General features: G+C 45.0%; 6 protein-coding genes and 1 long non-coding RNA gene across 10 annotated transcripts; 5 read left to right on the top strand and 2 right to left on the bottom strand.

Annotated features, from left to right (window-relative positions):
* Positions 1–12,948: 12,948 nt before the first annotated feature.
* On the top strand, positions 12,949–22,637 carry LOC136497209 (RPM1-interacting protein 4-like). 3 transcript variants are annotated; one of them, XM_066492997.1, is made up of 5 exons: positions 12,949–13,257; positions 13,386–13,911; positions 14,707–15,207; positions 15,317–15,487; positions 22,330–22,637. In XM_066492997.1, the coding sequence occupies exons 2-5, from the start codon at positions 13,906–13,908 to the stop codon at positions 22,351–22,353; spliced, it is 702 nt and encodes a 233-aa protein (XP_066349094.1). In that variant the 5' UTR covers positions 12,949–13,257; positions 13,386–13,905; the 3' UTR covers positions 22,354–22,637. The 3 variants fall into 3 exon arrangements, with proteins under 3 accessions (XP_066349094.1, XP_066349093.1, XP_066349095.1); XM_066492998.1 differs by having other exon boundaries at positions 12,966–13,088; XM_066492996.1 differs by having other exon boundaries at positions 12,949–13,911.
* A 1,721-nt stretch (positions 22,638–24,358) lies between these two features.
* On the bottom strand, positions 24,359–29,761 carry LOC136496717 (violaxanthin de-epoxidase, chloroplastic-like). 2 transcript variants are annotated; one of them, XM_066492467.1, is made up of 6 exons: positions 29,618–29,761; positions 28,970–29,162; positions 28,717–28,883; positions 25,651–25,747; positions 25,180–25,571; positions 24,359–25,096 (listed from the first exon to the last, which is right to left on the bottom strand). In XM_066492467.1, the coding sequence occupies exons 2-6, from the start codon at positions 29,150–29,152 to the stop codon at positions 24,595–24,597; spliced, it is 1,341 nt and encodes a 446-aa protein (XP_066348564.1). In that variant the 5' UTR covers positions 29,153–29,162; positions 29,618–29,761; the 3' UTR covers positions 24,359–24,594. The 2 variants fall into 2 exon arrangements, with proteins under 2 accessions (XP_066348564.1, XP_066348565.1); XM_066492468.1 differs by having other exon boundaries at positions 28,717–28,880; positions 29,618–29,760.
* An 89-nt stretch (positions 29,762–29,850) lies between these two features.
* LOC136496720 (uncharacterized) lies at positions 29,851–31,073 on the top strand. The gene is made up of 5 exons (XM_066492471.1): positions 29,851–30,031; positions 30,145–30,241; positions 30,355–30,418; positions 30,770–30,871; positions 30,955–31,073. Exons 1-5 carry the CDS (start codon positions 29,958–29,960, stop codon positions 31,029–31,031), a joined length of 414 nt encoding a protein of 137 aa, XP_066348568.1. The 5' UTR covers positions 29,851–29,957; the 3' UTR covers positions 31,032–31,073.
* An 801-nt stretch (positions 31,074–31,874) lies between these two features.
* LOC136495656 (uncharacterized) lies at positions 31,875–32,353 on the top strand. The gene is made up of 2 exons (XM_066491531.1): positions 31,875–32,093; positions 32,135–32,353. Exons 1-2 carry the CDS (start codon positions 31,875–31,877, stop codon positions 32,351–32,353), a joined length of 438 nt encoding a protein of 145 aa, XP_066347628.1.
* A 4,258-nt stretch (positions 32,354–36,611) lies between these two features.
* Positions 36,612–41,000, top strand: LOC136496719 (uncharacterized). Its single transcript, XM_066492470.1, has 10 exons — positions 36,612–36,638; positions 36,717–36,813; positions 36,927–36,990; positions 37,342–37,443; positions 37,527–37,591; positions 38,413–38,502; positions 38,583–38,647; positions 39,519–39,741; positions 39,878–39,933; positions 40,141–41,000. Exons 3-10 carry the CDS (start codon positions 36,942–36,944, stop codon positions 40,250–40,252), a joined length of 762 nt encoding a protein of 253 aa, XP_066348567.1. The 5' UTR covers positions 36,612–36,638; positions 36,717–36,813; positions 36,927–36,941; the 3' UTR covers positions 40,253–41,000.
* Positions 41,001–41,077: 77 nt separating this feature from the next.
* Positions 41,078–43,828, top strand: LOC136496721 (uncharacterized). The gene is made up of 2 exons (XR_010769109.1): positions 41,078–41,501; positions 43,536–43,828. It is a non-coding gene; the product is annotated as an uncharacterized lncRNA (long non-coding RNA).
* Positions 43,829–44,915: 1,087 nt separating this feature from the next.
* On the bottom strand, positions 44,916–48,275 carry LOC136496718 (stearoyl-[acyl-carrier-protein] 9-desaturase 5, chloroplastic-like). Its single transcript, XM_066492469.1, has 3 exons — positions 48,021–48,275; positions 46,058–46,559; positions 44,916–45,846 (listed from the first exon to the last, which is right to left on the bottom strand). The coding sequence occupies exons 1-3, from the start codon at positions 48,134–48,136 to the stop codon at positions 45,286–45,288; spliced, it is 1,179 nt and encodes a 392-aa protein (XP_066348566.1). The 5' UTR covers positions 48,137–48,275; the 3' UTR covers positions 44,916–45,285.
* Between the last annotated feature and the right edge of the window lie 21,677 nt (positions 48,276–69,952).

Below are 69,952 nucleotides of genomic sequence, written 5' to 3'. Positions count from 1 at the left end.
TTTTCATTTCACCATTTAAGCATATAACTAGCATACACCACACAAGCATAGATATTGAAATTTAGAACTTGTGCCATGCAAGCAAATATATGAAATGCACATTTAAATGCAACATACAAGTTTATGAGCTTGCTCCCCCTACTTGTGTGTTTTTTTTTGTTTACTAGCTTTGTGAATTTCTCCCCCTTTGTCAACAATTAGCACAAAAGGTGAGCTCAAATTATAGAAGGTTGGGGTGAAATCATGTGAAAAGAGGACCATTTTCCCAATTTGGTTCAATCTAGATTACTTGCAAAAGATATTTAACTCGGTTTGATCCAAGGATAAGCTTCTTCACACCTCCAAATAAGGGTTATTTTGTACCATGTTGAGTTAAACACTTGTAGCTTACTTTCTAGATCAAACACTAGGTATACAAGCTCACAAATATGTCATATGCTATCACTAGATTATTTCAAACATACAAGCAATAGTGGTACCATACAAGCATCAAATTCATTTGATTTTAATGAATAAGCCTAGGACATGATAGGAATGACTAGATGCACTAAACAAGTCCTTAGCAATAGATGGATGACATGTCAATCAACTTTACCTTACTTTGCTCGAAGGAGGGGCATGTCATATAATGGGGGTGCATCAACATATATTGGAGAAGTCAAGTATGTTCAATTCATTCCTTAGCTTGCAAAACCTCTTCTTATCAAGTGGCTTGGTGAAGATATCGACAAGTTGATCTTCGGTGCCCACACTCTCAATGCAAATGTTCTCTTTTTGTTGGTGATCACTTATGAAATGATGGCGGACATCAATATGCTTTGTTCTTGAATGTTGAACTGGGTTGTTAGTGAGCTTTACGACACTCTTATTGTCACATAGCAATGGCACTTGCTTGAATTTAATTCCAAAGTCACTCAAAGTAGCCTTCATCCAAAGTAATTGAGCACAACAACTACCAGCCAAAATGTACTCCACTTCGGCGGTTGAAAGTGCTACACTATTTTGCTTCTTTGATGACCAAGACACAAGTGATCTTCCAAATAGTTGACATATGCCCAATGTGCTCTTTCTCTCAATGTTGCATCCCACATAATCGGAGTCCGAATATCCAATCAACTCAAATCTTGCTTCTTTGGGATACCACAATCCAACATTTTGTGTATGCTTCAAGTACCTTAATATTTTCTTTGTTGCTTTCGAATGACTTTCTCTTGGTGAGGCTTGGAATCTAGCAAACATGCATACACTAAACATCACATCCGGCCTTGATGCGGTCACATAAAGTAGGCTTCTAATCATAGACCGATATATCTTTTGATCCACCATGTTGCCACTAGCATCATTATCCAAGCTTCCACTTGTCTCCATTGGTGTACTAATAGTTTTACTATCATCCATTCCAAAATTCTTGAGCATGTCCTTGATATACTTGCCTTGACTCACAAATGTGCCATTCTTCATTTGCTTGATTTGAAGACCAAGGAAGTAACTAAGCTCTCTAATCATAGATATCTCAAACTCACTTGCCATCATCTTGCCAAACTCCTCACAAAAATCTTGATTTGTTGACCCAAAAATTATATCATCAACATAGATTTGCATTACAAACAAGTCATTTCTAAGCTTCTTGGTGAAGAGAGTGGTGTCAACCTTTCCCATCTTGATCTCTTAGAGAGTAGGAAATCTCTCAATCTCTCATACCATGCTCTAGGTGCTTGTTTTAATCTATAAAAAACCTTCTTTAACTTGTAAACATGGTTGAGTTTCTTCTCATCTTCAAAACCGGGAGGTTGCGCAACATACACAAGCTCATTGATATACCCATTGAGAAATGCACTCTTCATATCCATTTGGTATAACTTGATGTTGTGGGCACAAGCATAGGCTAACAAGATCTTAATTGCTTCCAATCTTGCAACTGGGGCATATGTTTCTCCAAAGTCAAGACCTTCAACTTGAGTGTAACCTTGAGCCACTAATCTTGCTCTGTTCCTTATTACTGACCCATCTTGATCTTGCTTGTTCCGAAAGACCCACTTGGTTCCTATCACATTATGATCCTTAGGCCTCTCAACTAACTCCCATACTTGGTTTCTTATGAAGTTGTTTAGCTCTTCATGCATAGCATTGACCTAATCAACATCCTTCAAAGCTTCATCTATCTTCTTAGGTTCAATGGATGACACAAATGAGAAATGCTCACAAAATGAAGCCAATCTTGATCTAGTTTGCACACCTCTTGAAATATCACCAATGATAGTGTTCAAGGGATGATCTCTTGTAACATTGGTTGGTTGAAGAACTTGCACTTAATTGCTTGCATTTGATAGATCACTTGGTTGAGATGATGAACTAGCCACTTGTTGTTGATCTTGCACTTTGTCATCACTAGTTCTTGCTTGAACTTGATCATGAGAACGCCTAGCTTGCACATTTGAGTTAGAGAGCACTTGATTCTTGTCATCTTCAACATCAATCACCTCTCTAGGCCTTATATCCCCAATGTCCATGTTCTTCATTGCATTGACCAATTGAGCGCCTCTTACATTATCTAGATTCTTATCTTCCTCTTGGGAACTATTTGTTTCATCAAACTCCACATCATGAACCTCCTCAAGAGTACCACTAGCTAAATTCTAAACTCTATAAGCTTTGCTAGCAGTAGAGTATCCAAGCAAGAAACCTTCATCACATTTCTTTTCAAACTTGCTCAATCTAGTTTCTTTCTTCAATATGTAGCATTTACAACCAAAAACCCAAAAGTATGCTATGTTGGCCTTTCTTCCATTCAAAAGCTCATAAGGTGTCTTCTCCATCATAGGGTGACAATAGAGTCGGTTGCTATAATAGCAAGCCGTGTGATTGCTTTAGCCCAAAATGAATGACTCACATTGTACTCACTCAACATTAATCTTGCCATGTCAATTAAAGTTCTATTCTTCCTTTTAACTAAGCCATTTGATTGAGGAGTGTACTTGGCCGAGAATTGATGTCTAATTCCAAATTCATCACACAACTCATCAATTCTAGTGTTGAATTCACTACCATTGTCACTTCTAACTTTCTTGATGGTTGTTTCAAACTCATTGTAAATGCCCTTGACAAATGATTTGAATGTTGTAAACACATCACTTTTATCAACAAGAAAGAATATCCATGTGTATCTAGTGAAATCATCCATAATCACAAATCTATATTTGTTTCCACCAATGCTTGTTTATGTGGTTGGTCCAAACAAGTCCATGTGCATCAACTCAAATGCCTTAGATGCGCTCATCATGCTCTTCTTAGGATATGTGTTACCAACTTATTTTCTGGCTTGATATGCACTACATAGCTTATCCTTCTCAAATGTGATATCTTTCAAGCCTCCAACTAAGTCATGCTTAATCAACTTGTTCAATTGTTTCATTCCAACATGACCAAGCCTTCTATGCCATAACCAACCCATGCTAGACTTAGTGATCAAACATGTTGTCAATTGAGCTTCTCTAGCATTGAAATCAACCAAGTATAGATTTTCATATCTAAATCCTTTGAATATCAAGTTAGAGCCATCTACACTTATAATCTCTACATCATCCACATCAAATATACACTTGAAACCAAGATCACACAATTGAGCTACCGACAAAAGGTTGAAGTTCAAGCTCTCTACTAGTAGCACATTAGAAATACTCAAGTTATTAGATATTGCAATCTTACCAAGCCCTTGGACCTTGCCTTTGCCATTGTCACCAAATGTGATACTATCAATCCCATTGCTCTTATTTTCATTGATTGAATTGAACATTCTTAAATCACCGATCATGTGTTATATACACCCACTATCAAGCACCCAATGCCTTCCTCCGGCTTTATAATTGACCTACAAAAGAAGATCAATTCTTTTTAGGTACCCAAACTTGCTTGGGTCCTTGAAAGTTAGTTACCAAGGTCTTTGGTACCCAAATGACCTTCTTCTTTGGGCCCATAATTGGTGTACCAATAAACTTAGCCTTCACACCATTGGCACCCTTAACAAGCATGTAACAAGAATCAAATTTAATTGAGGATACAATAGGTAGCTTATTCTTGTTAATCTTGCAATATTGCTCTACATGCCCAACTTGCTTGCATCTATTGCAAAACCGACCACTGCTCTTCACAAAGTTAACTTTGGGAGTGACAGAGGCCGCCTTGCCTTTCTTAGGGGTATAGCCTAATCCCTCTTTGTTGAAAAGAAACCTTTGGCTACCCAAGCACTTTAGCAAGCGGGCATCTCTACCATAGGCATTGCCTAAGGCACGAGTGAGCTCATTCACCTCTTTCTTGAGGGTCCCATTTTCCACCATTAATGAGGCATCACAAGTGAGACCATCACTCAAAGGTGAAGTAGAAGAAGTAGTGCTATAAGAAGTGTTAGTGGGAGCAACTATAATGGGCTTATAAAAATATTCATCAATAGGATCACATGTTAGTCCCACATCACATGATATAATCACTTGCTCCTTCTTGGCTTCCTCTTTAACTTGCTCGATGAGAGAGGAGTGAGCTTTCTCAAGCTTAGAGTGAGCTTTGCCAAGCTTCTCATGGGCTTCCATTAGCCTCTCATGAGTGGCATTGAGCTTATCAAGGGATTGCTCAAGAAATTTGACTTTCTTATTCAATTCCTTGCACTCCTTTCTCTTCATCTCAAAGCAAGTATGCACTTGCTCACACATGTCCATGAGCTCCTCCTTGGAGTACTCCTTATCATCATCATCACTCCTACAAGCATCGCTTTCACATTCATCATCATCACTCACATCATATTTTACCTTGGTAGGTTTTGCCATGAGGCATGTCGAAGGAGTGTCGAAGATGGAGGGCTTGTTGTTAATGGCGATGCTTGCTAGTTCTTTCTTGATAGATTTTTTGCCATTATCACTAGTGTCAACACTATCCGAAGAGCCATCACTATCACAAGTGACCACATAGCCTCCACCCTTCTTCTTCTTTTGGAAGGTCATTCTCTTCTCCTTCTTCTCCTTCTTTTCTTTCTTATCCTTCTTGTGCTTCTTCTTCTCATCCTCATCATTGTCACTATTGTAGGGACAATTTGCTACAACATGATCGGGACTCTTGCAATTGTAGCATTTTCTCACATATTCTTTGCTTTTTGTGTGATCTCTTCTCTTTCTTGCACCATAGCCCTTCTTCTTCATGAATTTTCCCATCTTGCATACAAAGAGGGCCATAGCTTCATCATCAATATCACTAAGATCATCATCATCACTTGATTCTTTCTTGGACTTGCCCTTGTTCTTGGACGATGATGAGCTAGCCTTGAATGCTATACTCTTCTTCTTCTTTTCTTCTTCTTCCTTCTTGTCATCCTTGTCATTCCCCTCCTTTTCCACATGATATGTCTCTTGGGTCATAACATCACCTATTACTTGGTTAGGAGTAATCTCCTTCGATCCTCCTCTTATGATAAGCAATCTCAACATCTCAAATCTTGGAGGTAAGCACATCAAGAACCGATGAGAGACATCATCATCCTTGATCTTCTCTCCCAAGGCCTTCAAGTCATTTACAATCACTTGCAACCGATAGAACATTTTTGGAATGCTCTCATCTTCCTTCATCTTGAAGCTTGCCAACTTATCCTTGAGAATGTACAACTTAGCACTCTTCACCGCCGGTGTGCCCTCATATATTTCCTCCAATCTCCTCCACACCTCATTTGCTCTTTCACAATCCTTGATTTGCTCAAACACCTTGGAATCAATAGCACTGTATATGGTATTGAGAGCCATTGTATTGCATTGCTTGTTGGTCTTGACTTGATTGGTGGGGTCATCGGGATCAATGATAGCATAGTCATTCTCGGTCACCTCCCATACTTGATCATTGATTGAACCAAGATACATTCTCATCTTTCTCTTCCAATAATCATAGCATGTGCCATCAAAGAACGATGGTTTGCCCCCCACATAGTTGAACATAAATTGAGCCATAATTTGACACCAAGGTTGTTAAGCCTTCAATCAAACGGTGACCACGGCTCTGATACCACTTAAAAGGTCCTAATATGGCTAGAGGGGGTGAATAGCCTATTTTAAAATCTACAAATCAACTAGAGCAATTTGATTAGTATGATAAATAGCGAAATGCAAACTTGCTCTAGCTCTACAAGGGTTGCAAGCCACCAATCCAACAATTCTAGTTGCAATGATTACTAGACACACAACTTACAATGTTACTACTCACTAAGAGCTCTCAATCTTGCTACTCTAAAGAGCTCCACTAGATGAACTTAAAATAACAAAGCAAGCTCTCAATTCTAATTACACTAAAGAGCTTGCCACAACTAGTTTGCAAGAATATAAATGAGTAGGGTGATTATACCGTCGTGTAGAGGAGTGAACCAATCACAAGATGAATACTAAATCAATCACCGGGAGAATACTAAAGGGCAAGAGACAACCAATATTTCTCCCAAGGTTCAAGTGCTTGCCAGCACGCTAGTTCCCGTTGTGTCGACCAACACTTGATGGTTCGGCGGCTAAGAGGTATTGCATGAACCTCGGCCACACAATCGGACACCGCAAGAACCAACCCACAAGTGAGGTAACTCAATGACACGAGCAATCCACTAGAGTTACCTTTCAGCTCTCCGCCGGGGAAGGCATAAGACCCCTCACAATCACCATGATTGGAGCCGGAGACAATCCCCAACCTCCGCTCAACGATCCTCGCTGCTCCAAGCCGTCTAGGTGGCGGCAACCACCAAGAGTAACAAGTGAATGCCACAGCGAAACACGAATGCCAAGTGCCACTAGATGCAATCACTCAAGCAATGCACTTGGATTCTCTCCCAATATCACAATGATGATGAAACAATGATGGAGATGAGTGGGAGGGCTTTGGCTAAGCTCACAAGGTTGCTATATCAATGCAAATGGCCAAGAGAGTGAGCTTGAGCCGATCATAGGGCTTAAATAGAAGCCTCCACAAAATAGAGCCGTTGTACCCCTTCACTGGACACAACACGAGGTGACCGGACGCTCCGGTCATATCGACTGGACGTTGGACCTCAGCGTCTGGTCACGCGATGCGTGCCACGTGTCATTGGCTTCAAACGCCGATCGCCCGATCTCGACGGTCAAGTGATGACCGGACGCGTCAGTTAGAAAGTGACCGGACGCAGGACCCCAGCATCTGGTCATTTCCAGTAAGGTTCCAAATGCGTAATTTCACGACCGAACGCGTCCGGTCATGCTCGACCGGACTCACCCGGTGTCCAGTCACTCAACGTTTCTTCTGTGCGCCTCACGTCAGCGTACGTCAGCACTGACCAGACGCACCCTGCCAGTGTCCGATCACTCTTTGCGCTAGCGTCCGATCACAAGACCGAGACGCGTGCTCACTACTGCTACTGACCGGACTTAGGACCCCAGCGTCCGGACACTACGCCACCAGCGTCCGGTCACTCTGTGAACCCCTGTCTTTTCTGTATAGGGCGCTGGTGGCACCGTCGGACTGTCCACACTCTACGGGCAGACACTCCGCCAGTGAAGTTTCTAACCCTTGCTCAAATGTGTCAACCACCAAGTGTATCACCTTGTGCATATGTGTTAGCATACTTTCACAAATACTTTCAAGGGTGTTAGCACTCCACTAGATCCTAAATGCATATGCAATGAGTTAGAGCATCTAGTGGCCCTTTGATAACCGCATTTCAATATGAGTTTCACCCCTCTTAATAGTACAACTATCTAACATAAATGTGATTACATTCCCTAAGTGTCTTGATCACCAAAACAAAATGGCTCCTACTATTTATACATTTGCCTTGAGCCTTTTGTTTTTCTCTTTCTTCTTTTCAAGTTCAAGCATTTGATCATCACCATGCCATCACCATTGTCATGATCTTCGCCATTGCTTCATCACTTGGAGTAGTGCTATCTATCTCATAATCACTTTGATAAACTAGGTTAGCACTTAGGATTTCATCAATTAACCGAAACCAAACTAGAGCTTTCACAGGGGCAGAGGCCCATGCCCGCTCGCCCATCCCAAGCAGAGCAGCCACGCCGGGGCTGGGCGGGGCCGATGAGCAGCCACACCAGCGCAAGGACGGGCGGGAGGCGCCAGGACGACGGGGACTTGTTTGGATACTTCACCAATTATAATAATCAGATTATATAGTCAAATTTTGATTCAAACAAAATTAATTATATAATGGATTTGTATAATCAAAATTCTTGATTACCATAATCCCATAAGACAGGTGAGACCAGGTTATAGGAGATTATGGGTTTTGAAAGTCCAACTTGTCCCAACTGATTGTCCAACTTGCCAAACTATAAATAATAAGAATGAATTTCTCACTTTAATCGACCATAATACATCGATCCATATACTCTGATTATTATAATTCATAATCCTGATCTAAACAATCCCTAACATAATCCAAATTATAATAATTGAGCTGTCATCAAACATGCCTTTATAATTCAGGATGGAGTGGAGGGCTATTGGCACAAAAAGTGGTCGGAAAGAGTAGCGGACATGGGCACATGTTGCCCTACATGAGTAACTTATCGGCCTAACTTTTTTTTGCGAGTAAAGAGAGCTTTATTAACTAGGCATGAAGTTTATACAACCAACATTGATCAGGGCTTCATCACCCGACGGTGTTTTATCCCACCAAGCCTCTGACATTTTACTACGCGGTGTTTTATCCCACCAAGCCTCTGACATTTTACTACGCCTAGCTAAACTAGCAATAGCATTTGCAACGTTGTTTCCTTCTCTCTTTACATGGATAATGCGTCGCCCATTCAACAAACGAGTGAGCCCCTTTGCCTCCTCTATAACGAAGCTGATCCCCGACCTGTCCTTCTGCGTGCTTCTCATGGCCTCAACTATTTGTGCATAGTCCGTTGTCGATGATGATCCGAGGCAGTTGCCGCTGGACAGCCCACCGTAATCCTTCGGTGCAGGCCAAGGCTGCTTCTTCGGGTGCACTACCACACGTTCCATAGTACTTACAAGCGGAGAAGGCTATTTCGTGCAACAACTCCTATTCCCCGCCTCACCCAACTGGTCTACAAAAGCTCCGTCAATGTTGATCTTGATCTAGCTGGGGTTTGGAGGAGACTAGCAAATGTGGTGTTGGTTTATTTGGTGGCTGCGGTTTCTGGGAATTCTTGCCAGATGAACCGGCTGTTTGCCCTTGTTGTCCTGACCTGCTAGGGGTTCTTTGCAAAGAATCGGACTTTCCCAATAGCAAAGGAGGAAACCAACAAGACCGCCATCGAAGGCGGCCCTCCACTATAAATAATAAGATATGAATTTATCACTTTAATTAACCATAATCAATTACCGTAATCCATTGATCCAAATACTCTGATTATTGTAATTCATAGTCTTGATTATAATAATACATATGCATAATCTAAATTATAATAATCGAGCTGTCATCTAAACATGCCTTCATAATTTAGGATGGAGTAGAGGAGCTATTGGCACGAGAAGTGGTTGTAATTCATAGTCTTGATTATAATAATACCTATGCATAATCTAAATTATAATAATCGAGCTGTCATCTAAACATGCCTTCATAATTTAGGATGGAGTAGAGGAGATATTGGCACCAGAAGTGGTCTGAAAAGTTGCTCTAGATGAGTAACTTATCGGCCCAACTAATCACGAGTGTTTACAAAGGAAACATGGAACAGAAAAAAATTGAAACCGAAAAAGTGAAAAAAGGATCGAAAAAGAGCAAAATTCACCGTCGGTCCCTGAACTTGGCCGGTGGTGTCATTCAGGCCCCTGAACTTCTAAAGTGACATTTGTGGGTCCCTAAACTTGACAGACGATGTCATCCAGGTCCCTAAATTTTCAAGGTGATTACTGCATATCTCTAAACTTGGCTGGCGGTGTCAACCCAGTCTCTGAACTTTCAAAGTGATCACCGCAGGTCCCTAAACTTAGCAAACTGATGTCATCCCGTGTCAAATGTAATAATATTAAAAATTACCTATAGTATTAAAAGTTTTCTCTATTAAAAGTTACTTCTAATTTTAGTATTATTTTAAAAATTTCAACAGTAGTATTATGAAGTAACTTTTCTATGTTATTAATGCTATATCATTGTTATTAAGACTTCATAATATTATACTAGTACTATTATATTAAAAAGTTACTAGTACTATTATACTAAAATTAAAAGTTCTAATACTATAATGCTACTATTAAAAGTAATTGCATTATAGTATTAATAATAGAGAAAAGTTACTTCATAATATTATTGTTAAAACTTTTTAAAATAATACTAAAATTAAAAGTAACTTTTAATAGAGAAACTTTTAATACCGTATGAATTTGAATATTATTCTAATACAATTAATGATACATAAATACTAAATTAATTTTAGTCTTTTTCTATTTTAGTTTGAACCTAATATATTTGTTGATGTAAATTATTTTGAGGATTAAGTCCACTTTTAGCCCCTCAACTATTGTGTCGGTCTAATTTTAACCGTCAACTATAAAACCGTCTACTACCGGTACCCCAACTATCAAAATCGTTCGCTTTTAGCACCTAGGCGGGGGCAAGGTTGTTTTGACCGACGTTGAGTGGTTTTGACACGCAACCTCCATCTCAGTGACATTTGGGGTCCACGTGTACATCGACTTAATCCCTCCCTCTCCATCCTCACGATCATGGCTCGTCGGCAACCGACCATGCCTGTGCGAAGCCAAAGACGCCGTTTGTAGCATGGCCGACATGTTCGGCGACAAAGGCCAGCGTACCTAGAGAAGACGACCGCCGAGGCCTTCCGCCACCGCGGCGACTACTTCAGTGTCCACGGCGTCCGCTGAGCTGGGCACCACCGCCACGCGCCTCGAGGTCGAGGTGTGCCACATCACAGCGATGAGGTAGTGCAGCTCCTTCTCGGTCCGCCTGTGCGTCCGCAATGACGCAACGACCACCGTGCCGTCCCCGCATTGGGCACCGACCTGCATGTCCGTCACGCTCTGCTTCAGCCGCGAGCAGCGCCGCCTCGAACGTGCGGTACGCATCCGCGAGCACGAGGAGGCCAGTCGAGGACCTAATCATCATCGGCGTCGGCAGTCGTGGAGGGCTGCCGCGGCCCTACGGCGTGTCCTAGCATGTCACCGAGCGCGGCCAAGGACGGCGTCCAGGAGCGCAAGGCCGTGGCCGGAGGAGGAGGAGGCTCCACCGGCGCCACACCACGCCCTGAGCGCGCGTGCGCCGGATGGTATGGCTTGCTCGCGGACCGCGTGTGTGCTGTCGCGGTCGGCGCCACGGATGCCTTCCTCATCGGCGTCCAGGAGCACGAGGCCGTGGTCGAATGAGGAGGAGGCTCCGCCGGTGCCGCACCACACCCTGAGTGCGTGGACGGTGCCGTGGAGGCGGGTGAGCGCCGGGTGGCACAGGCTTGCTCACGTGACCGCACGTGTGCTGCCTCGGTCGGCGCCGCGGCCGCCTTCCTCGACGACGTTCACGAGTCGAGGCCTGTGGCCGGAGGAGGAGGAGGCTCCACCTGTGCCGCACCACGCCTTGAGCGCGCTGACGGTGGCGTGGAGGCATGCAAGCGCCGGGTGGCACGGACTCGCTCGCGGACCGCGTGTGTGATGCCGCGGTCGGCGCCGTTGCCGCCTTCCTCGTCGGCGTCTAGGAGCGTGAGGCCGTGGCCGAAGGAGGAGGAGGCTCCGCCGACGCCGCACCACGCCCTAAGCGCGCGGACGGTGCCAGTGGAGGCACGCGAGCGCCGGGTGGCACGGCTCGCTCGCGAACCGCGCATGTGCTGCCGCGGTCAGCACCACAATCGCCTTCCTCGTCGGCGTCCAGGAGCGCGAGGTTGTGTCCGGAGGAGGAGGAGGCTCCATCGGCACCGCACCACGCCCTGAGCACGCAGACGGTGACGTGGAGGCGCGCGAGCGCTGGGTGCCATGGCTCGCTCGCGGACCGCGCGTGTGCTGCCGTGGTCGGCGCTGCGACCGCCTTCCTCGTCGGCATCCAGGAGTGCGAGCCCGTGGCCGTGAGGATGGAGAGGGAGGGATTGAGTCAATGACGTGTGGGCCCCACATGTCACTGAGATGGAGGTTGTGTGTCAAAACCGCTCAACGTTGGTTAAAATAGCCTTGCCCCCGCCTAGGTGCTAAAATGAACGGTTTTGACAGTTAGGGGTACAAGTACTGAGACGATTTTGTAGTCGAGGGTTAAAATTAGACCGACACAATAGTTGAGGGACCAAGAGTGGATTAAATCCTTATTTTAATACTTTAATTTATTTTTTTGTTGATGTCTATTATTTTGATATAATTTATATTTTCATGATAAATATTATATAAATAATTTTCATGATAAATATTATATAAATAATGATTGATTAATTGACACATGTTGGATCCATGTCTAAGGTACAGGTCACGTGTGCTATGTCAGCTTATAGAGTAGGTTACATCATGGCCCCGTCGCTGGTCTGAAACTTGGCTGAAACTGGACTGGTTTTGTGAGAGAGAAACACTAGTAGCGGCTGGTTGATGAACAGTGTTCGCTGAGGAGGATCAGCCGGCTGGTCTGTTTACCAGACCAGCGAACGCGCCCCATATTTGGATAGGGGTGATCACCTTGAAAGTTTATGGACTGGGATGATATTGTCGGTCAAGTTTAGAGACCTACGATGATCACTCTAAAAATTCAGGAACCTAAATAACACTTTCTGCTAAGTTTAAAGACTCATAGATATCACTTTAAAAGTTCATGGACGTGCATAACATCGCCGGCTAAGTTCTGGAACCGACGGTGAATTTTGCTAAAAAAAAAAGAAAGGGGCAAAAACAGGGACGAAGAAACTCTCCGTACCTTAAAGTGTCCGTACCGAATTTTATCCGAAAACGAAAAAAAGGAGCTTTGAAGGCTTTCACTGACAAGCAAAACGGCTCTCACTCCCTCGTCAACGTCTTTGTCTTCTTCCTCGCTTCCTTCTCTTTTTCTTCCTCTCCTCACCCTCTGAATTCCTTGTTCGGTTGTTCCTTCCCACTTCCTCTCTCTCGTGCGCGTGTACTACTTCTGAAGCCGCAAGGTCAGAAGAGAGGATCCACCTTTGAGTTCGATTTTCGGTGACTCGGTCCTTCCGCCGCGGGGGATTTGAGCGTTTTCCTTGAGAAAATTGAGTTTCTTCCAGAGTGTTTTTTTGTGTTTTCTCTTGAGAGATTCGTGCGAAGGATGTCGCCTTCGATCCATTTTCTTGGGTAGTCTAATTGCAGTCCTATATAGCGTCAAAGAATCCAACTTTGACTTCTCCTTGGTGACTCCTTCTGCTTTGTGTTGTCGAGGAGACAATTTGATCTTTATTTAATTGGGTTGGATGCTTGTTCAGGTTGAGTAGTTGGAAAGGGTAGCCCGTAGCCAGCAGAAGACACCATCAATCCTGGTGATTTTGGAGCTTCTCTGAATAATTGAGGGTCAAATTAGTCATCTGCAGCTCTTACTTCTCGTTTTCCTGAGAGGATTTGGTGGATTTCGGTGGCAGGGCAGAGCTTCCTTCAATCCTCCCTCCTCGTTTTTATGGATTTGGGTGGTTGGGGGTACCTTAACTTTATCCTTGCTGCAAAAAGGCTATAAACTTGGGAGTTCCTGTGATATTCCTTTCTTGGGAGGATTTGATCTTGATTCTGTTGGTTCCTGGTGAGTTGGTTGAGATGAAAGGAGTACTATGCTAACTCTTCGAGGAAAGAATAGTACAGTCAGTACTACTCTGAGGAAAAACTGACACTTCTGTGCTTTCCTTTGGAGGACTGTGCTCTGTTCCTCCAAGAATTTGTGTAAAAAGGGTGGTAGTTCAGAATTTTCTTTGCACTGGAGAAGCTCAATTCCGCCTTGCAGATCTGAATTGGCTGATGGCGGTGAGTAAATCGTTTCTGATTTTGCGTACTTATCATGTCTTTGACCTCTTGATGTCTTGGTACCGTGTATTACATTTTGATTCAACTGTAGGAAATCTGGAATTGGTCTGTCATGTGATGGCTAATTGACTGGTTAGAGAAGAACTAGTGTAGAATGATATTTTGGTTCTGCCTTGTCTTGCTTAGGCTGGAGAAATTTTTGACATTTTATACATCTGGACGTGTTTTTGCTGTAGTTAATTTTAGACGTCCTGTCTGGAAGACACAGGGAGACATAATGGGACCTATAACTACTGATGAATGAGCAGTGTGCTTAGCTGGTTTGGTAATTATAAACCCACCTTAGTTTATTCTTGTGGTGATTGGTGTGCTGTGTATGGTAGCCCTATTTATGCTGTGAGCGATTTTTTTTTTCTAAGGTTGATATATGGCTGATGCTTTCCCAGATAAATCCTTGTTGAAACCAGTGAACTGCAAATGTCACAATTCTAGATCTGAGTGCACCTGACCCAGATTGATATATGGATTATACTCTTCTTTTGCATGTCAGCATGTATCATAGACATCCCAAATATTTAGGGGGTTTCAGTCCTAGTTTTTCAGAAATGTTAATGTGAATCCTGCTGTAGAGTATTCAGCATAGTTTGGGATGCTTGAGAACCTTTTTGTCCTTGCTAATTCTTCTCCTACAGAAATGATCCTAGCAACAGATGGATGCTTTTACATGTTTATATATCATAAATCATAGTCCTCCAGAAAGTTGACTAAAGCTACTGATTGATCTGCTCTGTACAGCACCCTGAAATTCCTGCATTTGGGGATTGGGAAACCACAGGAAACACCCCTTACACACAAAAGTTCGAGGATGCACGGAAGAACAAGAAAACAGGAATTCCTACACAACCAAATGATCCAAGGAGGAACCCGGAACATCCTCGCAAGTCGCCTTTGCATCCAACGGCCTACAAAACCGATCCTCAAGACCAGGGTCCAAGGAACCCACCACATCGACCGAGACCTGAAACTGACGACCAACGACACTCCGACCGGCCTACTCACCGTGAGCCTGCACCACGAAGACATGCAAATCCTCAGAGAGAACAAGGGAGTAATGCTGGGGCACCAAGAAGCCCCTACAGAACAGCTGTTGGGTCTGCTTCACCAATGCAGCCAAACAACCAATCAAAGCCGAAGCACAAGTTGACTGGAATGCAGACTCCAGAGAGGAGGCCATCTTCAGAGGGGTATGGCCAGCATATGCCTGGAAGGAGCAGGATGAAGCCGGGTGGCTGTGAGGTAATAATACCTTACTATCTTTCGGTTTTTCAATAATATAATATTTCAATGAATATGGGCTAGAAATGCCTTTAGAGTAAATACTCTTGCTTTGCATTTGTCAATCCAGCCTGAAGAAGAAGTGGCTGTACCACCCTTTGGTGAATGGGATGATGCAAATGCAGCATCAGGTGAAAAGTACACTGGTATCTTCAACCGAGTAAGGGACGATAGGTTGTCACCTACCTCTTCTGCTAGGCAACCATCTACCACCCGTAGCGAGGAGAATAAGGTGCAACAGGTATGCAAAAGCAAGTAAAATTGAAAATTCAGTTTATATGTTCAATTCTTCATTCATTTGGTACATATGATTGCACACCATATATGTAAATGCAGTTATGCAGAAATAGTATCATCATCTCCATGATGTTGATGCTAACTTAATATTATGTATTGTATCTGATAGATCATATATAACAAACTAAAGATATATATGCTATTTGCTTTTAGAACTCTCTGGCATTTAATCTTCCCTATGTTCTCCAGTAGAACATAGCCTGAATACATTAGTGCACTAGCATTGTAGCATTAGATGCCCACGGCTCATGTATTTTTTTTCTCGAACACGCAAGGGGGCTGTGTATTATTTTATTAAGAAAGAAGAGAGTACACAAGGACAAAGTCCCCCGAAAACACTCAAAACTCACACTAACACACAGCCACACTACAGCCAGAAGGGTACTAGAAACAAATTGCCTTTTTCAACAGCAAGTGACCAACAAGGTACCAAATAAAATTTAATTGTCTTGTAATCAACTGTGACTAATTGTCTGGCATTAACAGTTCAATCTGTCCAGCTATGTGATCTTGAACCTTGATCTGACGACTAAACAATAAATGTTTTCTATATAGTTCATTCATATGTTCCTTAAAAATTTAATTTTGTGACCTTAAATTCATTGAAGTATCGATGACAATATTTGTATGCCATGCCATACAGCTGGTCGGTCGGTAGCATTGAGAACAGGTTATTTTTTTGCGAACCCACACATCATTATCTGTATTCTGCAAGTAATAAATACTGGCAAGTGGCAACTTCACTTTTTTTTTCTTTTAAAAAAACTGGCAGCTTCATTGTCAATTTCTTATATGATAGGTGTTATGACCGGCATCCAGTATAAAAGGCGTAGGCCCACTAGTGGCTAGGGGCTGCCGGCCAGGGGGGCCTAGGGGCCTAAAAGCCTATAGTTATTTTATTTATTCCTATTATTATTATTAGAGAGAAGTATAAATACTTGTAAAGACTTTGAGATGGGATTAGCAGAAACAGAGTTGTTTCCGGCTTCCTGAAGGGAGCCGGGATTTCCTAACCCTAGCCGCCTCGTGCTGTTGTCGCGCGCCTCCTCCTCCTCCACACGTGCGACCACGGCACCTCGACGTTGTTTGTCGCGCTTCAAGCCTCGTCCTTCGGTCTCCCACGGCTACAACTTACGATCCGTCAGGGGCAGGCCTGCTGTCCATATCAACCTGGTATCAGAGACCTTGCCGATCATGGACTCCCCCGCTGCCTCCACAACCGCGCCTTCGCCGGCGATTTCCGCCACGCCGCTCTCCACCACAGCGCCTCCCACAATTTCAGGCGTGGTGGTGAACCCGTCGCTGCCGCTGGGATCGGTGGCTGCGCCGGCCCCGGTATTCTCGCCGGAGCAGACGACGGCGGCAATCGTGGACCTCAGCCACTACATGCGGGAGGTCCAGGAAACGCTGCGGGCGCTCCTCCAGGGACAGCTGACCATCACGCCGCCGCTGCCCACACAGCCACCACCACTCCCTCCGCCGCCATCATCAGCCGCATCCTACCCTGGCCATCTCGTACCCCTACGGGATGCCCAGCGCGGCACTGTCCTCGCCGCCGACCTCCGTATCGCTGTCGTCGACATATGTTCCGATTCAACAGATTCGTTTTCCACCGTCGTCGTCGCAGATTTCGGCCTGGGCGCTCTAGTTCCACGACAGCGCCAATCTACTCCACGACGACACCGCGGGCGTCCATACCGCCGGCGCTGACGACAGGCGCTGTCGTCGCTCACGGTGGGCCGTTCGCAGCAGGCACCCTATATGGAGGTGTCGATGGCACGCTCCTCCATGGCAACAGCCTCCTGCCGCACTCCATCGCCTCCCCAACCATCGACAGCTTCCCTTCGGGTGGTAATCAGGGCGGCGAGCAGGGGGGTGATCATGGGTGCCACCCCCCGAAGTTCTACAAGCTGGAGTTCTCGACCTACGATGGCTCCGAGGACCCCCTAAACTGGCTCAATCACTGTGAGCAGATTTTCAGGGGCCAGCGCACACCGGCCTCCGACCGCACCTGGCTGGCTTCCTACCATCTCAAGGGGACGGCGCAGACATGGTACTACGCCCTCGAGCAAGACAAGGGCATGCCTCCTTGGGATCGCTTCGTGGAGTTGTGCCGTCTCCGCTTCGGGCCGCCTGTCCGCGGTACCAGATTGGCCGAGCTAGGGCAGGCTACCTTTCCACTCCACCGTCCAGGAGTTCTCTGACCGCTTCCAGGCGGTGTTGTGCCATGCGCGCGACATCTCCACAAAGTAGAAGGCCGAACTCTACGTTGGCGGCCTCCCGGAGCACATTCGGGTGGATGTGGAGATGTGGGATCCACCCGACCTTCAGACCTGCCATGTATTTGGCCCGGGCATTTGAGCGTCGCGCGGCGGCCATGCCTCCAGCGCCTCTGCAGCGGGGCGCCCGACCTCCTCAGCGGCCTGGCTTTCCCCCGCGCGTGCCAGGCGCGGGTGCTCCTCCAGCTGGAGCCCCTGTGCCCCCAGTGGGCGGACCAGCAGCGGCGAACGGGGCGCCCCCGGTGCGCCAGTTTCGCCGCCTACACGCCGGCCGAGCAACTGGAGCGGCGTCGACAAGGGCTTTGCTTCAACTGTGATGAGCCCTACGTCTGTGGCCACGTGTGCCCACGGCTCTTCTACCTCGAGTCGGACGACTACATCGACGACGGGCTGGGGGATGCCGCGGCGATGGATAACGTCGCCAACCCCGAGGCTCCGGACGCCGAGGAGCCTGCGGCCGCTAATGCTCTTGTGGTCTCTCTACATGCACTTGCAGGGATCCGCACGGACAATACGATGCTTCTCCCGGTGATGGTTAAAGGGGAGCGGTTGTTGGCGCTACTCGACACCTGGCTCCACGCACAACTTCCTCCATGGCGCGACGATGCGCCACCTAGGGCTCGCCCCGACGGGCGGTGAGTAGCTCCGTGTCATCGTGGCCAACGGCGACCGGCTACCTTGCGAGGGCATTGCTCGCCACGTGCACATCCGCATCGGCTCGGAGTCCTTTTCCATCACGTGCGTCGGATTGGACTTGGGCTGTTTCGACTTCATCCTCGGCGTCGACTACCTACGGACATTGGGTCCCATCTCGTGGGATTTCGAGGCCATGACGCTGTCCTTCTGGCATGAGGGCAGACGCGTCCTTTGGCAGGGCGTGCGCAGCCCCGACGCGGCGGTCCCACAGCAGCACCTCACTGCACTCTCCGCCGACGCCCAGCAGCCGCTGATGGACTTGCTACTGCAGCAGCAGAGCGCCGTCTTCGACGAGCCCACGGGGCTCCCACCGGTGCGCCCGTACGACCACCGCATCCACCTGCTGCCCGGCACCGCCCCAATCGCGGTGCGCCCGTACTGCTACCCCCAGCTGCAGAAGGACAAGCTGGAACGACAGTGTGCGGCCATGCTCGCCCAGGGCATCATCCGGCCGAGCACCTCTCCGTTCTCTGCACCCGTCTTGCTGGTACGGAAGGCGGACAAGTCTTGGCGCTTCTGCATCGACTACCGCGCCCTCAACGCCAAGACTTCCAAGGACAAGTTCCCGATCCCGGTGGTGGATGAGCTGCTTGACGAGCTCCATGGCGCTCGCTTCTTCACCAAGCTCGATCTGCGCTCCGGGTATCATCAGGTGCGGATGCATCCCGACGACATCGCCAAGACTGCCTTCCGCACGCATCACGGCCACTACAAGTTCATGGTGATGCCGTTTGGGCTCTCCAACGCCCCAGCAACTTTCCAGGCCTTGATGAACGATGTGCTCTGACCCTACCTACGGAGGTTCGTGCTGGTATTTTTCGACGATATTTTGATCTACAGCTCTTCGTGGGCTGAGCACCTGCAGCATGTCAACATCGTCCTCAATGCGCTGCGGGCACATCATCTTCACCTGAAGCGCTCCAAGTGCTCATTTGGGGCGACATCGGTGGCCTATCTAGGCCATGTGATCTCCGAGGGCGGCGTCGCCATGGACGCCGACAAGGTTGCCGCCGTTGCTGCATGGCCAACTCCACGCTCCGCCCGGGGCCTCCGCGACTTCTTAGGCCTCGCGGGCTACTACCGGAAGTTCATCCGGGACTTCGGCCTCATCGCAGCACCGCTCACGCGTCTCTTACGGCGAGACGCGTTTGCATGGGACGACGACGCAGCAGCAACATTCGAGGCGCTCAGAGCGCCTTGACCACAGGGCCCGTTCTCCAGATGCCGGACTTCGCCACGACCTTTGTCGTGGACTGCGACGCGTCAGGTGCGGGGTTCGACGCTGTCCTACATCAGGGCGTGGGACCCCTCGCCTACTTCAGCAGGCCCTTTGCTGCCTGGCACTTGAAGCTTGCAGCATATGAGCGGGAGCTGATCGGCCTGGTGCAGGCAGTACGCCATTGGCGCCCATACTTGTGGGGGCGTCATTTTCTGGTTCGTACTGACCACTACAGCCTCAAATTCTTGCTTGATCAGCGTCTGTCCACCGTTCCGCAGCACCAATGGATCAGCAAGCTCTTCGGCTTCGACTTCTCTGTGGAGTACCGCCCGGGGTGTCTGAACACCGTGGCGGACGCTCTGTCTCGCTGGGATGCAGCGGAGGGGGCTACGGCCACCATGGAGGGGGCGACTGTGGCTGTTCATGCCCTGTCCGGGCCGACCTTCGCCCTCCTGGATGACATCAGGCGGGCAACAGCGACCGCGCCCGATGGCCAGCAGCTCCTCCAGCAGCTCCAGGCCAGCGAGCTCTCGGAGCCGTGGCACCTCGACGACGGGCTCCTTCGCCATGGGTCCCGCATCTTTGTACCGGACCATGGGGACCTGTGCCACCAGGCGCTCCTCCTGGCGCACTCGGCTGGCCACGAGGGAGTCCAGAAGACCCTCCACCGCCTCCGCGCCGATTTCTACATTCCACGGGATCGCGTGTTGGTTCAAGATTGGGTGCGTTCTTGCACCACCTGCCAGAAGAACAAGACGGAGACGTTGCAACCGGCGGGGCTGCTGCAGCCCCTCGAGGTGCCGTCCCAAGTATGGGCCGACATCTCGATGGACTTCATCGAGGGGCTGCCCAAGGTCGGTGGCAAGTCCGTCATTCTCACCGTGGTGGATCGCTTCTCCAAGTACGCTCACTTCATCGCGCTCGGACACCCCTACACCTGCCACGACCTGTCGCCCGGGCCTTCTTCGACGGCATTGTCCACCTTCATGGGTTCCCGCTGTCCATTATCAGTGACCGGGACCCCGTGTTTACCGGGCACGTGTGGCGGGATCTCTTCCGGATGGCCGGCGTTAAACTCCGCATGAGTACGGCGTTCCACCCGCAGACGGATGGCCAATCTGAGGTGGTCAACAAGGTCATCGCCATGTACTTGCGCTGTGTGATGGGCGATCACCCGCGTGCATGGGTGGACTGGCTCTCGTGGGCGGAGTATTGCTATAATACCTCCTTCCATACCGCCCTGCGCGCCACTCCCTTCGAGGTCGTCTATGGTCGGCCTCCTCCGCCAATGTTGCCCTACACGCCAGGGACGGCGCGTACGGAAGCTGCTGATGCTCTTCTACGATCCCGGGATGAGGTCCTAGCAGAGGTTCGCCAACGTCTTTTGCAGGCCCAGCAGCTGTCCAAGAGGTATTATGATGCAGGGCATCGCGATGTGGAGTTCCAAGTGGGTGATTGGGTCTGGTTGCGGTTGCTGTACCGCACGGCTCAATCCCTCGAGCCGGGCACCAAGGGCAAGCTCGGTCCTCGCTACGCAGGGCCGTTCCGCGTCCTGGAACGCATCGGCCGGGTGGCGTACCGCCTGCAGCTGCCGGAGGGTGCTCGTTTACATGATGTCTTCCATGTGGGCTTGCTCAAGCGCCACAAAGGGGACCCTCCAGCAGCGCTGGGCGTCCTTGAGCCGACCCTGGACGGTCGGCTGCTGCCAGCTCCTGCCAAGGCGCTCCGGGCCCAGCAACGCCAGGGTGCCTGGCAAGTACTCATCCAGTGGCGCGGCTTCTTCGAGGAGGATGCAACATGGGAGTCCATCGACGAGTTCCGCACCCTCTACCCTGACTTCCAGCTCGAGGACGAGATGTTTGCGCAGGCAGGGAGAGATGTTATGACCGGCATCCAGTATACAAGGCGTAGGCCCATTAGTGGCTAGGGGCTGCCGGCCAGGGGGGCCTAGGGGCCTAAAAGCCCATAGTTATTTTATTTATTCCTATTATTATTATTAGAGAGATTATTATTAGAGAGAAGTATAAATACTTGTAAAGACTTTGAGATGGGATTAAGCAGAAACAGAGTTGTTTCCGGCTTCCTGAAGGGAGCTGGGATTTCCTAACCCTAGCCGCCTCGTGCTGTTGTCGCGCGCCTCCTCCTCCTCCTCCACACGCGCGACCACGACACCTCGACGCTGTTCGTCGCGCTTCAAGCCTCGTCCTTCGGTCTCCCACGGCTACAACTTACGATTCGTCAGGGGCAGACCTGCTGTCCATATCAGATAGATTGTATTAAGATATGTTAGATAATAACATAAATACATAAGCTGCATGATGTGTTAATTATCTTCATTTGTTTGTTTTGATTCATGGCCAGCGCAAACACTGAGACATATTCCTTACTGCTCTGTCAATAGTAGTAAACCATTAACCGTGGTATTGTTTTGGTATACAATGTCAAACTGTTATACCTTTAGATTCTTCAAATGAGTGAATTTCCCTTCCAGATAAATAAACATGGAAAATTAAAACACACAGAAGTTCCCTAAAACTCCACATGTGATACAGGGATATCTTATCGACTGATCCTTGTCTCTTTTATCTCCAGAAATGTTCTTGCTGCATACTTTGAGAAAACGAGGACATGATCTCAAAGAGTTCTGGACAACTTCCTATACTACTTCTGTGATGAGATCCCTATCTTGTAACTCTTCCTGTGCTAGTTGTCATGTTTTTTTTTTTTTTTTTTGAGGAATGTCATGTTTGTTATTGTTGGTGTGATTATGTATCTGTAATTGGATTGTTCCATTTAAGCTCTTCACTTACATGGAACATATATATGATACCATTTAGATTTGTAAAGTATGGAGTGAGCAATTTCCTTGTGATAATAAAAGGTTTATTGAATGGGCTCTGGAGTTCTATAGTTAGTTAATGTGGATATCAGTCAGACACCAACAATGTGCTTTCAATTTTTTTTTTATTTTAAAACAAACTGCAGTGTGCTCCCTTGTTATTCTTAATAGCTATGATAATATTATAAACAGAAAAATCCATACAAATTAACCATTTGTCCTTTTATTACCATTTTTCTAGTTGGGATCTTCCTGAAGAGCATTTTTTAGTATAATCAACTTTTCCAGAGAGCCTCCTTTAAAAAAATCCTTGAAATTAGGAGATATGTAACTATACTTTTTTTCAACTGAAACAGGGGGTGGAGGTCCCCTACTACATTAGGACATATGCAGATATAAGAGTTCCTTTTGATATTTGCATTTTACATAGGGAAATGACTTAAATTTAGATAAAATAGCAAATTAAGCTTTAACATCAAATAATTATCATACAAGAGATGATATACATGGAACTAAATAGTGGTCGCTATAGCGTCCACAATAGCAGTAACGATCTCTTACCGCTACGCCGTAGTGGACTAGATTTTAGCAGGATGGAACTTAACGGTCACTATTTGAGGTAACAGATAGCTATAGCGGTCCGCAATTCTTTGTAACGGAACAAATGATTCGAGAGATTATGGGAGTGATGAGGTTGCTACTTCTTACAATAACAACAAATGATGGTTTTATAAACTATTTTATGTCTCTTATAATCTATTTTTTAAAAACTCTGATATGAGATGATTTTATATGTAATGTGTGGACACCATGTTTGTTTTCTTAATTTAAAGTATGTCAGACATCATACCTATGAGTGCAATTAAATGTCTATGTTTAGTAATTATTTATGATATATAAATAAATTTGTGTCACTACCACAAAAACGATTTTAGGACACAGTCTCTTTGATAAACGGCGGTGGACATATTTAGGGGCCGCCTCCGTAAATAATTGGGCGGCCTCACGAAAATGTCTATCTCCGAATATCATTTACATGCCTGCCTCTAGAAATCATCAATTAATAGAGACGGTCACCTTAGGGCATCCTAAGCGTCCGTCTCTAAAAATCGATTTTCAGAGATATAAATAGTTGAATCTAGAAAGAATTAATAATATTTTTTCATATGAAATCGAATGAAGACAAACTTTATATCAAAATTGTAGCTCTCGACATGATCTACAACTTCTTAGTTAAAATGTTTTTTATTTGAATTAGTTTAGAGTCCTAAAATATTGTTTTTAAGTTCATGGATTTTGAAATTTGAAATTTTCAAACAACCTTGGATGTTGACATGGTCTATACCAAAATTGTAGTTCTCAATACAATGTACCAAAGTTTTCGATACCCGGCTTAAAAAATAACTTTTCGATACCTGGGAAGGACTTTTTTTGGGGGGTTTTCTAGAACTATTAACAGAGGTGAGCACCTTAAGACGCCCACCTCCGTTAATCAATTTTTAGAGGCGGACATCTTTAGGTGCCCACCTCCATTAATCAATTTTCAAAGGCGATCTATTTTGACTGCCTCTGTAAAGTGTGATTAATAGTGACTATTGATTAGAGGCGGACAAAAAAAATAAGAAATGACCGTCTCCGAAAATCTATTACGTAGTAGTGTGTGTGATTATCAGATACCGCTATTTGAATTTAGCGTCCGCGATAGCACAAAGCAACCCACTATATGCTAGTTAGCACCTTGATGGTATAGTGTAGTACCAAGTATTATTAGAAAAAGTAGCATAATATATACTTGTTCTTTTTTGGTCTGGCAGGAAAAGTTACATTGTCGCTTGATGCTTTCCAAATAGGGCTAACCTGGGAATATGTTGTGACCACAGAAAAGGGGGGAAAAAAGAGAATTCCAAATGTTTGTTGTCTGTTCAACAATCTGTCACTGTAGGTTCTGCTGTGGCAAATAGAATCTATTTCGTTCAGTACTTGATGGCTTGTTTTCTCCAAGTCCTTTGCTGCTGGAGCTACCTTAGCTTCCTCAATGGCAGTGCACGGCTGAAGACTTGCTCAACTTCAGTCGCTTCCATGTTCAGCTGATCCAACAGCTCCATCTCCTCCTTGCTCAGCCCCTGCAAGAAGTTCATCAAATCCTGTTTCACCTCCATGAGACCTTCTGCCAGCTTCTGAAACAATGATGCCTCCTCCTTCTCCAGCTCCTCAACCTCTCCCTCAATCTCCTTCACCTCCCTGACGATGGTCTTCTCTCCTTCCTCCACAGTCTTCTCGATTCTCTCCACAAGAGGCGGCTCAGGACCACAGGTGTTATCAGTCCTGATGAACGTCGAGAAGTCCCGACCTATGCTTTTTGCAGCTCTTTCTAGCTCAGGTATTGTTGTTTCAGGTACAGTTCTACTTCTTGTGTACAAAACAGAACCACCATAACCATCCCATGCGTCATTTCGGCCACGGTAGTATACAAATATGTAGTCATCATCCTTGTTCTCAACCTTTGATGAGATAATGTACCTACAGGTAAGCAAATATCAAGTTGATAAACCTTAGGCATGACACATTGGCAATGGTGGAAAAGAATTTCTAAGAGGGTTTACCAGTCATCTTGATAGTGCAGGAACTCATTGTCATGGTTGTAGAGTATGCCAGGCTGTGAGGGGTCCTGCACAAAACGCTGCACGGTTGACCTGGTAAAGAAACCAGAGTCTGGGGTGCGGATTCTCCATGTTATGTTTGCAATTAATTTGTCTCCCTCGACATGAAACTCGTGAAGCTGGCAATCGAATGTGTCAAATGTCGGGTTTAAGCCACTTGAAATGTACCATTTGCCATTAAAATCTGCCATATTGAAGTTCTTAACCAGGGCTGATGGATCAGGGACTGGGAACTCGCCGACATTGGATTTTCTTGGAACACATTTCTTGCGTGAAACAGCACAATCATTGAATTCATCGACTACACTGTTCTCAAACAGGTCTCCACATTTGATCTGATGGATGATAAAAGCAGAGCATAAAAAGCTTATTTTTCTGGCAGATTTCAGTTAGCTCAAGGTTTATGGGATTAACCTGGCATTCAGTTTCATCAGGTCGATTATTGCATGTGTTCAAGCATGCTACGTTTGCTGCACAGGATGGGTTCGCTATGCATTTGGCCAGCTCTATTCTGAGAAAGGAAAAATCAATTGAGTAACATATATTTCCTCAAAAAAAAAAATTGAGTAACAGCTAACAAATGTATAAAACAATCTAAGTTTACTCTCCAAAAGATGACAAGCTTGCGAATGCGGAGCTCTTAGTTTCAAGTAGTTACTAACTTCTTATTGACCTATATTGGCTATATACTGAATATAAATTTAGACAAACCACTGGATGAAACAATGAGACATCTGTGCAGTCACTGCAGTTCATGAAGCAGAGAAATCTGCAGACAAAATGCTGGCAGAATTAAAAAACTGCAGTGCAATACAGAAGATGCATTCTACAGTGGAAGATTAAGCATCTATGGGTGTTAGAGTATATTGTTATATCTCTGGAGATCCGATATGAAAGTCTACACGTGAGGGGTTAAAGTATAAGTGAATTGTCCACCTTTTTCTATTACCTTATTAAGTTTTTTGGTTAAACTGATCAGTCCATACAACTCAATAATGAGGATGAAGCAATACGTCGGCAACTGAACTAATTCTTAGTTGTTTGTCCTCCATGGCGTGCTGGACACATGCCCTCACGTTGCCTCCTAGCGTGCCCATTTGAAGATCATCCATAAAGATATTTGCTGAGAGCAGTGCGACTAGTTGCGTTGATTGGATACTAGAGTCTTTTCCTAATTCGTTGATCATGGTTTTCCCTCTTGCTGGTGGTTGATTGGCATTTCTTTTGGTTTTTCGATCGGTTTCCATTGCTTGCTGCTGGTCCTCTTCACGCACTTCTACTTCGCCTTTAGCCTTGACTACACTAGCCACTTCTTCGTCTCTGACTGTGAGGCATGACATGGCAAAGCTCCATGGGACGCTCACATGCGTCACCTCTATGCCTTTTTCTCCGCGTATCACACACGTCGCATCCATATCGATCAGGAGGCATCCACGAAGACCTTGTTACACGTCACCCCTGGTTCCGCCATGAGTCCATGACGTGACGCATCGGCCATGATGTAGATGCCCCTTGCCTCTTCGGTGCAAGTGCTTAGCCTAAGGCTGGACAGCACCAGGATTTTCAAGTTTGGTATTAGAATTTTTTCGACCACCCCTAGAATTACCAAAATTCGAAAATTGGCCAGAATTTTTTAGACTTAAACATGCAGTATACTGTTGAATGTTTGTTAGAGCTATGAATGTTTGTTAGAACTATGAACCTTTCCTAGTCTTGATTTGAAAAATATTTTTCTGTCCCAGATATTTTCTCCTCAACAGTGAACAGAAAAGGCTATTATCTCCCGTCTCCAATCTATCAATCCATTTAATAGCCCACCCCAACTTGTTTGGGACTTAAAGGCTTTGTTGTTGTTGTTGTAAGACTAGGAAAGGTTCATAGTTTTGGAGATCTTTGTTGGATATTCGAGAGTGGTACCAGAGAGGTAGAGCTGTTGAGGTAGGAGGACAACAGACAAGATTCTGGCATGATAATTGGCTGGGAGATTGTCCTTTAAAAATCAAATTCTACAGGCTGTTTCAGATCACCTCAGAGCCAGATTTGGAGGTAGCAAAGGCAAGAGTGAATGGGAAGTGGTTAATTCAGTTTAGAAGAGAGTTAGATGAGACAAGGAGAGATGAGTGGGATGAACTGCAGAGGTGCAGCTTCCTGAGGGCGGGCACTTGAGCGTTCTAGAAAGTATTCAACAAGATCTCTATACAAATTGATAACTTCAGGTGGAATTGTGGATATACAAATGATGTCCGTGTGGAAATGTAACAATCCTCTCAAAGTGAAAATTTTCCTGTGGAGGGCTGCTGACAATAGAATCCAGTCTGGTGTTCATCTTATGAAGAGGCAATGGTCTGGACCTAAAAATTATAAAGTTTGTGATAAGCTTGAAACAACTGATCACATTTTATTTCAGTTCCCCATTGCAGTTTTTCTGTGGCCTTATTTGATAGATGTTTTGGGTTGGACAAGATTGCCAACCAGCTGTTCAGAGTTTTTTTTGTTGAGGTGGTGAATGCTTGCCGAGGAAAAAAAAAGACATGCGACGCTTTTCTTATGTGCAGAAGCAATGTGGACCGTCTGGAAGACCAGGAATGATGCTGTTTTCAACAACAAAGTGCAGACTTCACCGGTGGCGATTATCTACAAGATGCTGATGTTGGTGAAGACTTGGTGTCCCCTCCTGAAGCCCAAGCTGAGGCCCATGGAGGATGATATGTTTAACTTGCTTTCAGCTGGTGCAAATTAGTTTGGTGGAGAACTAGTGTGTCTGTAGTTTAGAGTTGGTAGCTGAGATCTTTGTTTAGTTGAGCTTTGTTAAATGTTTCCTGTCGATGGTTTGGATGTTGGTACGCATGTCTTTGTAAGCTGGTATCCTCAGCATTGGATCTTAGGCCTTTGTTAAGCTTTCTAATAAATCCTGGGTGAATGCCTTTGATCTAAAAAAACATGAAGCGTGATTTTTCTAAAATGTTTATATCTAAACAAAAATATTAGAATACAGACCTGTTGAGTAGAAGAATATGAAAAATTTGAGTCTAGAGTTATATAGCACATGGATTATTGTCATATGAAATTTCAGATTTTTCTTTGAGCCGCCCCAGAAATTACCAAAATCCATGAAATTTCATTGAAATTTTGCTGAAAAGTTTGAAACCTGGACAGCACAAATCATTGCAAAATGCAGCACAGGCTCCACCCCGGCATCGCCATCATCGTCTCTGACCTCATGTGCTGCCTTGTAGAGCCAGCAATCGGAGGCGAATGAGCATTTGGATTCCAGGAGAGCTTATCTCGTGGTCTGTCTGTGCAGGCATGATTTTGACTAGTTTCTATGAGAGAATTGCACTCGGACGCATTGGCAAGGCAAGGCTTGCTTAGCCAGGCGAGGCTAGTTCCGAACCAAGCAGCCCTTATATGGGTCTGTATTCCAAAATTGTGGAAAGGCAATAATGTCAAAACTATGCTGATAGTATGATGAAGAGTCACCTGCATTCCTTTAGCAGGCAAGTGCATGTCTTGAGAACATCGATTGCATCAGCCGAAGGGACTACCAGAACTACACATGCCACCCCTGTCATGGCGACCAATTGCAACTTGCTCCATTTCCTGATGCTACTGAAAATATCTGACTCTTGCAGTACTGCAATCATCTGCTGGAAAAGAGGAAACCCTGCTGTTCTTAGTGGTATAACAAGAGGCGAATCGTCTCGGTAGCAACGAATGAGCAATCTTGTATTACCTCAGACGGAGTAGCCTTGACACCAAGGCGCTCGGTCCTCCAGAGATTAGCTCTCACGCAGCACCGGTTGAGTCTGACGGTGCCGCGACTCCTACTGGATGAAACTCTAGATTGGAGGCCATGGAGGAAGCTGGAACCTCCACTTAGAAAGATGCGGTTTGTGCACTGTCGCGACATCATCATGTCTCTGAATCTGCAGTTCAAGAGGGAAAGTTCAGTACAGAACTCAAACCAACTCGAGCAGAAATATCTGCAGAAAATGTTTCAGGCTTTCTCTAGATAAACAATAGGGTACATTCTCAGTTTGGGTGTATGGATTGCAGTCATGACTCATCTCTTTTTGTTTATTTGTTTTGTAAGACTACACTACCAATCTGCTACGAGACATCTGACAAGTGTCTGCTGATGAATTCAGTGCGTTTATATCCTCGCAATCACTAGCTCCAAACTATGCGCCAAGATCGATCCGGGTCACCAAACTCTCACTTTTAAGCATGATGACCACGCACGAAACCTTTAGGCTAATGATGTTACGTAGCCCTGAATGCAGGCGCAATTGGAACAACGAAAATGTGAAACAAGAAGGTCGCGCGGGATGGAGAAACAGGAGAGGAGGAGGGGAAGGGATGAGGAAACCAAGAGGCGAACCTGCTGTGCTCTGCACACTGCGCCGCCGCGGAGACGCTCCCCCCGGCCCGATGAAGGAGGAGGACGACGACAGAGCAGGGGAGACGGATAGGAATGAAGCGGAGAGGTGTGGCGCGGAGCAGCAGCCAGCAGGGGTGCAGCGCAGGGCTGCCTGGCTGCTCCTGCTTATCGGGGGCCCACCAACCGGGGCCCCGTTAAGCGCAAACGGATCCAGCTTAATGGGTCGGGTTGGCCCGGACGAATCACGTGCTCGCTTTCCTTTTTCTCCCCTCCGTTTCGAAAATCTCTCTCTACTGGGCGGGAGAGAGAGAGAGACAGAGAGAGAGAGAGAGAGGCGGCCATGGCGGAGGCGCAAGCCCTAGTGCTGGCGCAGGGTCCCGACGAGGCGCCCCTCGATGCGTCCGCCATCCGGAGGTGGGCCAACGATCCTCCTTTTCCATCTCCGCTCGGTGGGTTCCTCCTTCCCGTGGATCTGGTTCCTCAATCTGCATTGTTCCCCTTTTGTTTTGTTTGCGTGTTCGTTTCAGCCGGGTGGAGCAGCTCTCTCTGGAACGGCGGCGTCGGGGGGAAGGGGAGGAGGAGGAGAAGGCGGAGGTGGCACTGGGTTTGGACTCCCCGTACAAGGTGAGGTCGTCGCTATGGATTCTGTGTGCTTCATTTTGGTTTACCTAAGTGTGGCCTAATTGTTGGATTTGTTTTCTAATCATGTTTCCCTTCTTCGGGGATCCCTGTTTTAGGTGGCTCAGGAGGCCATGGATGAGTGGCACTCTACCACTGCCGCAGCTTCAATTGATGATCTTGGTAAGCATGGCTGTGTGATTTGTTTTCAACACTTGCTTGTTCCGTGTGATGCTAAGTACGCTGTAACAGCGATAAGCATCATGTTCAGATTTGCTTAATGGACTCAATAGAATACAAGTAGGGAGAGGAAACATCAAATATAAGCTCCGAGTTTGTAGCTTGTAAATGCGGTGTCTCCTTTATTTTCTTTACAAATTCTTCTTATTATGTATTAATCATTCATTCATTCCTTTTGAAATTTGCTTGTTACTGTGGTGGTTCTTCGCTCAGTGCAATTATGAAGATGGTTCTTTGCTTTCAAATGGTTATTTGTTTCGAGTGCATCACTTACAACGCCATTATTGTGTTCAGATGCATACCTGGAAATGTTGAGAAAGGATGTAGCCATGGCAGAGCAGGCGAATCAGAAGGTATCTGCTGAGATTAGTGTCACTGCAGAGACAACATTCAATGGTTGGTTTATTTATTTGCCATGTTTTTCTTTGTTGAGCTCCGACAGTTTGCTGTGTTAGTAATCAATAGTCGTTGTTATTCAGATATGATTCAAGTGGATGTTGGTATTGAAATGCTGGAGTCTTTGTCTTCGAATCTTGGTCCAAAGGTAAGTAGCTAAATTGTTGTTTCTTTACAGTAAGTAGTCTAAATTATATTTTTCACAGTAGTTGAATATGGACCTTGATTGTTATAATCCTCAAACTGTATTTTGTTGATTTGCATCCTTATGGTGTTCCTTACGATAGAATCTAATATACAGCTCAACAGCTGCTGAGTTGTACAATTTTAACCTTACGTACTGTATGGCCTCAACATTCATACTGTCTTATTTGCAACTTATAAGCTGCATTGAATTTCTATTGAACCGAAGTCTAAAGGAAAATTAATTAATTTTGCTCATCAAATTAGAAGTTTCTCTTCTTTTCCAAAGTATTAGTTTAGTTTAGATGAAGACATTTGAACTCTTTCATCCCTCATGATATAGGCTTTGTGTTAGAATGTAATTATAACAGCCCATATTGGGTGTATGGCCCATTGGCCTGTGTACATTGTAACCCTAGCCTATTAGGCTATATAATGAAGGCCACCCCCCCTGATTAGGGCGTGCGGTGTTATTCTACAGGGTATCACGAGTTCTGGGGGCCTGATCCCGGGCTTTCCCCTTTCCTTTTCCGCTGCCCGTGTGCCCTTCCTCGAGGGCACGCGCCACAGCACCACAGGGCTGCCGCCGCCTCTGCCCCGCGCCCCCCTCCAGCCGCTGCCGCGCTAGCCCGCTCCAGCCGCTGCCGCCTCCGCGCGCGATTCATCGCGTCGCTCAGGCCGCGCCGCTCGCTGCTGCCTTCAGCCGCGCGACGCACCTGCAGGCCGCCGCCTCTGCCGCCCGACGCGAGTCGCGCCGCACAGGCCGCTGCCCACCCGCGCCCCTGCTTCTAGCGAACAGGCCGCGCGCGTCGACTTCGTCATGACGTCCTCGACGACTTCCTCTGCTACCTCCGGTGTTCTCGGCTCCGGAACCTCCGGCGCCATGGGGGACGGCATCGCCCCTGCCTTCTACACCGCCTATGCCGCCGTCAACGTCAAGCAGCACGTCCCGATCGCCCTCAGCCTCGAGCGCCCCAATTACTCCAAGTGGAAGGCGTTCTTCACCGCCCTCTGCACCAAGTACGGGCTGCTCGGCCTGGCACGGAGGCTGCGCGCCCGGTTGACCCCACGTGGTCTCAGCCCGACGCTTGCATCCGTGGCTGGATGTACGGCTCCTGCGACGACACCGTCCTCGACCTCGCCATGGAGCTTGATCAAGACGCGCGTGCCCTGTACGTCTCCATCGAGGCCCTGTTCCAGGCGAACAAGGAGCCTCGCACTGTCGTCCTCGGGCAGGAGTTCCACAGCATGCTACAGGGTGATCTCTCGGTCGATGCCTACGCCCAGCAGATGAAGTGATATGAACCCGCTAGGGTTTATGGATGATCTTTCGATGAGAGGCGTGAGACAACTCGATTTGGTGGATGGAGATGACGTTCACGGCCCGACTACAGCCTTCCAAGACCGCGCCTTAGCAACCGATACACCACCTCCAAAGGTCGTCACGATCTTGTGGAGCGCAACAACCAGCCACTAGGGCTCCCGTCCTGCAAGCAATCGAAGAACTAGCAAGAACAACGAAACAAGCACTGAATTTGCAAGATGAAATTGAAAGCCTCAAACTGAATCTTATTATGAGTGGGGTTCTGAAGACAAGGAGACGGGCGGCTGGATCAGCACGTGCGCCTACAAGCAAGTAGCAAAGGCTAAACTTGATCTAAACAAAACCCAAGTGTTCCTGGTGGCGGCTAAGGGGTATATGACGTGTGGAGGACGACCACAAGAGAGTTTGGGTCGTGCTCCAACCCTAGGACGCGTCCCTACTGGACTCTAAACGATACAAGCCCATTGGGCTAACTTAAGGTGGCGCAGCACCCTGGACAGAATAGACCTCTCGGTGATTTTTGGACTGTTGACGCCGCTTCTAAGCAGGTATGAGTACGAGGTCAGATCCGTATGAAAGTAGACTTTATTAGCTTTCCAACAAGTCCAGAATCACCCCAATCCGACTCCGTATGTAACCGTGGCGACCGTCGCAAGTTGGAGGTGTGCTGCAGTCTGAATCCAGCCTACGCGAGTCCTTTTCCCTTCCGGTCTTCTCCTTGATTCCTAATCAAAACAAGAGTGCACGTGTCTCCAAAATCTAAACAGGATGGACAAGAGCTCAAGAAGGAACTCACTTGATGATTAACTTTTCGAGCACGAGCACGAGTAATAGGACCAGCAGGTGTCGGCGTGGACGGCGTGGATGTATGATCGGTGTTGATGTCCTCATCATCCTCCCTTTCTTGAATTTGAGTCGTCCTCGATTCAAGCTCATCTTCCTCACCCAAATAAGGCTTCAAATCTGCAATGTTAAATGTGGGACTAACCCCAAAATCTGCAGGAAGATCAAGCTTATATGCATTCTCATTTATTCGTTGCATCACTTTAAAAGGACCATCCGCTCTAGGCATCAATTTAGATTTTCTTAATTCAGGAAACCTATCCTTTCGCAAATGCAACCAAACCAAATCTCCAGGTTCAAGAATCAATTCCCTTCTACCTTTATCTCCAGCAAATTTGTACTTAGCATTCATGCGCTCTATGTTTTCTTTAGTGGTTTCATGTAGTTTTAGCATCAATTCAGCACGTTTCTTAGCATCAAAATTCAACTTTTCAAAACTTGGCAATGGCATTAAATCAATAGGAGCACGTGGTAACAAGCCATAAACAATCTCAAAGGGACACATCTTCGTAGTAGAATGCAGCGAACGATTATAAGAAAACTCAATATGAGGCAAACAATCTTCCCACATTTTAATATTTTTCTTTAAAATAGTTCTTAACATAGTAGACAAAGTTCTATTCACAACTTCAGTTTGACCATCAGTTTGGGGGTGACAAGTGGTGGAAAATAAAAGCTTAGTCCCCAATTTGGCCCATAAAGTTCTTCAAAAATGGCTAAGAAATTTAGCATCACGATCAGAAACAATTGTATTTGGCACACCATGCAAGCGAACAACTTCTCGAAAGAACAAATCAGCAATATTTGTAGCATCATCAGTTTTATGACATGGTATGAAATGTGCCATTTTAGAGAAGCGATCCACAACCACAAAAACACTATCTCACCCTTTCCTAGTCTGTGGCAATTCCAACACAAAATCCATAGAAATATTCTCCTAAGGAGCACTAGGAACAGGAAGAGGCATATACAAACCGTGTGGATTCAACCAGGACTTAGCCTTTTGACATGTTGTGCAGCGAGCAACAAATCTCTCTACATCTCGTCGCATCTTTGGCCAAAAGAAATGACCAGCAAGAATGTCCTCCGTCTTCTTCGCTCCAAAATGCCCCATCAAGCCACCTCCATGCGCTTCCTGCAGCAACAACAAGCGAACGGAGCTAGCTGGAATGCATAGCTTGTTAGCTCTAAACACAAACCCATCATTGACGATGAATTTGTTCCACGTTTTCCCATCTTTACAATGCAGCAGCACTTCTTTAAAATCAGCATCATGAGCATATCGGTCTTTAATTGTTTCTAACCCAAAGATCTTGTAATCAAGTTGATTCAGCAAAGTATATCTCCTAGACAATGCATCTGCAATGATATTATCCTTCCCTTTCTTGTGTTTGATAACATAAGGAAAAGATTCAATATATTCAACCCACTTTGCATGTCTACGATTCAGTTTTCTTTGACTACGAATATGCTTCAAAGATTCATGATCAGAATGTATAACAAATTCTTTGGGCCACAAATAATGCTGCCATGTTTCTAATGTCCGCACTAGAGCATATAATTCCTTATCATATGTAGAATAATTAAGAATAGGCCCGCTCAATTTCTCACTAAAGTATGCAACAGGTTTGCCTTCTTGTAACAAAACACCACCCAATCCAATTCCACTCGCATCACATTCAAGCTCGAAAGTCTTATTAAAATCAGGGAGTTGGAGTAGAGGTGCATGTGTTAACTTATCTTTCAGCACATGGAAGGCGTGCTCTTGTGCTTTGCCCCAAGAAAAGGGCACTCCTTTCTTTGTAAGCTCATTCAATGGTGCAGCAATGGTGCTGAAGTCCTTCACAAAACGGCGATAGAAACCAGCAAGTCCTAGGAAACTCCGCACTTGCGTAACCATCGTGGGTACAGGCCATCCTTGTATAGCTTCCACCTTGGCTTTATCAACCTCAATTTCCTGTGGAGTGACAACATAGCCAAGAAACGATACTCGATCGGTGCAGAAAGTGCACTTCTCAAGGTTACCAAACAAACGTGCATCACGTAGAGCATTGAAAACAGCACGTAAGTGATCAAGGTGTTCATCTATGGATTTGCTATAAATCAGTATATCATCAAAGTAGACGACAACAAATTTCCCAATGAAAGCACGCAAAACCTCGTTCATTAATCTCATGAAAGTACTAGGTGCATTAGTTAACCCAAAAGGCATGACTAACCACTCATATAGACCGAACTTAGTTTTGAAAGCAGTTTTCCATTCATCTCCCAATTTCATACGAATCTGGTGGTACCCACTACGCAAATCAACCTTTGAAAACACAACAGCACCACTCAATTCATCAAGCATATCATCTAATCGTGGAATATGGTGTCGATATCGAATGGTGATATTATTAATAGCCCTACAATCAACACACATGCGCCATGTTCCATCTTTCTTAGGCACTAAAATCACTAGAACAGCACAGGGACTAAGAGACTCACGCACATAACCTTTGTCTAGTAGTTCTTGCACTTGTCGCTGAATTTCCTTCGTTTCTTCCGGATTGGTCCTGTATGGCGCATGGTTTGGCAAAGATGCTCCAGGGATAAGATCAATTTGGTGCTCAATCCCGCGTATTGGTGGCAGCCCCGCTGGTATCTCAATGGGGAACACATCAGAATACTCCTGCAAAATGTTAGCAACAGCAGGGGGCAAAGAACGTTGCATATCCTCAAATGAAATCAAAGCATCCTTGCATACCAAAGCATAAGCAACAGAGGTGGATGCATTGAACTCATTAATATCAGATTTTGTAGCAAGCATACAACGTCCTTTCAATTTTATCTCATCTTTGTCATCAACAACAGATTTGTCATTTTTATTGCTCTCGCTCTTTGCTTTTGTAGCCTTAGTAACATTAGATTGCATAATAGCTTCAGGAGACATAGGATGCAATACAATTTTTCGATCATGGTATAGAAATAAATATTGATTTGATCTACCATGATGCATCGAATCTCTATCAAATTGCTATGGTCTACCTAGCAGAATATTGCAAGCTTGCATAGGCACAACATCACATTCAACAATATCTTTGTATGATCCGATGGCAAAATCGATTCGCACAAGTCTCGTTACCTTTGCCTTACCACTGTTGTTCAGCCATTGGATGTAGTAGGGATGGGGGTGTGGTTTGGTGGTGAGGGCGAGCTTCTGTACCATGTCGCTACTTGCCAAGTTGTTGCAGCTACCTCCATCAATGATCATGCGGCACGAACGCTCCTTGATGACACACTTGTTTGGAATAAAGTGTGTCGCTGATTTTGCTCCGCCTTCTCTCTCATAAGGGCTCTACAGTAATTTGCACTGTTTCGGTTTGGGTAGGGGGGGCTTGAGCCCCCCGCCCCACCGCTGGATCCGCCCCTGGCTCGGTGGGTTCCTCCTTCCCGTGGATCTGGTTCCTCAATCTGCATTGTTCCCCTTTTGTTTTGTTTGCGTGTTCGTTTCAGCCGGGTGGAGCAGCTCTCTCTGGAACGGCGGCGTCGGGGGGAAGGGGAGGAGGAGGAGAAGGCGGAGGTGGCACTGGGTTTGGACTCCCCGTACAAGGTGAGGTCGTCGCTATGGATTATGTGTGCTTCATTTTGGTTTACCTAAGTGTGGCCTAATTGTTGGATTTGTTTTCTAATCATGTTTCCCTTCTTCGGGGATCCCTGTTTTAGGTGGCTCAGGAGGCCATGGATGAGTGGCACTCTACCACTGCCGCAGCTTCAATTGATGATCTTGGTAAGCATGGCTGTGTGATTTGTTTTCAACACTTGCTTGTTCTGTGTGATGCTAAGTACGCTGTAACAGCGATAAGCATCATGTTCAGATTTCCTTAATGGACTCAATAGAATACAAGTAGGGAGAGGAAACATCAAATATAAGCTCCGAGTTTGTAGCTTGTAAATGCGGTGTCTCCTTTATTTTCTTTACAAATTCTTCTTATTATGTACTAATCATTCATTCATTCCTTTTGAAATTTGCTTGTTACTGTGGTGGTTCTTCGCTCAGTGCAATTATGAAGATGGTTCTTTGCTTTCAAATGGTTATTTGTTTCGAGTGCATCACTTACAACGCCATTATTGTGTTCAGATGCATACCTGGAAATGTTGAGAAAGGATGTAGCCATGGCAGAGCAGGCGAATCAGAAGGTATCTGCTGAGATTAGTGTCACTGCAGAGACAACATTCAATGGTTGGTTTATTTATTTGCCATGTTTTTCTTTGTTGAGCTCCGACAGTTTGCTGTGTTAGTAATCAATAGTCGTTGTTATTCAGATATGATTCAAGTGGATGTTGGTATTGAAATGCTGGAGTCTTTGTCTTCGAATCTTGGTCCAAAGGTAAGTAGCTAAATTGTTATTTCTTTACAGTAAGTAGTCTAAATTATATTTTTCACAGTAGTTGAATATGGACCTTGATTGTTATAATCCTCAAACTGTATTTTGTTGATTTGCATCCTTATGGCGTTCCTTACGATAGAATCTAATATACAGCTCAACAGCTGCTGAGTTGTACAATTTTAACCTTACGTACTGTATGGCCTCAACATTCATACTGTCCTATTTGCAACTTATAAGCTGCATTGAATTTCTATTGAACCGAAGTCTAAAGGAAAATTAATTAATTTTGCTCATCAAATTAGAAGTTTCTCTTCTTTTCCAAAGTATTAGTTTAGTTTAGATGAAGACATTTGAAGTCTTTCATCCCTCATGATATAGGCTTTGAACCATTTTGATGAAAGTTCTGTTCTTGGGCTGTCAGACTCAACTGTGTTGGCCCCTGGACTCCCTGCACAGGTGAGAAATTAGCTCACCAGCACACTCACACACACATCACGCCTAGAGGTAGAAGAAGGGGGTGAGGACAGAGCACACTAGCACAGCACAGCACAAGTCTGAAACTCTGAAAGAGTGTTGCTCTGAACTGAATTTTCCATTGCTATGACTAGAGTATATATACAACTCTTGTACCAGCTATAAGGTACACATGAGTATGGCTGATATCAGCCCCAACTACTCCCTATATGGCTGATGTATGCCACTACCAAGTTGGCCTATTGCCATACTTCTACTATTACACTTAGTACAAGGGGGTAATGGCCTATTGCCATACCTGAACAGGAGTCAGCTGAGCTGACCGATTGTCAACCCTGCTGCTTCAGCAAAAGACTGGAGAGGGGGAGCAGCAGATTATCTTACAAACTGATTCATGCAGAAATCAAAGCATTGGTGACAAGGACTACATATATGAGGTGTGCTTGTAACTTGTATGTTTACGATGACATGTTTCTGTTTTCCTAGCATTATTGAAGTTACTCGATTTATTTTGTAGTTGGAACTTGATCACCAAATAGAAAAAAGTACGATGGAACTTGAAGTTTTACAACATCTACAAAGGTAATGATATTGTGTATGTTCTTTTTTATACTGAACACAAGGAACTAAAGGTATCATCCACCTTTAATCTATATGTATCATTTCTAAGTAAAGCATTTTAACACATACTAAACTATGAATGGTAGTGCATCTTGAATTTCTTATACACCTATCATGAATTTGTTCACTATCATGAAAATTGTGATTTCTATAATCAGTTTTTTTTTTTTTTTTGGATTCTATCCAATATTTGTGATGTTCAAACCGTGTTTAAATTTCTTTCTGATATTTTAGAGAATACGAAACTTTGCCATTCTCTGTTTCAGAAAATATTTTTCTGCTGTATTGTTCTTCTTTTTCCACATGTGTCCTTGAGTTAGGAACACTATCATCAATGCATTGGGATTAAGCAGTTAATGGACTGTTTTCTGGAGTCTTTATTCATCTTGACTTCACACCCATCCTTTCGGCATTTGAAATCTTTTGCAGGGCTTCTAGTCCCAACAATATGCTGATATATGCATGCCTGAATCAGTTTGTGAATTCATCGCTGGTTTTCTGTTGTGCAATATATAGTCATGAACTCATGATCAATTATTCAGTTTGTAATGTTCAATGTCCAATGTCCTTCAAACTATATCGTTGCATGGTTAATCTGTTTTTAACTCATGCAAATTAAAGATTGCTGTCATCTTCTACTCTTCTTCATAGTTACTTATTGTTATTACCATTAGTCAGCAAGTGTACATCTATTTCCATTAAATCAATGTCTTTTTTTCCTTCCGGCATTGTTGTGAGCAATCACAACAGGTATCCTATGTTAACAGTTTTGAGTTTACTATGCTATGGATCGATAAATTTCTTTCTGACATCCCTAAACCTCTATATCCAGGGATGATGAAATGTTTCAACTTGAACCTATGTTATTGCCATTTGGAGCGAAGGTCTTAGACTTTAAAGACAACTGTCTCAGGATGTTCTTGAAGGCGCCAATATTGACCTCAGACTGTGAAATTTATGGACAGAAATTTAATTGTCCTGTTGATTCGTTTATTTCAGACCATGAGCTGCTGATAGAAATTGATAAAAGAATTATGGAACCAAAGAAAGTACAGGTGCTCTTATAGCAAACTTTATTTCATGATGATTGTCTCAATGTTTTGGCTTTATTATTACTATGGCATTGTTTTCCACCTTTAAATTATAAGGCATTTTGTTGCATATATCTTATTTATCTTTTGGGATTTTCAGATCATTCCTGATGACATTTCTGTAGATATACTGATTGAGAGGATGGAGTCCTCCAGGTATGGAGTTCTTATATCATGCTTTCCTGTTGATGACATAGAACTTATTTTATGCACAGATTCAATGTTATTTCCTTTTCCTCATGTTTCTTTTAGATGTAAGTCAGAAAAAATGATTGTACAGTGTTATTCTACGTTTCTACTACTCTGTGTTCTTTCTTCCATTATGTGTTCGTACTAAAAAAAAGTGTTTGCCTGTTTTTGTAGAGAGGCCGTTTCTTATCCAACCTTGCGATGGCTTATTCAGCAATGTCAACACCAGTCTATAATCAATGCTTTGAGACGATCATTGGTGAATGATGCTAATAGTTCGAGGTGATGTGATTGTCCATATGCTAACATTGTAGTATAATTAGTTAGGAATATCTTTATATCAAACTGTTCTTAAAAGTTTGCAATATTTTATTAGGACGTTGTGAATATATAACTGTTGTTTAAGCTGTTAACTGCAAGGGAACCATGCTCTCTAAACTTGTTCCTTGAATTTTGTACTATCTAACCTTGCCTTCTGTTGTTTATCAGTAATTATTATGGGAGCAGCCTTTTGTTCTTTACATCACTGTCTTGTTCTGTTTGTCACCGTGACTGCTCTGCTGAATGCTGATGTGGTCATTCAAAGTGCCTAAATAACCCCCACTTTGCTCCCTAATGTGGTCAAGCACCCCTAGGCCTGAGTGATTTATCCCACCAAGGTTCCACCTGCCCGGAACCATAGCACAGAGGTCAAGGACAGTATCTCAGCCACAGCCAGAGCCCCCTTCTTGCAGTGCATAATCGATGCTGAAGTGCTGCATGGGATCATGAAGTCTCTGGCACTGCTGACAGCCGCCAAGCATAAAAGTGGGGAGGAAAACGGCCTGCAGAGTTCAGGAGAGAACAGAGAATGGGAAGCGAAAGAGGTCTGAAGGAGGAAGAAGTACCATAAGGGAGAGAAGAGCTGGGTCCTGTCCTGGGCTCCTGGCAGTAAATTAGAGAGAAGGGGAAGGCGTATAGACATGAGGGATATTTAGGTTATTTTGTCAGTCAATGGCTTGAATGGATGGTGTTAGGGCTCATAGCGTTCAAATCAGTAGGCATCACACTATAATTGAAAAACAGTAGTGTATGTCGAAAAAAACATTTTGACTCATGAATAACCTAAATTTTCCTAAATTTTCCATGTATTTGTTCAGTCCTTTTATCCCTTTACATCTTAAAATCAGTTATCTCAGCATTATTGTACAATCATAAACTTAATCTTTACTTACATAACAATTGCACGTGACAATGTTGATGCTAGACTAGTCTAGTGAAGCTTGACCTAATCCTAGGTGGAGAGCATTGATCCTAAACCAGCTCCTAGTATTCAACTTAACTTTTTGGAGAAACTTCATTCTTTTTCTCAGGCATTCTTTGAGTACTTTAACAAAGAGGAGATGATTGTTGCTCACCTAGATCGTGGGATCGATGTCTCCATCAAGATATCTTCAGATTGGCCTCTTTGTTCCTATGGTCTGAAGTTAATTTCAATCCGCAATTCAGGGGACCGTCCGACAAATATTGCTTCAACTCTGCTTTCCAAGACCAAGGTAAAAGTGGTTGCTGCTGGTCTGGGACCAATGCCTATACTCATTGCACATTGCATGCAAGAATGTGTTTTAAATCCCTCTGAAGTGGTAGAAATTCTTTCTGAAATACTCCCTCCATTCCAAATTATAAGTCGCTTTGATTTTTTTGGTACATCCATTTTGCTATGCATCTAGATATAATAATATGTCTAGATACATAGCAAAATGGATGACCCGAAAAAGTCAAAGCGACTTATAATTTGGAACGGAGGGAGTACCAATTTATTCGAATTGGCAGTAGACCTACATTAACATCTGTTAGGATGGAAATATGTTAGCCGTTGGACAGACCTCATAATCTGTTGCAATTCGGGGGTAAAAGTTCTATGGTGATCATACCACCAAAATTTCTGCTGACTGCTGAACCTATTTTTCCCAACTGACTGTCTGGCATGAAATTTGAAGCTAAAGTGTTTGTATGGGTTAGCATGAACATAGAACATAGAAGATGTATTGGTATTAAACAGCCTTCTGGAATGAGGTAGTAGAGCATCTCGGCTCATCATAGTTACTAAATAGAAAATTTGAATGTTTTGGCAGCACTCAGACTGGTGCATCATATCTTTTTTTTTAACATAATGGCAGGAGCTCTGCCCTTCAATTGAGAGAGGGAAAAGAGGTTTATGTACAGAGCAAAAAGGGGCATGACCCCCAAAAAGATTACAGAATTTGTGTCGTGATATTGCCCCCTCCCCAAGCTAAAGCCCTCTTTCTTTGCTCGATATCCTCTTTTACCCTTAAAGCCACCTGCATAGCCGACTCATGGGTGTTGTTAAAAATTCTCCTATTCCTTTCCTTCCATATTGTTCCACAACGTGTAGATCACCATTCCGTTGAAGCGCCTTTTTTCTTCTTTCGCTATCTTGGCTGCTGCCCCGTCCCACCATGACTTCAGGTGATGTGGGTCTTGAGTTGGGTGGATCAACTGTACATCAAAGTGCTCCATGAAAGAATCTGACTCCATACCACCTTGGCGAAAGGGCAAAGGAGTGATAGATGAAGGCTTGTTTCCAAAGGTCCGTTACATAGGGCGCATTGATCATGATGAGGCCGCCCCAGGCTTTGCAGAGGAGACATCTCACCGGGTCCCTGCAGGAGGAGGCAGAGTGTCCCTGGGCATGGCAGCGGAAGCACTTACCTCGCAGGCGCTCGCGGAGGCTCTCAATGGTGAAGTAGTGGGGTGAAGTGACCCTGGTGGTTGGGCGGCATGAAGGCGCAGGTGGCTTGAATTCGGCGTTGCGCCACCGGTACTTCGGTCACACTGGCGTCCACTCTTCTTACTCTGCTCCGCGCGGCGCGACAGCCGCGGCACTTGAATACGCGTCCAGCTTGCGCTCATCTCGGGAAGCAACAAGAGGGGGGCGGATTGAATGCCCTTCCTCTGCACGCGCCGATGCGGCCTCCTGAGAGAGGGCGTCGCCGGCATGCTCCGTCTTGTCGCCGCGGCCTCAAGAACTCGCGGCACCATTACTGCTGGTGGAAGCGCGCACCTTGTCAAGGACGCTCGTGGATTTGAGGCAGGATTTCTTTGGCTGAGTGGGTAGGACGGCATTAGTGGCGCTGGTGGTTGGGGGAGGAGTAAAGGAGAAGCGCACCTTCCTCAAAGCTGAGGAAGGAGGCGGGGCGGCCGAGGCGTCCTCGAAACTGAGCTCGAGCGAGCCGACGAGGACGGCCTCCAGGCGCGGACGCGCTGGGGCGCCAGGGCCGGTGAGCGGCTGGGATTGGGGCGGCATGGGACCCCAGGCAGGGCGGCGACTTTGATGCGGGCGTCTGGGCGGCGGGGGGCTGTGGGGGTGATGGCACGGCGGCGGACTGGGCGCCGCCGTGGAGTCGCGGCCACTGGTGCATCATATCATCCATCCTCTAATGGCATGGATGCTTTACTGCTGTGGGTCGACCAATGGAGGCGTACATGCTGCATTAATGCATTTTTGCACTTTTTTGAATGAAAAGGGTAAAAACTACTACTAATGCTTGGGTCCTTATGGGTGCTAGGAACTGGCCAATGAATTGGAGCTGCAGATTCGCCAACATCTTGTAAAGTTTGTGGATGCTGTTGAAGAGATTCTCATTCGAGAGCTGCGGTCTTGTTAGGATCAAGCTATTGGCAGGAACAGCTTTGGGGGATAAAGTATAGGCAGCCTCTGCTGGCTTGTCGATCAATGTTTCACTTTCACACTTTGTACAGAAGCGACTCTTTCACTGGTCATTTTTACGCATCTAGGGCTGATTGTTGAGTGTCAGGCACATTGGCAGAAAATAAAATCTTACGAAGCTTTTGTTGGTCAGTTCATATGTTCCTCCAAGTTTGAACCATAGCAAATTTGACCAGTGCGTGCATGGTTAATATAGACTTGCCATCCTTTTCATCTCTTGCCGTCATGTTTTTTTTGCATCGTTTAGGAACTTGAATATTATTGACGAAGTATACGTGCAAGGAATTGGTTTGTTTGAACTATTGGGTTTGGTTGGATGTAAAAGGTCCTGTACAGGCATAATGCAAGCCGCTCTGTTTGGTTGCCTGCACATGCCTCGCCATTAACCCGTTATACAAGCTTGCGAAGTGAAAACGGACCCCAATTCCAGGTTTCGCTAGTACGTAGAGATGAACAACTTCTAATGGGCTCCGTAGCAGGCAGCTGGCAGTGGATCGGATCCTCGTCGAATCGTCGATCCAGTCCCTCACAACGCGCCGTCATTCTGCGCTGGACAGGCACTGCAGAACAACAGCACGGTTCGGTATTTGTGTGACAAAGCAGACTTATTAGACATTATAATGAATGTTTCAGCCGGGGATGAAAAGGCGGTATGTAATACGAGAATACAAACTCTCATTTCCGTTGCATATGAGTACAAATTATCATTTCCATTGCAAAAAAATGTACTGGTGTTTACACTTCGGTTCTCGCTGCAATGTAGGTCAAGATGCACTTCATACGTGATCCGCATGTCATGTCAGGCTGCAATGCGCTTCATCTGCAAATATGGTGGGAACCGTCATGAGATAAACTTCTGATTCTTGGCATGTAGGTTCCACTACTAAGACCTAATCCACAAGGTATGCTCACAGTGAATTTGGGCTGAATGACCTTGCCCAACATAGTGGCAGTATTATTCGTCGAATAATATTAGGTTGTACAACAATGGGTTCCCCTGACTTAAAAAATGGATATAAAATGGAAGAGAACATCAAAACTAGAGGATAACAACTTCACCTACACCTAGAACTTGGTGACTACAACAGCACTTGTACAACCAGCCAAACACGGATGGCAGATAATCATGCATAGCTCAGCTTGCGCAGGCAACCAAACCTGGTTAAAGACATTTCAGAGTCAATTTGGGCAAGCACAGTGAAACACACACATTGTCAGAAACCAACACAAAAAATACTAACTTTAGATTCTCATCATGCATCAAAGCAAGCTTGTCCATATACAAACTCCATATTATTACTTTGAAACTATAAGTCCTGTAACATATTCAATACAACATAAATTCACTCAGTTGCAATGGAGTCACCATTCATAACTGGCAGCAGGCACCCCACAGAAGTCTTCTCCACCAGGCCCACATAGCAATCCAAACTTTGCAACTTGCACAATAACAGATAGCATACTTTGCGCGAGTGAGATCCATAAGTAGTTGAATTCTACCCTGCTAGATAACCTAGAGACTGTTTCTTATAGAGAACCCCAGGGCTGAAAATGATATGGTAAGTGCCCACATTGCCTAGTGTTCTTGATTAAAGCTGCACCTTGCGGTCATAAATCCAACTGAAAGGAATAACTGGTGCTTGCTTCGCCCTTGCTTGAGCTCTTTCATCCAACCGCCTGATTCTCGGTGCCAAGGTACAGACGAAATCCTGCGCCCTTCTCCCTTCTCCAGACAGCCCAGTGAGATCTGCAACTTTCCACCTCTGGACCAAGAACTCAAGGATGTCAGCATAATCTTTAGCAGTGTAGACGCCCAGCCTCTGCGCCACTGCACTGAAGTGCTCAAACAGGTTGTCATCCTTGCCATCGTACATGAGATGAGCAGGCATTGTGATCTTCTTCCTCATCATGTCAGCAAATGCAAGCACTGTGTAATCAGGATCAATCTCGAAGAGTTTCTCGACTATCTTGGTGTAGGCTGTTTCATGGCGCTTTTCATCAGCTGCTATTGTACCACATATCTGGGCCAGCTTGAGATCACCATACTCCTTGGCATGCCTTGCAGTATTCCCATGCGATACAAATGTTGCTCTTTCTTGAAATGATGTGTAAAGGAAACCCAAGTATGGGTTGTTCTCAGTTCCAGGATCCTGCATAAGAAATGAAAATAGAAATTACACTTATGGCTATGTTCAACAAGTTATCCAAAATAGCTCACTCCACATCATATTTTTTTCCCCATTTATCCAATTCTTCAACATGTTACTATACAACATTTGTTGCCAATGATTTCATGATTCAATGAAAGTTATAAATGGAAGGAAAGGGAAAGACAGATATCGGTAGTGCTTAACTGCTTACCATTCCGGAACCAATAAGATACTGTATGGTCTTCTCAATTTGTTTCATGTCAACCCGTCCAGTAAGGTACATGTACTTATTAAGGAGGTCACCATGTCTGTTCTCTTCAGCTGTCCATGCCCTTGTCCAAACCGCCCACGTGGTTGGACTTGCACCAGTTTCATCGCGGACTCCATCAAGGGTGTTAAGCATTGTTTGATAGGTAGGTAAGGCTTCCTCGGTAACCATATCACCAACTAAGCAAACAAAGTACTCATCAGGTATTTCATTTGCCCGCTCCCTCAGTTCTTTAACTTCATCATAAAACCCATCAGAAGAAGGCTCTGGTAGGAAGTCCTGTGGCTGCCATAACTTTTCAACTGGCTTCAGTAGGTTCAATAGGTTATCCTTGGCCCAAGGTTGAAGTGAATCGAAAATCTCCCGCTTTTGAGGTGGTAGTGAATGGGTAATTTGGCGATGTACCTCTCGTGGAGGAGTATAGGGTTCTTTGACAGTTTTGACCCTAGTAAAAGCAAAGTAATCAGAAAAATGGAAAAGGAACATTGCACAGTAAAGAAAGTAGTTGGCAAGGTGATCCATTCATAACAGATAAAACAGAACGAAATATGTGCAACTCACAACAAACTATCTACCACCAAATCTTAATTCTTAAGGATGTAAATTTCCACATGTTTCTTGCAGAAAACTTAGAGAACAAACTACATAGCAGAAAACCTCTAGAGTGGAAAATTTCACATGTTTCTTGCAGAAAATTGTGAACAAACTATCAACCACAACCTCTGGACTGGAAATTTCCACATATTTCGTGCAAAAAAATTACAGTAACCAAGAAATCTCTTTAGCAATTCATAAGCCACATGGGGCAAAGCGAAACATCTTATTTACAAATGGTAGGAAGGGCTTCTGATCTTTGCATAGATAGTTTGTCTTAGGATTTCACAATTTACCCTAAACAGGGCAAGCATCTGACACAATAATCATTACTGGAATTTTCCAAACATGGGTATTATCTAAGGGGGTGGGTTTAAGTGCTAATGTTAAAATTGCAACATATACTACATTTAGATAGGGGTACCAAGTGCAATGTTTGATAAACTAAAGCACAACCAACACACTGCAAATTCATGTGAAATTTTTTTGGCACTTCACAATTAACAATACATCTTTATCAATTCATCATCAGTTTATTAACCGCTTCTCACGTTTGATGGCAAGTAGTGACTGCTTTCTTACTATTTCATAGTACCAAAAGCAGCAGTTTGACAATTTATAATCAGGTATGTTTCAGAAGTGTTCTTGATATGGATCCTAATTTCGTGCAGAAAACTTAAGCTCTGTTATGATTGCATTAAAGTTGGACAAATTCTTACTGCATAGCCCTCTAAAATAACACATTTATTGTCATCCAAATCCAACAGAGTGTGACAAAATCCAGTTGTTTAATTGATAAATTCAGATGTAACATTAGAAAGAATGTAAACCAATCGTTTCTTAAGTTCACGACAACTCAATCGCCATCAGCAGATTTGAACAAGTTGAGACATCAACAGCCAACTACTTTCTGCATGGTACCAATACCGCCGCAAAGCAGCTCAGATCACGAAACCAAGGGCGGATCACTAACAACCGGTCCAGATCACAAGCAGAAACGGAAAATCGACTGCTATATGAAGACCAAAACCCAGGCACAAATCTTTCCAATATCCTGGATCTCGATAAGAACGATAGGGGGAGGTGAAAAAAAGACCGCAAGGTGGCATCTCTGCCCTGTCCAGATCACGAATCAATAGCAAAGGTGGAATTTTCACCAGTGATTTGCTTCGATCCACCGGGCCAAGTGACTGCAGATCGCGAATCTCACTTACCCCAAAGATCGTGGCTCCCAAGAACCAACACATTTCCGCGAAGGAAAGCATCCCACGGTGAGGAAGACAGCGAGAGGCGAGGGATCCGCTGTGCTCACCTGTTGATGGTGGACGCCATGGCCACCACCACCCCACGGGCCATCCTCCTCCTCGCGAACGGCGGCAGCGGCGCTGCCGCGGCGCCATGCGACACGGGGGACGCCCTCAGCGCCATGGCGATCCCCCGACGGTCACCGCCTCGGCAAAGATCTCGACGTGGAGGACGGGATCTTAGGCGCTCGTGGTTGTCCCTTTCCCTGTGCCTGCTGTGCTGCACTCGCGCTGCAACAAGGGGTTCCTCTGGACGTTGAGGTCGGCTATTAAAAAGGGTCGCCTGGCCCAGGCTCTCCTCTCCGCTGTGAACATCATTTTTTTTTATTTTCTTTTGTCGTTATTTCACTTTAATATGTTGTTCAATGATTTTTTTTTCCAGTACTGAGTCAGCGTTTCCAACTCCTTTTGGTGGCGTGCATTCAAAATTCGGCCGTCACCGAAGGATGCAGTCGGTCCATTTGTGCAGAAAATAGCCCATGACTTGAGGAAGTGGGCCCGGCTGCTTAGATTAACAAAATATTTTGTTGATGAAACTCTTATCTATAAAGATTAATACACTTATAGCCGCATCTAACAAGAGCACGAATTAAAAACATGAGTTGATTAAGTCTCGGAGTCCCCTAAAATTAGGGTTTCTTTCTCCTCCGACGGTGGCGTCAGAGTCCACCTAAAAAGTGCTGAGATCGACGTGATCTCTCCACCCAAAGATTACGCCCGTGCTGCGCTCTCCTTCGTAAGGAGTCTGAGTGCCACCGGCGTCCCTGCATGGCGGATCAGTCTACAAAGGAGAAGGGGAAGGGGTTGCCAACGGATGAGGAGGAAAAGACTACTAGTTTGGAGGAACGCCTAGAGGGCCTGAAGCTCAAGGGGAAGAGGAGGAGGATCTCAACTTCTCTGGTGAATTCGAAGAGCTTGTGAAGGATGTTCGTTGGCTAGCCCTGTTTAGGGTTCACACGGTAAAGCCCTTTCAGTCATGCTGCGCTGTTTGGCGCCCTAAGAAACGCTTGGGCTACAACAAAAGGGGTGACGTTCAAGGCGTTGGGTCCGAATTTGTTCCTCATACAACTTCATTGTCTTGGAGATTGGTCGAGGGTGATGGAAGGAAGTCCATGGCTTTTTAGAGGTGCAGCTATCATGATGGAAGAATATGACGGGTTCTCTAATGTTCTCGCATACAAGTTGGACAAGATTCCAGTCTGGGCTAGAATTCAAGGGGTCCCGGAGGGTCTCATGAAGAAGAGGGAGTTGGTAGAGAAAGTAGCAAAGAAGGTTGGGGATCCCATCACGGTAGTGGTGAATGAGGGCATGATCAATTCTACGCAATACCTGCGTGCTAGGGTTTGGCTGGATCTCAAGAAACCTTTGGTGCGCGTGGTGCCAATCACGCTCAAGGAAAGGATGAAATATTTAGTGTAATATGAAAAGTTACCGGCTTTTTGCTATTTCTGTGGATGTATGGGGCATGAAGTCACTGAATGTGGAGATGGGATCCATAGCAAAGAAAGCTGTGAATGGGGAGATTGGTTGTTAGTCCCCTTCCTGCCAGTGGTGTCAGGGAGGGGTGAGCCATGTGGAGGCGTCGATAGAGGACGTGGTAGAGGGTGAGGAAGAGGTGGAGGACGAGGTGATGGTGTTGATGATGAAGTAGAAGATATGGACACTTCTTTGGGAGATGATGAAGATCCTGATAATTTACTGTCCAGGAAGAGGGAGGGAACAGATGGAGATGGAGCAGGTCAACCTTCTGGAGCATCCATCCTAGAAGGGTGCTTCTATAATTCCTGTCAAGGAACAAGAGAAGAAGAGGCCACAAAAGAATGGAGGAGGGGAGGAGGATGATGTAACAAAAACAAATACTAGATCGGCGCTCTCCTTCGAGGAGAGTGACCGAGCACAATGAAAATCTTCGCTTGGAACTGCTAGGGCCTTTCTAGTGCCCGGGCAGTTCGTGTGCTTCTAAAAATCTAGAAGCAGGAGAAACCGGACGTGTTTTTTCTGTCTGAGACACATCTGGGTAAAGTGAAGGCAGAGAATTTGAAAGGAAGGCTGAGTTATGACCACGTCATCATCCACAAAAGTGATGGTCGGAGTGGGGGTTTGCTTATGGTATGAAAGAAGGAGGTTGTTATTCAATGCCAAAGTGTTTCACAATATTTCATAGATGTGGTAATTAGGGGGATGAGGAGTGGAGATTGACGAGGATTTATGGAGAACCGAGATGGGAGCACAAGAACTTGACATGGGAGGCGTTGCGATCTCTACATGGTAGCTTGTCCCTCCCTTGGTTTGCTCTTGGGGATTTCAACGAGATCTTATTTCATCATGAGAAGGAAGGGGGCCGAGTTAGATCGCAACCTCAGCTGCAAGCTTTCTAAACCACCCTCATGGACTGCGAGCTAACTGACATTGATTACTCGGGCGATGTGTTCACTTGGCAGAGGGGAAGGATAAGAGAGCGGCTGGATCGGGGAGTGGCTAATACACAGTGGAATATTTTATTCCCAAATGCTCAGCTAGTGAATGGAGAGATGGTGAAGTCTGATCATCGTCCTATCATTGTCAATACGTCCGGAGTAATTGGGCAATTCCCGCGTAGGGAGGGGCCAAGGAGATTTGAAGCAAGATGGTTGAAGGAGGAGACGGTGGAGGAGATTGTATAGACAGCGTGGGCATGTGCATCAGCACTAGGGCATGGCCCTAAGCTGATGACAAAGGTCAATGCTGTGCATGAGGATATGCATGTATGGGATCACGAAGTCCTGAAGAAACCAGCCCAATGCATGAAGAAATTGAAAAGGGAGCTAGAAATTTTGAGGCGTGGACCTTTGATGGATGAATCCATAGCGGCCCAAAAGGAGATACTCCTACGACTGGAGTTGCTACTTTAGCAGGAAGAAATTATTTGGGTCCAAAGAGCTAGAGCTAATTGGCTTAAGCATGGGGATCTTAACACTAGTTTCTTCCATCAATATGTGTCAGCCCGGAGACGAAGGAACTTGGTCAAGGGGCTAGTAGATGACCAAGGATTAAGACATGAGGATATTGGAGAGATGAATGTGATGGTCAGGGATTATTTTGCTAATCTGTTTACATCAGAAGTGTAGGAGGTAGATCATGGAGTGTTGGAGGATGTTAACCGCAGGGTCACTTTTGATATGAATCAGATACTCTTGGCCCCCTTTTCAAGAGAGGAGGTGAAGAAAGCTCTATTTAGTATTGGTGATCTTAAAGCGCTTGGCCCTTATGGCTTGCACGCTATCTTCTTTAAGCGATTCTGGAATATGTTGGGAGATGATTTGATTGATTAAGTGCTACATGCTGTTAACAATGCAACTATCTCGGAGGGGTGGAATGATACTACCATAGTCATGATCCTGAAGGTGGATAATCTAGATAGAATTGCTCAGTTCCAGCCTATTTCTTTATGCAATGTGGTCTATAAGGTAATCTCTAAGGTATTATCAAGTAGGCTCAAAGTTATTCTACCAGATATTATTAGCCACCACCAAAGTGCATTTGTTCTAGGGAGATTGGTTATAGATAATATTTTACTAGCATATGAATGCATCCATACTACAAAAAGAAGAAGAGGAAACTGGGGCTGTGTGCAGTGAAGCTTGATATGCATAAAGCATATGATAGAGTGGAATTGATTTTTCTAGAGAAAATTATGATAAAACTAGGCTTTGACCAAAGATGGGTTAAACTTATTATGGCCTATGTAAGATCGGTTAAATATAGAGTTAGATTTAACTCTATAGAAATAGATACCATTATACCAACAAGGGGGCTACGACAAAGTGATCCGTTGTCGCCATATCTGTTTCTCTTGGTTATTGAAGGGTTGTCCTACATGATAAAAGGAGCTGAGGAGAGAGGGGATCTGGAAGGCGTCCGAGTATGCAGGGAAGCTCCTATGATATCACACCTGCTGTTCATGGTTGACTCGCTCATCTTGATGCACATGGACAGAAAGAATGCAGATTGTTTGATCGATATTTTTAATAGATAGTGTACAAATTCAGGGCAGAAAATCAGTGAAGCAAAGTCGAGCATCTATTTCTCTAGCAACACTGATGTGAATGTGAAAGTAGAGGTGTGTGAAATTTTGAACATTATGACTGAATCCCTCAGCGATAAATATTTGGGTTTACTTGCAATGGTGGGTGTAGATCGAAGTGACTGTTTTTGCCATCTAATTGATAGGGTGAACTCTAGAATAAATGGATGGAAGGAGAAGTTATTGAGTCCGGAGGAAAGAAATCCTGATTAAATCTATTGCTCAAGCTGTGCCAGTGTATGCTATGATGGTGTTTAAAATTCCTAAAAACATTTGCAAAGGAATAACAAGCGCCATTTTGCAATACTAGTGGGGTGATGACAATGACCACAAGAGGATTCATTGGCAAGAATGATGGAAGCTCTGTATGCCGAAAGGAAAAGGGGGACTAGGGTTCAGAGATTTACAATCTTTTAACTTGGCAATGCTAGCAAAGCAAGTGTGGAGACTTTTACATGAAACTAAATCTTTATGTGCAAGGGTCCTCAGAGCTCGCTATTACCCAAATGGAAAATTGTTGAATGCAAGAATGAAAGCTGGGAGTTCATATACTTGGCAAAGTGTGTTAGCAGGACTTGAATGTTTCAAACTTGGTTATATCTGGCTAGTTGGAGATGGTACTCAAATCAATATTTGGGAAGACAATTTGATTCCAGGAAGTCATAATATGAAGATTCAAGCACCGAGAGGCAATAATATAATATCAAGAGTTGATGAACTAATCAATCCGGTGGCCTCAACGTGGGATGCCAATCTCATCCGTTCTATTTTTGGGGGTATTGATGCAACTCATATCTTGCAGATACCGATTACCCCAGGTAGAGAAGATTGTGTTACTTGGCATTATAATAGAAACATGTTGTTTTTGGTGAGATAAACTTACAATGGACAATTGTCGGTGTTTCGAGTTGCCACCGGCTAGTAAATTTCTAATATTGCGCATCTGAAAGCTCCAGTTTAGTTTTGGTTAATTGATGAAACCCTAAGTGCTAACCTAGTTTATCAAAGTAATTATGAGATAGGTAGCACTACTCCAAGTGATGAAGCAATGGCAAAGATCATGACAATGGTGATGGCATGGTGATGATCAAATGCTTGAACTTGAAAAGAAGAAATAGAAAAACAAAAGGCTCAAGGCAAAGGTATAAATAGTAGGAGCCATTTTGTTTCGGTGATTAAGACACTTAGCGAGTGTGATCACATTTAGGTTAGATATCTGTACTATTAAGAGGGGTGAAACTCGTATTGAAATACGGTTTTCAAAGTGCCACTAGATGTTCTAACTCATTGCATATGTATTTAGGATCTAGTGGAGTGCTAACACCCTTGAAAATGTTTAAGAAAATATGCCAACATATGTGCACAAGGTGATACACTTGGCGGTTGGCACATTTGAGCAAGGGTTAGAAACTTCACTAGCGGAGTGTCCGTCCGTAGAGTACGGACAGTCCAACGGTGCCACCAGCGCCCTAGACAGAAAAGACAGGGGTCACAGAGTGACTGGATGCTGGTGGTGTAGTGACCGGACGCTGGGTTCAGAGTCCGATCAGTAGCAGCAGTGAGCACGCGTCTCGGTCTTATGACCGGATGCTGGTGTGAAGAGTGATCGAACGCTAGTAGGGTGCGTCCGGTCAGTGCTGATGTATGCTAACGTGAGGCACACAAACCTCCGGCTTATCTATAAGTACCGTCAAGCAGCAAACCAGTAAAGGACCCAACAAATAGAGATTCCACAAGGATATCATTATGGCACAGATTATAATACCCTTCATATGATTCCAAATCCAGGGTATCAAGGTACCTGAAATTTTAATCCGTAGATAGGTCAACAATTGTAGAGAAATCCAGATTCAAGTGCTGATGAGTTGTTGCTTAGAGTGACCGAGATGATGAAGAATCAGTTCGGTTTGAAATCAAAAGGGTCGACATTTTCATACAAACATCCATATCCAGAGTGGTATGATTTGGTCGCTCTTCCTATAAATTACAGGCTCCTAGAGTTTGCTAAGTTCACTAGCCAAGATAGCACAAGCATAATAGAACATGTCAGTCAGTATCTTACATAGTTGGACAAAGCATTTATTGAAGAGGCTCACCGAGTTCGTTTCTTCTCCTTGTCCTTGTTAGGACTAGCCTTCACTTGGTTTTTATTGCTGCCAGTTAATTCCATTGTCAATTGGGTCGATCTAGATAAAAAGTTTCATACATATTTCTATACTAGGACAAGAGAGAAAAAAAATCATAGATTTGACGGCCATAAGGCAGAGAACAAATGAATCGGGTGTCGAGTTTCTTTAGAGGTTTCGAGAGACTAGAAATTTGTGCTTCTCATTAAACTTGACTGATGATCAGCTAGCTACTTTGGTCATTTAAGGAATTTGCCAACATAGAGAGAGAAGCTGCTTGGGCAAGAGTTTGACAGTTTAGGTCAGTTGGCTCAACGAGTGGCAGCGCTCAATAGCCAATTCCAAAATATGCACAGAGATACCTAATTCTAGAAGAGTGCCACAATTGTCGAAGCCTATAATCTATATTCAATTGATGACGGCTATGAAGATGAAGAAGAAGAGATTGTGGCGGCCGAATGAAATTGGGGTAAGAAGACAATAATGGTGCTAAATCCTTGGGGAAAAAAGGAGTTAAAGAAAGCTATGATTTCGACATCACAAAATCAGACAAGCTCTTCAATTTCTTGCTTGAGAAGGGACATATCAAGTTGCCCACCAATCATGTTATGTTGCCTCCTGATCAGTTGAAGAATAAAAAGTTCTACAAGTTTTGTAACGCTACTTCTCATTCTTACTAATGAATACAGAATTTTCCAGCAACAAATATAGATGGCTATTCAGCAAGGGAAGCTCAAATTTGATACATCTCGAAAAATGAAAGTTGATGATAATCCTTTCCCAAGAGATCAGAATATGGTCGATGTGAAGTTGCTCAAAGGAAGACTAAAGTCCTAACATCAATTAGAGCAAAAGAAACCGGAACCGTTGACCCGAAGATGCAAATATGGGCTGATGAATAGAGAGATTAAAAGGCATCGTGACCAATAGAAGAGCCGATATGAGCAGGGAGAGATGTCAAGGGACGGGGTAATAAGGCCACGTGTCACACCCTGAATTTTGTTGAATAAGTGGCAATGACAGAAGAAAAAGGATTATCAGCGTTGGTTAGAAGAGAAAGAATACCAGCATCAATAGGAGAAAGAAAGGTATGAAAGAAAACAAGCTGAGTCACATTGGAATTGTCCTTTCTTTAGATATTATTGGAATGAAGGTTTGAAATTGCCTACTAGAAATAATTGTCCGGAGTACAGTGAGCAATATTAGGAGTTTAGGTAATCTTAAGCCAACCGCCAGTCTGTCCATGCTCAAGATGAGTATCATCATAACGATATAGATCGGCGCTTAAAAATAGAAGTGTTCATGATCAGCTTGGAAAACAAGTTGTTGATCAAAACTAGGCTGATTATGAAGAAGAAAATAATGAGGAAGAGTATGTTTGGCGGGAAGGGCAATGGTATCCTGGAGGTTTAACAAGAAGCCAGAAAAGAAGGGTGCAACGCCTAAGGAACATAGAGCTAGAATAGGCTCAGGCATCTGGTAGACCTCAAGTGTGGCGTGCTAAACAAACAGCCATAGGGGTCAGCCATTGGCTAATATTCAAATGGCTTTTCTATTGCCATAAGAATTTAGAGCTCCAACAGATCTAGAAGTCTATTCAGATTTTGATGAATTGAAATATGAGGAGATAGTTGCCAAGTTGACAGTGATATAGCAGGCTGTATTCGATAAGCTAGTCAAGCATCGGCACTTAAAGGCTTTATATGTGAAAGGTTTTGTCGATGGGAAGCTGATGAATAAAATGTTGGTGGATGGAGGTGCTTCTGTTAATCTTATGCCTGACACTACTTTTCGCAAGTTTGTCAAGGGACCAAGAGATTTGATTGATATCGACATGATGCTTAAGGATTTTAGGGGTAATGCATCCAAGACCAGGAGGACAATGAATGTTGAATTGACAATCAAAAGTAAAACTTTGCTCACCACATTCTTCGTCATTGATGGAAAGGGTTCATATAGTTTACTCCTTAGTCATGATTGGATTCATACAAATTATTGTGTACCATCGACCATGCATCAGTGTTTGATTCAGTGGCATGGAGATGATGTTGAGCTGGTTCACGCTGATGATTCTGTAAGTATCATAATAGCTGATCCAATGTATTGAGAGCTAGAAGGCTTCGAGTGTTTTTCTAGCAAGCTATGGGAAGGAGGCTTCATTAAAATCAATGATAAAGGCCAACAGCCGATCCAAGCAATTGGCTCTAAGAGTTTGTTTTAATGGACAATCCAATAGATGGTACAGATGGTGAACTAGGACATAGCTTTACATCGGCCGATGAATTAGAGGAGATATATATTAGTCTTGGAGATAGGCCTAGGCCAACGTATGTGAATGCTAAGTTAGATCCTGAGTATAAACAAGAGTTAATAGATTTATTAAAGGAATTTAAAGATTGTTTTGCTTGGAAATACTATGAGATGCCTGGTCTAGATCAATCAATTGTTTGATCCTTGGTCTGAAGAGTTCTAGTGCAACCTATCAAGAAGCGATCAATGGAAAATGTCTGAAGGAATATTATCCTAGCGTTTGGATTAACACTTGACAGTCGATTCATTCAGTCATCGGCTCTAATAGCCGGTACATGGAGGGTATCACCTCTAGTTCAAAATTACCCCAAAAAGGGGAAAAACCAATACAAGATGTATCGCCTATAGAGCAAAAACAAACACAGAGACAATCATGATGTAAACAAAGACATTGTAGAAAGTACACTGAGATACGATCATAGAAAAATAGAAGATTTTATTCATTGATTAGTTTGCCCTAAATACAAACTAATCAAAGACATTGTTTATCACATCCTGAGCGGATGTGATGTCCATGATGGCCTCCGCTGCATCGACGAAGTCCTCGATCAACTCCACGTGCTCCTCGAGGCCATCGCTCATCGGGAAACCGGTCTCCATGGTGTGGAGCTCATATCGGTATGGACCTGCATCACAGCCAGCACCACAGATGCACCATGATGATGCCATGAAGGGCGATCTCCTAGACATGGGCTAGGACGTCGTGGAGGCAGGCGTTGATTAGGGGGCCTTGAGCATTGACAATCATTGTAGCCACATTCGCCGCTAGTCGGAGGGACTCCAATTGCACCGTTAGGGCTGGCGATCACAGAAACAACAGAGATATCAAGATAAAGACAGTGAAAGCTAGAAGAAGTGTTTTCTTAGAATTCATCTTACCCGCCACCATGGCATTAGATTTGGCCAGCCGCGCCCGAGCAGCATTGGCCTCTTCCTCGATAGCAAGGAGGGTGGCTTGAGAGGCCCCAAGGTGAATCTCAAGCTGACCGTTTTCCTAAGTTGCCTTGGAATAATGGTCCTGGGCTATCCTCCACTCTCAGAGGAAACACTGGGCATCATCACCGTTGTAGGAATCAGAGGAGTCTGACGATGAGTCTAGCGCAGAGGCAGCATCAGATATAGCATTGGAGGGCTTGCTGGCCCTAGGAGGAAGAGGACAAAGGCTATCATTCAAGACAAACCTATAAACAAGTTAGAAAAGTTCTTGGCCATAAGCAAAAGATATTGATCTCAACTCATATGGTGGAGGCACTGGCTCATCGGCAGGTTCTCCTCCAGAACCTCCTCCGCCGCGCGCTTGCCTCGGTTGTCCTCGCCAACCATGGGGTTGATTGGATCTATGAAAAGGGGGAAGAAAAACCGCTACAGGTTTGTGAAGGTGGAGAAGCGCAAAGAACAGAAGCAGTTACAAGTATAGATGTGTTCAAGGCCAGAGCCATCGGCTGGTATTTATAGCCATGAAGCGAGGTGGTAGATATCCTACGACGTGCAAAAGGCAACCACAATTAATAGAAGGTGAAGCGCCACCCCACTAATGATGAAGAGAATGTGGTGTTGATAACTAAGGACAGAAGGTTGAGGAGTTTTTCTTAATGAAGGCTGTGTTTTTAGACTTAATCGGATTAAGGTCAGAGGTCTGTAATCGGCTATTTTCAAATCGGCTCTTTAGCCAAGACAAGAAATACAATAGATCGATAGAAAATATGGTTATCATTGGTTCCACACAAGATGCATGTTAGTATACAGATTACAAGTTTAGAACATTCTAGATTGCTTTCAATGCTTCTAGCCAGATGGCATCGACTTCTGCAATTTGTTCCTTGTCTTCTTTGGCTGATCTGGGAATATTCTCAAGACTGCTACAGATGACCTTGCCTTCTCTGACCTTGGTTAGCAGTTCCTGTTTCTTCTGCTTAATGGGATTGGGTATTTGGGCCATATTGGACTTGTGGCGATCAATGGTAGCCTTCATGTTCTCTAGCTCCTTCTCAAGTTCTGCACGCTTGGTTTCTAATTGGTTCAACTCTGGCTCGATCCTAAGGGGGAGTTCTTCAAATTATCAATCAGCTGTGCCAGCTCTTTGGCCTCTCGTCTATTGGAATTCTTCTTGGTCATTAAAGCCTCACGACTAGATAGATTCCTCTAAGCCTTTTTCACCTTTGGGGCTTGATCTTCAATGATGGATAAAGATGACAAGACTTTGATAAGATCTAATGATAAATTATCCTTAATAGATAAGAAGACTCTTTGCATTGAATCTGCATCTTGGACCAAATTGGCTATATTCTTCTCAAGCATTGGTAATATGTCCCTTAGCCAATTTTTGGTCTCTTCTGATAAAGCTTCTTTAGAAGAGGTGGCTAATGAGCTGATTTCATCTTTATCTATATACCCTTCAAGATTAAAAGAGTAGCTCAGAGCTGGAGCATTAAGTATCTATATACAAGAGGGTATCTACAAATATCAAGGGAGATTTTTCAATTCATAGTCATTGCAAGAGGGTAAAATAGATATACGATCTTCCTACCATCAATTGTTTGCTAGACTAGAGATTCGACAGTCTAGATGACAATGCCAATAGGATCATTTTCAATAGGTAGACTGTCAGACTCCTGCTCTTGCATGGGTGTTTTCTCATGGAGTATCTAGCGTAATAAATAGTCAGATGAATGGTAGAAACTGAATAAGGATTAAGAATTTTGAGGGGATACCTTAGCAACATCAGGGATTGAAGTGGAAGGGTTCTCATCTTCCACAGTCTTAGAAGCATCATTTGGTTCAACCAAAATCGACTTCTTTTGAGGATCGGCCGATGAAGATTTAGTTGATGTTGATTTGAACACTTGGGACAACAGTTCCGCACCTAGAGCAGATTAAGATACAATGGTTGATAACTATGAAGAAACGGGATTAGAAGTTGAATATCATTTTAAGGAAAGGATGAATTATTTTACCTGAGTAGTTGATGGTCTCGTTCTACGAAGTCTTTTCCCAGTAATGGTTTTCTAGGTTGTCCCTTGGGCTGCCTTGCATTTTCAAGGTTGATATGTTACAATGGTAGAGACAGCTTGAGTTTTCATTAGTTTCTTTAGTGTGGGTGCAGTTGATCCCATTCTTGAGGCTAGACATGGTGGATGATACTCTATAGGATGCCCCTTTCTGTCCAAGCTCGGGGGATCGAATTCGGTGTCCTAAAAAGGTCTGCTAGAATAGTTGGCAGGGGAATTTGTTGAATAATTTTTCTAAAAAAAAGAATGGTAAGTTACCTCACTGTCGGAAGCAAAATCTCCATCCAGAGCTATGCATCTAGGATGGACTCACCCACATAAGAGATGGGAGTGTCATTCTTGCCACCAGGAGTCGAAAAGGTTGGAAGAGAAGTTGACTCTTGTCCAGTCATGCAAGCAAAAGGAAGGAAGATCTAATCCTAGTTGAAAGACTCTGGAGGCTTCCATTACTTCACTAATACCTTCTCTTGGCTTTAGTGTATTCTTGAAGAACAGTTGAGGAGGCAGTTGACCAAGACCAAACTGATGAGCTACAAAAGAAGGATTGTAAAACTCATAGGTTGGAAGGTTGCCTAGAAGGAAGGCACCTATAGACATTTTGCCATGGCCATGACAAAATTCGGCTGGGAGGACGCAAGGTTTGATGAAGGAATTGAAGATTGCAGCTACCGTTTTGTCTGAGCAGCCTAATTCAAATCAAAATTTGAATGGGAAGACCAACTCATTATTCCCATCCTCATCATAGGGTAGCCAAGTCCGAATATCTGCATCAAACCCTCTATAAAACTTGAGGAGATGGCCAATATCGACAGCAATTGTTATAGCCGATGCAGCTTGACCATAGTTCATGCACTAACGGGTTCTTCCTTCTTCACCTCTGTATTCCTCGTCAAAGTTGGAGGAGGGAAAGCTCAAATTCTAGAGATTTGACCTTACAATCTTATGCATATACAAATTCAACCACATTTGTATTAGCCACCAAGGGCCACTGATGGTGTGCACTGCTTCATTCTTCAGCAGCTGAGCGCCCACCTGATGCATCAAATGGTAAGCCGATCCCAACAGATACTTTCCAAGAGGAATCTCAACGCCTACTGCCAGATGCTCTGCCATGAGTTTATGATTGTAAGTCAGACCACAAGATGACCCACAGAAGATGAATCTTTCTAACCACGTGTTCAGAAAAGCCACGTATTCTCTTTCGCTAATAGTTGATCCGTTTCCAATATGGTTCAGAATGTAGCTTGCCCATCCTGTGCATTCTGATATTTTGGCTAATTTCTTGGATCTAGCACTTAAGAAGTCATAAGGTTGCATTGATCCTGTTATTCTAAGGCCGGTCAACATATAAACATTAGCCAAAGTGATGGTCATTGGGCTGTGACAAAAAATGAAAGCAGTTAGGGTGTTAGACCAGAAATAAGATGCAGAAATCAGGAGTGAATCATTCCTCTCCATTCTAGACAACGAGAGTTTCAAGCACTGATTCAAGTTATAAATCTCCCAATGTCCAGTCTTTTTCCCTGATACCCTGCGAAACCAATCTCTCCATCCCCTAGGTATTTTGGGCTAGTTTCTAAAGGGAGTTTTGGTATTCCAGGAGGACAAATCCACTACAGATTGTTTGAAGGGGATTTGGTTGGTTTCTTGACAGATAAAGTCAGATGGATCAGGGTCACCCATAGGCCTAAGAAAATATACATTGGGGGCAACAGCCGATGGAATCAAAAGTTCGTTCCTCATTTCCTAGAAACCAGATAAAATAAATTTGAGAAGAAAGGAAATGCAGGGTAACGGCTGATACATGGAAAATGGGATCTTGAAATCATACCTCAGGGGCGTGGTCGCTGGTCGCCATTGCAGCCAAAATAGATCCGAATCTGAGGAAGGTTGCTTGAATAATCGCTTGATAGAGCTGAGGATTTGCTAAGGTTGAGGCCTTGGCAATGGCGGCATCGGCTGTTGAGACTTGCTCGAGAAAGAAGGGGAAAGCGAATAGACCGAGTGAGTTGGAAAAGATACTATTGGGTTATTATATAAAACTCAGACCGAGAAGTCAGGAGTCACGCATACGTTTCGGAATAAACAGTTACGATATGGTGAACAGGTAAATAGGAATTTTAGAATAAAATCATTTTTATCCCAAAATTGGGGGGGGGGGGGGGGGACATGTGTTTACACCAAAAGTTGGGAAGAAGAATGTGGGAACTCAAAACTTCCAAGATTGAGTCATTAAGGAATCGATTGCATAAGGATCAATATCAGTTGATTCAGATACGACATTGGGATCGGCTCTCTTCGGATAACATCAGTAGATAATGTCAATGAGCTACGGTTGGCGTCGAGAAAAATGTTGGACTCTACAAAAAGGGAAAGATTAGGGTCCAAGTTATCGTAAGTTAGGAATGTTTTCTCTTATACCAAAGTTTGTAATAAGTCATACTTGAGTAGGATTCATGCTTAGATTTTAGGTATAAATATTGGACCCCGGCTATTGTAAAATGGATCCAATCAATCAATACCAATTACTTTTTTTGGCTTTATGCCAACCCTTAGGAGTAGGAGTAGTGTAGATCTTAGCGAGTTCTTCAATAAGTAGGGCTGCATCGGTCTGGCCGACCTCTGGCTTGTCTGTAAGTACCGTCATGGCTTATACTTCTGTTTGTAAGGCTGCATCGGTCCAGCTGACCTCTTGCATGCTCTAGTATAAGCTAGTTATCGACTCTTATCTAGTTCAAGTATGGCTAGATCGGTTAAGTTTGACCTCCACTGCTCGAATTAGATTAAGGTCAAGTTATCGGCTCTACCTAAGGGTGGCATCCTTCGGGTAGATTTATTAAGTTACCGATCTTGCTGATGTTCTTATTATCATTAGTTTCAGCAATATCAACCTGCCCAATCAAGACCGATCTAGATCGGCCTCACATCCTTTTAGTCCATCATTTATTTTGTTATATTATGACAGTTCTTACTTTAAACGATGGATTCTATTTCGTCGACTATTTTACTTCGATCTTGATCGTGCATAGTATGCAGTCAAGGCATGTCTGATCTTGAGAAGGTCTACTAGCTAGTTGAATCTAGCCTATAGCTCGCTATTATGGATGTAACGATCTGGTCGATCCCCACTGTTAGTACTTTAGATCGGAGAAAGCTAGTTGGTAGATTTGCTTTTGACCAGGCATGACCCTGGCTATTTCCTATGCCCATATTGGCTCAATAGATGATCGCCCATACTTTAACGCTTATAGTATGTTTTCATGATCTAGTTAAATATGAATAGATCTATTTATTTTAAAGGTTTGATTTATTGTTTTTATCATGGCTGTCATCGATCTGGTCGAACCCCACTGTTAAGGATAATATGTTAGGTCTGATGAGTTTATAGATCCGTTCATATCAAATAGTCGATTGTTCACATGTTGTAATCGCTTTTCTACCAGAATCAGCTATTTTAGCCGATTCGCCTGTGCTTCCACACGTGTAGCATGTCTTTTAGAAAACCTATCAATGTATAGATGGTTTTATGGATTCTTTGGCTTTAGTTTGTTATTATCATCATAGCTGCCATCGATCCGACGAAACCTCACTGTTGATGGTAATGGATTAGATTCAGAGCGTTTGTAGATCCATTTGTACTAGACAGTTGATTTGTTCGCGTGTTACATCCTTTCTCATTACTCATTGGCTCAATGCTTTACACTGGTAATATCCACCTAGCTGATTATTTTACTTATATCTGGGTGCATTATACTTGTTATCATAAAACCAATCATGACCCGCAAACATCGTAGTCCTTAACAGCCGATTTCTTTGCACATCGGCTATTTAGTCGATTTTCCCATCTGGCTGCTCCCAAAGCGACATACTTGGAACTGTCTAGGCAAAACCGACATGTTCAACCTTAAATTACTGATAAACTTTCTCTCCTTATCAATTGAAAGTCAAATTGACTGGCATGCCTTGGGGAATTCGTAGGGTCGACTAGTCCTACATTGAAGCCAAGTGGATCTCCAGCCTTGCTCCATCAAGCAGATCCTTCTGGCTTGCTGTGTGCCAGGTGCATCGACATATTTTTGCACCGACAACTGGATCCTGTTGGGATTGAGGTGCTACAGCTCAATCTTGTAGTCGTGCAGCAGCCCCACAAGAAATCTATGGGCAGGGCTCACGAACCCACGCTCATGGAAGTGGGCGAACGACACCACATAGCCGTCTGGTGGCGACGACAGATCCTCCTCGTCAGGCAGCAGCCACTCCTCGGCCGAGGTCCACGCACGGAGAAGACCACAATGGACGAGGCCCTCCATGCGCTGGAAGGTGATGTTAGAATGGCACCATGAATCCATTAGAGGTGGGGACAGTTGGTTGCGGGCTCGACGGCGGTGGGGATGCAGAGATGGGGAACCCTAGGTGATTGGTGGTGGCGGTCATGGCTGCGGAGGCAAGGATGCAAGGTATGGAACCTGGGGGTGAACCTTTTGGTTTTATAGGGGCGACAAGTGTGAGGAAACCAACCGCTCGCCTAGATCTTCGTGCCTGCCATGATCAGCCACAACATCTCATCGTGGGAAGTGCACACGCAATCTCTGTCTGTTCCCTCGAAAAACTCATCAGACATTTCGCCTCTCTGGACAGGCCATGACTCGTCACAAGAGGAATACGGATAAAAAAACACCTCTATGGCCCGCCTAGGCCCAGGAGTTCGAAGGTGGGCCCATCGACGAGTTCGACAACCACTCCGGACACCCTTAAAGTAAGGCATGGAATGGGATGGGCCCACAAGCGGCCAGTACCTAGGCGGATGAGCTGCATGGGCATCCTGGCCCATGATCGAATCTAGGCCGGGTATGATCCATGGTTTTTCTAAAGAAAGGCGGAGAGCCCTCGGGACTAGTCGAACGGACTCGAGAACTATATGCATTGACCGCTGAGAATCTAAAGTCGGTCACCAAGCTGACCCAAGCCGGATCCCCGTAAAATGAGATGCTGGGACCCCACTCGAACTAGCCAGCTAACAACTCACCAAGCACCACGGCTTGTCCATAGATGAAAAATCGTGGCAGGGCCCACCCCTTCGGTTGCAGAAACCATGGACAGGGTGGTAATCATAGAGGCGAGTTGACCTTTGACTAGACCCCCGCTACGCGCAGGGGCTTGAGGAAAGTTGAACTCGCAAGGAAACTGGACATGCGGTCACAGAACAACGGACCCCCACGAGGGTCAAAAATCAGGAAAGACCTTTTCCAACCTACCAAAGTCTCATGGCCATACCCACGAAGGGTCTGACCTCGACAAGAGGGGATCATCGTCCCTGGGACATGCCGTGGGCAACAAAAGAATGCCAAGGCCCTCAGAGTCCTCCCATTCAATAAAACCTCCGAAGGAGTATTCTACTCCTCCGTAGGCTCGTGGGCTACTATCAGGGACCAATACCAGGGTACCCAAAGAGGAGGAGCTAATAACCATCAATATTGATTTGTCCGAGCAGTCAAGAACACAACTACAGCTCCAACCAACCCCTAGGTGCTTAAACTCTGCCTCACCCAACCCCTAAGGGTTGGCTCCACCTTGCCTGATACCGAGGTCGTGGGCTCCGCCTCGCCCAACCCCTAAGGTTGGCTCCGCCTCGCCTGACACCGAGGCTGCGACTCTGCCTCACCCGACCCCTAAGGGTAGCTCTATCTTGCCCAACACCGAGGCCATAGGCTCCGCCTCGCCTAACCCCGGAGGGTTGGCTCTACCTCGCCTGACACTGAGGCTGCGAGCACCACCTCGACCAATCTTCGAGGGTGGCTCTGCCTTGCCCGACATCGAAGCCATGGGCCCTGCCTCACCCGACCTTTGAGGGTTGGCTCTGCCTCGCCCGACACTAAGGCCACGGGCTCTGCCTCACCTGACCCCCGAGGGTGGCTCCACCTCGCCCAACCCCTAAGGGTTGGCTCTACCTTGCCTGACCCTAAGACCGGGGCTCCGCCTCGCCTGACCCCTGCGGGTGGCTCCGCCTTGCCCGACACTGAGGCTACGAGCTCCGCCTTGCCCAACCACAGAGGGTTGGCTTCGCCTCGCCCGACCCTGAGGCCGTGGGCTCTGCCTCATTCAACCCCTAAGGGTGGCTCCGCCTCGCTCAACACCGAGGCCATGGGCTCTGCCTCACCTGACCCCCGAGGGTATCTCCGCCTCGCCCAACACCGAGGCTATGAGCTCTGCCTTGCCTGACCCCAGAGGGTGGCTCTGCCTTGCCCGACACTGAGGCCGCGGGCTTTGCCTCGCCCGATCCCTAAGAGTTAGCTCCACCTTTCCCAACATCGAGGTCATGGGCTCTGCCTCGCCCGACCCCTGAGGATGGCTCCACCTCGCCTGACCCATGAGGGGTAGCTCCACCTCTCCCCACACCAAGGCCATGGGCTCTGCCTTGCCTGATCCCTAAGGGTGGCTCCACCTTGCCAGACACTGAGGCCACAGGCTCAGCCTCACCTGAGACCAAGACCACGGGCTCCACCTCGCCCGACCCCTAAGGGCTGGCTCCGCCTTGCTTGACCCTTGGGTTTGGGCTCCGCCTTGTCCAAGCCTTTAGTTTGCACTCCGCCTCGCCCGGCCTCTGGGGAGGAACTCTGCCTCGCCCGACCCCGAGGCCAGGGGCTCTGTCTCGCCCGACGAAGACCCATACTGCCACCAACCACTCTAGGTCCAAGCATATGGGCCTAGGTCAAAGCTCTGACACTAGGGAGGTGACCGGCATGCCATGATATAACCCGTGGTCATGACGGGCCATACATGAGGATTCACATCAGGAACAGCGTTGGGCGAACCAGTGCTATTCTACCTAACCTTCGTACAAACACTGACTGGCGCATCAGTTCACCACGATGTCGGCTAGGACGTAGTGGAGCGCCATGACCTAGAGACGATGCCTGCACATGGTGCCAGTGATGGATAGGGCCACGATGTAAAGCTGTCCCTATTGACGTCTACAGGGTCGGTGGGATCCGCATAGAAGAGAAGAAGGACCCGGCGATCCTAGAGGACTTCTTCACCTTCTAATTCTCCTTTTTTCCCTCTGCTGTAACCCCTGCTTTCTCTTGGCCTATAAAAGGAAAAGCAGGGTGTTCCATTAGAGGCATCAGACCAACGATCAAAATACATCACACCGATTCAGACTCAAACCCCGAACCGATTAGAGCACACAAGCACACAGCCGAGAAGCAACCGAGCCCTCGGCACCCATTTGCTCCTCTCACCAGAACCTTGGAACTTGTCCCTCTCTCTACCATTTATAACCCCTACTACGAACTTTCAGTGCTAGTAACACGAGCAGCAGCAATGAACTGGACGTAGGGACATTTTGATCGAACTAGTATAAATCGCGTGTCCTCTTAGCACACCATCCGGGCTAGACGCGCAATATTAGAAATTTACTAGCCGGTGGCAACTCAAAACACCGACAACAATGGAAGAAGAAATATAGAGCTAGACTTTATGGGGCACCGGGCAGTGGAGCCAGTAATCAGCAAGTCTGGAAAAAGTTGTGGAAACTCCAAGTACCTGGAAAAATCAAGATTTTTGGCTGGAGGGCCCTTCATGGCTTGTAGATCGATTCTGGCAAACAAGCACATTATTCCAACCAGAGGGTGTTCGGTTTGCCATAATGGGGCTGAAGACATTAAGCATATGATCTTTTCATGTGATAGAGCCAAATCGGTATGGAACTCGATAGGAGTTTGGTAGAAGATCAGAGATTTATTGGAGACTGATCGGTCAGGTTCCATTGTATTAGAAGAAGTGATCTGAAGAGGTGTGCAAGTTCAAGGCTTGGAGGTAGGATTTGCCGAGCTTATCTTAACGGGAGGCTGGTTCTTGTGGTGGGAAAGAAGGCAGCTAGTGCACGGGGAAAATATTCAGCGCCCATCAAGATTAGGCCTCTCTATTGTTTCTCTAGCAAAGAACTTCAAGTTGGCAATAGGAAAAGAACAAAGATACGCCAAGGTTGGAGGAAACCTCCAGAAGATTATATTATGTTAAATATTGATGCGTCCTATGATGATGATAATGGGTGTGGAAGTATAGGCGCCATAATCAGAGATAGTTCTGGAGGAATGATTGCGGCGACAAACACTTATATTCCTCACCTGGTAGATGCCCCAATGGTGGAAGCTTGTGCTCTAAAGGAAGGGTTGATGTTAGCCCAACATATTGGAGGTAATCGTCTGATTGTTCAATCTGATTGTATGGAAGTGGTTGAAATTATGAGGAATGGAGGTTTTACAGCTAATTTAGCTGCTGCAATATATGATGAATGCAACATTGTTTGGGACGGATTCTAGGAGATTTCTATTGAGCATTCAAGCAGGGAAGCTAATCAGGTCGCACATGAATTAGCTAGGCAAGCTATGTTCACAAAAGAAAACTGTATTTGGGATGATGATCCCCTAGTTTTATTGTTCCTTTCTTATCAAATGATGTAACTATTCTCAATCAATAAAGCTTGCCTATGGGTTTATCAAAAAAAAGCACGAATTAAATATTGTTGCTTCGAGAAGGTTCTTTATGTAGTCCAAGAAAAAATCGACATATCCTTTTCATGCTTCTCTAGGTCATAAGAGCATGGCTGTTTTCGATCTTTCGGTGGGAGGGATAACTTCAATTTAACTGGAGAGACGTTCACAACCCGATTACAACTGTCCAAAGACGTTGCGCCTTAGTGATCGATACACCAATTTCAGTGGTTGTTCACGATATTGTGGATCACGACCGACCAAACCACTAGGGTTATTCCGGCAAGCAATCGAAGAACAATTAAAAACAAGTAGACATGCACTCAGTTGCCAAAATAAGATATGATGAATGTTCATATCTAAATCAAAATAAGATGAGGTTCTGAATTGAGTAGAATAGATGGTCTAGCCGACAAACGCGTCCACATGGGTGTTGGGGTTGTGCTCCGACCCTAGAACGCATTCCTAATGGACCCAACTTTACATGGGGCATTGGGCCAAAACAGGGTGACGCAACATCATTTGCAAAAGGTCTCAGCATTAAAATGATGACTGCGGATGCATCTGATATGATATAGGCTTGAGCCGAGATCCATTCGAAAGTATCCTTGATAAGCTTTCTAAACTTTGCTAGAATATCCCAATCAGAGTCCGTATGAAGTTGTGGTAACTGTCGCAAGTTGAGACTGTTATGCAGTCTGAATTCAACTTTCAAAGCGTGTTGAACTTTGACTCTTTCTTTCGCCCAAAAGTGACGTGGTGGCCTAGTGGAGAACGTTAGGAATACTTGGACTTGGTCTCCAATCAACTTCATTGACTCTCCATGCTTTCCATATGCAATCAAATTCCCTTGATCCATGTAAGCAATTCTGAAAAAGAAAAATGTATAAACTTGAAGGTGCAGCATTAATTCATAAAATGTATTAAATATAAATCTCATATAGAATGGTTTTAGCTTTAGCTTTGGAGTGGTTAACACGGTCGTATCTACACCGGTCATGTCCTCATCGCTAAGGAACCTGCAAGCGGCGGCCGCTCTCGTCGGCGTATGCGGAGCTTTACAAACACCGACAAGCAGGTGGCGCATGCCTGGAGCAGCAGTGACCCCTTCCATTTCTGCAAAACACTTCTTTCCGCATGTTCCACGATGAATAATTTGCTAGGGACTAGATAGCTGAGGCCTCCTGACTTTGTACGGTTCCACGAGTGCAATAAGCTTTTGACCAAAATGCGTCTGCCCTCGTTTTGCCAATTTAATCATATATTGTACAACTTAGAGTCTGTTTAGATGGGCTAGAGCCAGTTACTAGTTAGCTAAAAATTATCACAAATTTGCTAAGGTTGACTAGCTAGTTGGCTAACAACTAGTTGGAGACTTGGCTAAAAAATTAGCCCTCCTATTTAGATGCATTAGAGCTAATTTAAGCTAAAATTAGCTAGCTAATTAGCATTAAACATGCCCTTAATACAAATGCTACATTCTATAGGGTGAACCGGAGTGGTCGCAAAGCTTTCATACCATGCATAGGAACTGCTCCCATAACCAAAACCTATCTACTTCTTAATTTGCCCCATATACTTTTTATCATATATTTTCAATTGAAACACAGAATTAAAATAGACCTGCCGCAGCAACACGCGAGCCTGCTCGTATTAGAAAAAAATTGTAGTCCACCGTTCTAAATTGCAGTCCACTCAATCATGTGCATCTGGTCAGCTCAACGAGGATGATGAGCCAGACCCATAATTCAACATTCTTGCATATGATGGTCACAAAGGCTAAAAAAGTAAGGCGATGAGTATAATACAGCTAGAAAAATAGTTCAACAAAGCAAATGATTCAGTGCTTCCACAATTTCACACTCAAGTACAGTTAGATGCATTTTTCAGCCACATTCTACATAGCACCATGCATGACCATCATATCATTGGACTAGA

This window comes from Miscanthus floridulus, chromosome 12, assembly GCF_019320115.1.
Source record: "Miscanthus floridulus cultivar M001 chromosome 12, ASM1932011v1, whole genome shotgun sequence".
Classification (NCBI taxonomy): Eukaryota; Viridiplantae; Streptophyta; class Magnoliopsida; order Poales; family Poaceae; genus Miscanthus; species Miscanthus floridulus.
The sequence above is the reverse complement of the archived record's forward strand: the minus strand, read 5'-3'. Positions and strand labels throughout refer to the sequence as shown.

Coding starts and splice junctions, on each gene's coding strand:
- LOC136495656 (XM_066491531.1), top strand. CDS start 31,875: ATGACGTCCTCGACGACTTCCTCTGCTACCTCCGGTGTTCTCGGCTCC. Junction 32,094..32,134: donor AGTACGGGCTGCTCGGCCTG/GCACGGAGGCTG, acceptor ACGTGGTCTCAG/CCCGACGCTTGCATCCGTGG.
- LOC136496719 (XM_066492470.1), top strand. CDS start 36,942: ATGGATGAGTGGCACTCTACCACTGCCGCAGCTTCAATTGATGATCTT. Junction 36,991..37,341: donor AGCTTCAATTGATGATCTTG/GTAAGCATGGCT, acceptor TATTGTGTTCAG/ATGCATACCTGGAAATGTTG. Junction 38,503..38,582: donor ACAAGGACTACATATATGAG/GTGTGCTTGTAA, acceptor TTTATTTTGTAG/TTGGAACTTGATCACCAAAT.
- LOC136496718 (XM_066492469.1), bottom strand. CDS start 48,136: ATGGCGCTGAGGGCGTCCCCCGTGTCGCATGGCGCCGCGGCAGCGCCG. Junction 46,560..48,020: donor ATGGCGTCCACCATCAACAG/GTGAGCACAGCG, acceptor TGCTTTTACTAG/GGTCAAAACTGTCAAAGAAC. Junction 45,847..46,057: donor ATCTTATTGGTTCCGGAATG/GTAAGCAGTTAA, acceptor TTTCTTATGCAG/GATCCTGGAACTGAGAACAA.
- LOC136497209 (XM_066492997.1), top strand. Junction 15,208..15,316: donor TGAAGCCGGGTGGCTGTGAG/GTAATAATACCT, acceptor TTGTCAATCCAG/CCTGAAGAAGAAGTGGCTGT. Junction 15,488..22,329: donor AGGAGAATAAGGTGCAACAG/GTATGCAAAAGC, acceptor TTTTATCTCCAG/AAATGTTCTTGCTGCATACT.
- LOC136496720 (XM_066492471.1), top strand. CDS start 29,958: ATGGCGGAGGCGCAAGCCCTAGTGCTGGCGCAGGGTCCCGACGAGGCG. Junction 30,032..30,144: donor GATGCGTCCGCCATCCGGAG/GTGGGCCAACGA, acceptor TGTTCGTTTCAG/CCGGGTGGAGCAGCTCTCTC. Junction 30,242..30,354: donor GTTTGGACTCCCCGTACAAG/GTGAGGTCGTCG, acceptor TCCCTGTTTTAG/GTGGCTCAGGAGGCCATGGA.
- LOC136496717 (XM_066492467.1), bottom strand. CDS start 29,152: ATGATGATGTCGCGACAGTGCACAAACCGCATCTTTCTAAGTGGAGGT. Junction 25,572..25,650: donor CTGATGAAACTGAATGCCAG/GTTAATCCCATA, acceptor ATCATCCATCAG/ATCAAATGTGGAGACCTGTT. Junction 25,097..25,179: donor CTGCACTATCAAGATGACTG/GTAAACCCTCTT, acceptor GCTTACCTGTAG/GTACATTATCTCATCAAAGG.